This window comes from Panthera uncia (genome assembly GCF_023721935.1).
Source record: "Panthera uncia isolate 11264 chromosome C1 unlocalized genomic scaffold, Puncia_PCG_1.0 HiC_scaffold_4, whole genome shotgun sequence".
Lineage (NCBI taxonomy): Eukaryota > Metazoa > Chordata > Mammalia > Carnivora > Felidae > Panthera > Panthera uncia.
The window spans coordinates 24,712,967-24,785,055 of record NW_026057585.1 but is presented as its reverse complement, the minus strand read 5'-3'; the positions used below and the strand labels follow the sequence as shown (position 1 = coordinate 24,785,055).

The 72,089-nt window shown below is 40.6% G+C and overlaps 2 long non-coding RNA genes across 2 annotated transcripts in view; both read left to right on the top strand.

Annotated features, from left to right (window-relative positions):
- Nucleotides 1-4,888, top strand: part of LOC125912375 (uncharacterized) — a 9,149-nt gene extending 4,261 nt beyond the window's left edge. Inside the window, exons 2-3 of the long non-coding RNA XR_007454689.1 lie at nucleotides 2,394-2,500; nucleotides 4,648-4,888. This is a non-coding gene — a long non-coding RNA (uncharacterized LOC125912375). The remainder of the gene's footprint in view (nucleotides 1-2,393; nucleotides 2,501-4,647) is intronic.
- An 11,708-nt stretch (nucleotides 4,889-16,596) lies between these two features.
- On the top strand, nucleotides 16,597-44,382 carry LOC125912374 (uncharacterized). The gene is made up of 7 exons (XR_007454688.1): nucleotides 16,597-16,673; nucleotides 22,337-22,702; nucleotides 26,146-26,311; nucleotides 37,210-37,290; nucleotides 37,599-37,725; nucleotides 39,122-39,213; nucleotides 42,092-44,382. It is a non-coding gene; the product is annotated as an uncharacterized LOC125912374 (long non-coding RNA).
- Nucleotides 44,383-72,089: the final 27,707 nt, after the last annotated feature.

The window sequence follows — 72,089 nt, the reverse complement described above, 5'->3', positions numbered from 1 at the left end:
TACCAACTGTATTTCCTCCTACTCTTCCCATTCTCTGAGACTCAGTGAGGATCAGGAAGCCTGTCCCATCCTTCATCACTTAAAAATATTTATTTAAGATTCTCTGCAGTTGTGGTCAATGAGATTGGATCCTTTTTTCCCCATAGAATCTTCCTTGAGATAGTAAGACCATGATGAGGCAGGTCAGATTTAGGAAGATGGTAAGTCAAAAGCACCCACCATGGGGTGCTGGGTGGCTCAGTCGGTTAAGCGTCCGACTCTTGATTTTGGCTCAGGCCATGATCACACAGTTCATGAGTTCGAGTCCCACATTCGTGCTGCACTGACAGCAAGGAGCCTGCTTGGGATTCTCTCTCTCTGCCCCTCCCCCCACACTCTCTCTCTCAAAAATAAATGAACATTTTTAAAAAAACACCCACTGAGATATTCAACTCTAATGAAGTCTTGACATTTTAAAAATCTGTTATTACAGTTAACTAGCTGGCTCAATGTCTTCTGGAATACTATCTTTTCTCATCCTCGTTTCTCAAGAAATGGTAATCACTTTTGCTATTGTCATTTTTTTTCCTTTGTAGGAGAATCTTCATGTGGGGTAGAGAGGGAAATCATCTGAAGGTCTGTATATTCCAAACTGTCAGATATTATTGAAGATCAAAGGGCAAGATTATTGATGTCCAAATTGATTGGCTTTCTTGGCATCATGATTCCAGAGCCACTAAACTGATAAAATCAAAAGGGTATTTAATATTGCATATGAACATTTTATACAGAATCAGATGATGGCATGAAATGTAGGCTCATCGTCTCTTTAAAAGGTTGTAAGGTTATTTCATAAGATTTCAGATCATCTTTAGGGATTTTATCTGTAGCTAAGTCTGTTGTTTGGGTATTTATGCCACATACAAACCTAAAACCTGGAGTAATTTGGTTTCAAATGAGTGGTGGGGCAGTGGAGGGTGTGTGAAGGTGACTGGATCCAACAAGAAATTCTCCTGCTGGCATCTCGACTGTGACCTCCTGGGGGCAGGAGTGTCTCACTCCTTTGGTTCCTTTGGATTTGGTGATAATTTAGGGATGGCCCTACTGTTTTTTGTTTTCATTTTTGTCTTTTGTTGTTGTTGGTGGTGTTTTTTTCCTGGGTTATAGCAGAACCCAACAGGAAGGATACACTTAAGCAAAGGGGATCCAGATCTTAGGCTCTGAATCATATTCCTTCACCAGGGACTTGCTGGACCTCAGCTCCATGTGTCCCTGGGGAGTTCTTATGAGGACTGGGTGACCATTATTGTTATATTTGCTACTTCCTCTCTTCACTGCTCCCCTCTGGCACACCAGCCCCTCATTCTGTGGCTTGCCAGCTATCACAAGGCCCTTAGCCTCTGGCTGTGGCTGTGAATCCCCTGTGGCTTTGTGAAGTCCCTGACTACCAGGGGTTTACTACTTTTGATTCTGATGATTACCTCCTGAAGGGAGAAAAGGCTCATTTTCCCTTTAGTGTTTATCATTTCTTAGGCCACAGTACAGACAGTCATTGCTTACTGAGTTCTATTCACTGGCCTTAATGGAGTATTATTTCATTTTATCTGAACTTTGGCACAATTTCCCTTCACTGAATTTGGGATAAAAATAAAGGGGTTTTGTATAGTACCATACACAAATCATTCCCCCCAACCAGGGTCCGTACACTGGTCTTTGATGGAATGAAGAACCCCTCGATCTTTCCTCCCTCAAGTTGATTTATGGTGCCATCCAGCACCCCATCCCCCTTTCCCTCTTCCCTTTCCTTCCTTGCTTCCTTCCTCCCTTCTCTCCTTCCTTCTTGATTGCTAATGGATGTGTGGAGGCCAGACCTTGAGGAAAAGATTGAGAACTGGCTCCTGGTTCTGGGGAAAGATGAGGTGAGCAAAGACCAGGAAGCTGTGAGAAGCTTTTGCAGACATTTACTTCTCCAGGCTGCCTCTGGAGAGCGAGCGGCTCACTAATCTCCCCAAGGCGGGGCCACTAAGCATTTGGCTGCATCCCTTGCTGCCCCGGAGACAGGGGCTTGGACTTAGTGTTCAGACTGCCAGACACGGTACTTTAGGAGCATCAACTTGAGGGGAGAGGCATCAGTAAGAGAGGGGGCTGGGGTAAGAACTGTTTTGACGATGACTATTTTTTTCAACTGCAAATAACCCAGAATGGGGTCTGTAATATAAGATGAAGAACTAAGGACAAAATGTAAGCCCTGTTTAATTTACCTGTTTGTCTTTGTGGGTTTACGTTAACCCTTATTATTGAGTCCCCGTAGTACTATTTTCTAATTAAAACATATATGTCTAATGAGTTTTCAGAATAACAAAGCATTTATAATACTCTAATGAAGGGCATTCTTTTCATCTTTATTTACTTAGCAGCATAATCAAGACCAACTTAGAAAGGTTAGCTGTGGTCAGAAGAAATTTATGAAGAGTGGCTATTAAGAGATAGAGCACATGTATGCAGACTGTGTTTAATAATGGTAAGTAGGACGTGTTTATTAAAATGATGCAGGGATTTTATCCCTTCATTCTTGATGTCTCTTAGTACCTGACATTATACTGCTACGGTTTCCATGGAAACAGCACACACTCTTCCTTTCAGCTGTCCTGAAGTTCAAGCCCTGCTGTTGCAATAGAAATTCTCAGGAACACCTCCACTTTTATTAAAAACAAAAATACCAAGTCTATGCAAAAAGTAAAAGCAAAAAAAAAAAAGAGGGCAAAAAAAATCCATCGACTATATTGCAGAGAAGAAACGAGAATGTGCAATATTTTCATTAAGAGGGAATCAAGAAACAATTTACTATGCTGGAGGTTGAGAGCATCTGTCATTTCCTTCCCCTAAATTACCTTAGAATTGATCCTCTGGAGCCTGCCTTAACATCTGCACCTTTCATTTCTAATTCAATATATTCTATTTTTAGTTTTCTGGAAATATCTCTTTTACTGATTTAAGAAGTCGTTTCTCTGTGACTCCCCCCAAAAATGTTGATTTCTGTCTATAAGTTGTGACTTTAATAAAGAGAGTTTACATTTAGGATACGATTGTTGGAATAAGACATTTCACATATGTTCACCATGAGGTGGGTCTCCTGTCCATAGTAGCCTTTTGTTTGGTTTATTAGCTAAGATGCTTTGGGTTGCAAGTAACAAAAAACTTAACGTCAATTGTTCTGTATAGGAAAGTGGATTTGTTGGCTTGCATTACCAAAGCGTCCAGAGGCATGATTTGATCTGGGCTCTGGGTCTGGTCCTCCAAGTGCCAATACAGTCCTCGGGCTGGCTGCTTCACTGTGACAAAATGCCTGATGCAGTTACTCAGATTACACCAGCCTGCCATACAAGAGCCAGAAAATGAGGACATCCTTTTTAGGATCCCCTATGAAATAGCTTCTTTAGATCTATAATTCTGATGGTGTCAAAGGCACGCCCTTGAGTCAATAACTGGGCAGGACAGAGGGTTATGTTGACTGTCCTTGGGCAAGAGACACGTGTTCCATTCCTGGGTCATAAGGGCTGCATGGCAGAGGTATGGATATCAATGTAAAACTTGCGGAGATTACTGAGAGAAGAATGGATAGAGGCTGGAGAAACAGCCACTTTCCACAAATTTTGGAAGAGAGATGTTGCTTAGATGCAATCTCACCTTCTTTCCTATCCCTGATTTAACCTTCCCTGTTTATTCTGATTTAATATTGCAGCCTGCCCTCCCAATCACATTATCTTGTATCACTCTACGCTCTGTTTTCTTGCACAGTACTTAAGACTTTTACCATATTATAAAATTAATGTTTAGGGTGCTTACTGTTACCATGTTTGTTGGTTATTCTGTTCAATGGTGCATTCGAAGCACTTAGTGAATGTCTGGCTTTATAGATATTTGTTGAATAAATGAATGAACTGGATAAATGAATAATTGAATCTGGCAGATACTTTCTGGCCATTTATTAAGCCAATCTGATTGTTCAGATTTTTGACAATTAGAGATAGTGTCCAAAACCCTATTTCTAAGAGATCATTCCCCAGAGATTTTTGTTCCTGCATGTTGTTGGTTGTTGTGCTTCTGTAAGCAGGTGGCTGAAACACCAGCCTGTCTTGGACATTCTGAGAGAGATTTGTTTCAAAAAACCCTTGACTTGGTTGGGAATCAGAATGGTGGGATATATGAAAGGCTTGTTTCTATTGTAAGGACTGTATCTCTCTGCTTTATGCAGCCAAATTCATTCTGGGCTTGAAGGAATTAACTGCGCCTTAGAGGAGTTGTCACCTGGCCGCTTAAGGTGCCAGTGGAGAGGATCTGGTAGCACTTGCCTACAAGCCTCTCTGGACAATTTGAAGTTTTTCTGAGAGAGAGAGAGAGAGAGAGTGAGAGAGAGAGAGAGAGAGAGAAAGCATGAGACTGTGAGAGCAGGGGAGGGACAGAGAGAGAGGGAGAGGCAGAATCTCAAGCAGGCTCCACGCCCAGCACAGAGCCCAATGCGGGGCTTGATCCCATGACACTGGGATCGTGACATGGGCCAAAACCAAGACTGAGCCACCCAGGTGCCCCTGGACAATTTGAAGTTTAATGTCAGCCTGAAAGCAAGATGTCCTCATTTGAGGGTAAAACCCATCTCTTTCTCTACAGTGGCTATTCAGCTGCGTTCATGTGACTCACGAGTGACCTAAGCAGTTTCTTCACAAAGCACACATGGAGAGCACAGACACAGAGGCAAGTTGGGGGAGAGCCCTGGCAGGTAAATTTTCTGCGCTCAGTGACCTGGGAACAGGAATGAAAAATCCTATTGCTCTTTTGGGAGAAAGGCTAAAATTCACAGTGTTGCTTAGCTTGTCGGCAATCCTTGCTCAGGACATTTTGATTGCTGAGGGCACGTTCTAACTTTCGGTTCAGCTCTGTCTATTGGCCTGTCAAGCATACCTCAGGTGTCATACAATGGGTTCCACTTCAGTACAGTGACCCCATTCTCTACCACTGGGGTGTGAGAGTACAGGATTTAGGATACCACTCACTGGAGACCACGTCCCCAGCTCCAGACATAACTTCATCTAATTATTCCAAACAAATGCCTGTTCTGTGGGTTCTCTTGCCTTACACATCAAGTCCCAGTGACTTCCAGAGATGGTAACCACACGAATCAATATTGCCATTGTGTTAGATGTAGCACTCCCTGCCAGAAATCCGTCTCACTGTGATGATTACGTAAAAGGTTCTTAGATGGTTTTCTCACCACAATGCTTGACTCTAGGGTTGGATAAAGTTACCTGAAAAGGTCACCTTATTCAGGTGACTATATGCAAGAATCATCTGAGGCCAGTGTAGTATGAAACCTGTTTAATGCCCTATACAGCATGGGCACCAGGCAATCCAAATGGAGGCTGGCCAATGAGCCGAATGTATCAGCCTTGCCAAAGAACTACCTATGTGAGCGGTGATCTCAGCCTCCAGTTCCCCTCACGATCTGCAGATTAAATGATCACTTTTCAGAGTTTTTGTGTGTCATCTCATCTATTTCAACAGGTTACCTCCCTTTTTTCTAAGGGAGGTAAGTGACATGCTTAAGGTCAGAGGTAATCCAAATAAATTCTGGAACCCCATGTGCTCCAATCTGGATATGTTGTCTCAGGCATAGAAACACAACCTAGAAAACCAAAAGTAACCGTACATCTTTCAAACCTTTTATCAGTTCTTCCAGGAAATGACAAAGAGGAACGCGTGTTCTTAATAAACAGCTAAAGTTATCATCTTTTCTCACCACTGCTTCCTTCCTTAGCACATTTCACATAGACTGCAGCTGCTCCTTTACCAGCCTCTCTATTTTCCTCCTGTCACTCTCTCTGAAGGTCTTCTACATGTGTGGGCTCAACGATCCCCCTTCCACTGCTTAAGGGAGCCCAGTGAGGTCTTGCCCAGCAGCCATCTTGGCCATGCTGCGGGAGGAGCCGGGGAACCAGAAGCCATATTCCCCGTGTCCCCAGCAACCTAGACCTTCATATTTGTTAGGGAGAGAAGCACCCAGAGCCCACCGAGAAATGCAGTTCCTGCAGTCTGACAGATCTTGTGACAAATCATTTTTGGAAATTTCGGTCGAACAAAATTCTGAACCTCTTTGCATGTATACCTGCAAAAGCTAGAGTCCAGACCAAACCCTAGAGTTTCTGGGGTCTGTGCAAATGGAGAGAGAATATGTCTCATTTACTGCCGGCACATAGTTAGGACACAGTAAGTATGTATTAAATCCAGGATAAATTGAGAAATAATTTAGGAAGAAAATGACATTAGGAGGGACCAGGTATTGGATAGTTTTTGACTGTCTGCCTGCCAGCCTGCCTGCCTTTTTTTTTTTCCCCTACCAGAATGATTTGAATTGACCATCTACATTGAAAAACTTCATTGATTGATGGTTTCATTCTTCCATTCGCTTTGTGCAGACCCTTTGTAATTTACTTTTATGTTCGGTCTCTGTTTTCTCTTCCTGTCACTTTGCCCCTCTCTTTTTCACTGCTTGCCTGAGAGTAATTTTCCATCATATTGTTATAGCCAGAGGTCTCTGACAGGGTGGCAGTAAAATGACACAGCTAAGTGATACAGATTTTAATGACTTAATGCCATAATAATTTCTAACAGAAACATAAGTAGAGACAGGGGTGATGTTTTAAAAGACATAAAAATAGGAAGTGGACCATGGACAAGTTGTACCTGAGAAAGAACCGTGGCAGAAATGGGAGCGAGACAGCTACGGACAAAGTTGGCAGAGGCAGGCCCATAAAACAGATGCTGTTAGTAAAGGGGGAAAAGTCACAGAAGAGAAAAATATAGCATTTTGAAAGTATTCGAGAAAGAAAAAAAAGATGACAAAAAGAAAATGTGGACTGGCTTCTTAACAGAGAAAAAGAGAAAATAGGAAATTACAGAAAAAGGACAGAAGGCTTGGCCTGTCTTATGAGCCAGCCAGGCTTGGTGACAAAGGTAACATCCAGAAGAATACTTAAGGTAATAATAGTCAATGAGGAAAGAGCACGGAGAAGCAATGCGCCTCAGAATGCCCAGGGTAGGAAAATCGCTGCAGACCACAAAAGGAGAGAACAGAGGAGTGCAGGCCAGCTGGCAATTATTTCTGAAACCTCGTGGAGGATTATTAGGTTCCTAGGAATTTGAAAAGGGAAAGATACCAAATTGTTATTTTGACAGTGTGATGAAAATGTGTTAAAGTAGGTCACAGAGAATCTGTGGAATTGGTGGGCTTCCTTGGCACCAAGGTAAACTCTTGGTAAAATGAAAAAAGTGGCTAAAAGATAAATGCATAGCTAACTTGCCCACGGGCTCATGTGTGGGTCTCTAAGGGCCGTGGGTCAGATGTCTGCCTCTTTCCATCCCCGCCCCCATTGCGTGAAAGCTGTTTGTTCCTCTGAAGTTGGCTACAAATCCACCTGTGGTAGACCTAAGCGCCTCTCACCGGGGGTTCTGGTTCTCTTCCCTTCTGCGCATGCACGGAAGGACCATACCTCCTCACCCCAGGGCAGATGGGGATGAACTTGTCTGGATGGACGCATTCAAGGGTAAGGTGTGTTTCTCCATATTCTTTCTTCCCCTGTGTTTTAAAATCCAGTGTATTAACAGAACATTTGAGGTATACTAAGGCCAACAGATAGGGAAGTGATCACCACTGTAAAGACAATTTACTTACTCCTGGTTCTCCTGAGAAGGAGGCACATGGTGCCTCGCAGGGTCACACAGGGGGCCCCAGGGTGTGCCACAAAGCAGAGGGAGATGAAGGAACTATGGACCAGGGCTTTTATTGTGGTTCCTGCAAGAAGGAATGAGCGAGGTAGGGTAGGCAGGCCTAGAATTGGCCAGTTTGAATTATTTCAGCAGATCTCAGGGCATAGAAGCTGTCCCTAGTTTTCTGCTCCCTGGACCTGGAGTGATTAGGGCAAGTGGATAGTGGTCCTGGGTGTGAGCGCCTGATAGAAGAGGTGGTTGTGGTGTTGTTTGGTTGGTTTTTATTTATTTTTTTTATTTGAGAGAGAGAGAGATTGGGGGAGGGGCAGAGGATGAGAGAGAACCCTCTCCTGGTGGAGAGGCCAATGCAGGGCTTGATCTCACCACCCTGGGATCATGACCTGAGCCGAAATCAAGAGTCAGATGGCTTAACCGACTGAGCTACCCAGGTGCCCTGTTTGGTTGATTTTTAATTGAGAGTGCGCCCTAGGGAGGAGGACTCTTCCAGAGGGGTAGGAGGGTGATAAGAGAGGCAGGCGGCCAAAGCCAGGTGACTCAGGCATATTGCTGGGTTGCCCAGAACAAGGCATGTCCAGCATATGCATGTAGGGCAGGTGTTAAAACATCAAGCCGACAGAAGCTAGAAGCATGGTTACTATGTCCTGCCTCAGTGACCATGGTTGCATGTTCCTAAATAATCAAAGCAGCTTGGAGCACTGCCGCTAGGAGCTTATACCCGTTGCATGATTTTGCGTGAGAAATAAACTTTTGTAGTTATGAAGCCACTGAGATTTGAGAGTTATTTATGCCACAGCATAACCTAAATTATCCGGACTAATCACTGCCATGCCACTTGCAGTGGGAATGAAGTGAGGTAATCCAAGTAAAATACTTCCTGACACATGATGTAGTCTCAACAGTGTTAGCTATTATTATCATCCTTTGCTAATATTCTTCTGCTGCTTAGTCTGCTCTCTTACTTTTTCCCTGGCACCGGATAAATTAGTATTTACCTCAAATAAGATCAGTTGGCTTGTTGTAATATGTAGCTATAAGCTATATATTCCTGTTCATATTTATCTTCAGAACAAAGGGTAAGGTAGTTATTAATAGAATAATGAATAATAATAACTGCAATAATAATTATGTTATTGTTGTTATTTTTACATTTTAAAGATGAGGAAACTGAAGATCAGAGAAGGCATATAACTTGTCCAAGGTCACACAGCTAGTAAGTGGCTGAGATAGGATTTGCTCCTGTCTGTCAGATTCTAATACCTAGCCCTGACCACAGTATTATGCCACCTCACATGTCCAGGATACCTTACAGATTGGAGAGATTCAATGTAGTGAGATATTTAGCTGAAAACTCTGCAAAAGTAGAGAATCTTCTTGGCACAGAAGCAGCCTTCCAGCGGCACCAGAGTGGCTTAGTTAAACTTCCAACTCTTAGTTTCGGCTCAAGTCATGATCTCAGATTTTGTGAGTTCAAGCCCTGAGTCAGGCTCTGCACTGACAGTGGGGAGCCTGCTTGGGATTCTTTCTCTCCCTCACTCTCTGCCCCTCCCCAGCTCATGCTGTCTCTGTCTTTCACAGAATAAATAAATAAACTTAAAAAAAAATTAAGAAACAACTTTCCATCAGCTTCACTGCCCAATTTGCATTTAAAGGTCCTCCCTAAGCAGCCTACTCTCTAGTCCCTAACGTTGGGAGAAATCGAACGTTGATCCTGAGGCTGGGACCAGATTGTAAAGTTATCCTGCCCAACACACTGCCTTGTTTCAATATGGCTGCTTCAACCTCTTTTACATTCTGCATTCTCTCTCCCACCCGCCTTCGGTCCTTCCCCTGCATACTGCTGATTGACTACTTCCTTCTGCCATTCCCACCTCTGCGACAGAGGAGGGAAGGTCAGCAACCACTTGCTCAATCTCCCTGACAGCTAGGTGGCCACAGGAAATGGCACTGGCCCATGGGACACGCATGGGGTCTTCTAGGAAAGTTATTTCACTTCCTGATGAAAGAGACGAGCATAAGAGGAGACGTTTCTGATACCGCCATTTTTCCCTTGTCCCTGCACTGAAAACAGATGTGATACTTGAAGCCACAGAAGTCATCTTACTACTATGAGGCAAGAAGCATAAGGATAAAAAGCCAAGGCTTGTCAGTGACACACTGAACCAGGCGCAAGAGCCTGAGTTCTGATGTTATCAATGAGCAGCTACATTAAAAACAGCAACCACCAGAGCCCCCTGGCCTCTACTTATGTAAGAAGAACAAACCTCTTTTTGTTAAAGCTACTGTTGGTCAGGTTTTTCTGTTATTGGCAGCTAAATGTGTTCCTAAATTATATACCATGCCATCATAAATCTTCACATACATCATAAAATACCATACTTGGAATTTATCCTAATTTGTGTATCTAGTTCTCAATTTTGGAGAATTTAGATTACACCATTTTAACTACTTTAAATAATCCCATGTTGAACATCTTTGTATATAAAGCCTTTTCCATATTTATGATTACTTTCTTTACTCAGGATAGAACTTCCTGGAGTAACTTCAGACTCTTGACACATATTAACAAAAAGCTTTACAAAAAAGTGCACCAAATCTCAACATCTTGCCTCTTGTAAGATACCATATTATATGGATTCTATATTTGTTACACAAATTTAAAAAATGGACAATCTAAGCAAATCAGAATGAAACTCTACATTCTAAATTGTGTGCATTTTCCTCCCAGGGGAAAAAAAAAACTGCCTTCATGTGTGTTTCAACTTGTTTGAAAAGTATAAAACAATCTTTCTATAAAATAAAGCATTAATATTATGTAATGGTTGTCTATGAATGGGTTTTTCTTATATTTACCAAGGTGGATGCCCTGGTGAGGCGTTGCAGATGCATTAATTTGGGTAAAAGACTAGACTGAAATCTCACAGGTTTTGTATGGGCTCAAAGGTTGGCACGCTATTTGAAGCATGCAGGTAGGGAACAGGCGAAATGGGTAGGGTTGGGAGACATTGGCCTGGTGCATGTACCTTCCAGACTTCCTCTCATGTATTATCTCACTGTAGTGTTTAAATGATCTCATTACTGATTCCATTTTACACATAAAGAAATGGTAGCCTGGCAATTTAAATCCCTTGCCAAGCTCACAGAAATGGTAGCATTGCTGGGATTGAGCATAGGTCTGTCTGATTCTCATGTTTCTGTACTTCCTATGCCTCCTCATCTATAAAAATGGGGGAAAACAGTGGATGGAGAGGCTAACATGACTTTCCTCACACAGAGATGGTCTAGAACCCAGTATGCCATGCACTTTACATTCTAAGCTTTGACTTCTCAAGGGAAGTGGTGAAAACCTAGGGAATGAGATTTAGCAAAGGCACAGCCATACTGGTGTTGTGATTTTCCAAGTGACATTGATGCTGTTGGATTGTAGTGGTTAAGCCACATGTCTCTTACACAGTTTGGGGGATAAAGTTAACCTGATGAAATATCATTTATGATGATGAAGGATTTTCTCAAGGAAGAGATATCTGAGGGAGACAGTACTGTGAGGCTGAGTGGTTAAAACTGCTGTCTCAAGTTTAACAGATCTGGATTCAAGTCCTAGCTTCATCCTGTGTTAGCCATAGGACCCTGGACAAGTTATTTAAATCTCTCTGTGTCTCAATTTTTACAGCTTAAAAATTGGCATAAATAATGGCATAACATAGAAAGTTTTTGTGAGGATTAAATGAGACAAGAAAATGAAACACTGGTCTGTACATACTAAGTGCTCACTAAATCAGACAAGTCCTGGATTGTAATGATTCTATAACTGGATCCATGCCCCTCTTTATTTTCTTATCAAGCTTTATCTCTATGCTGAAAGTGTCTTTAACTTCCCTGGTCACCGTCTGGCTGAATGCCTTGAATCTAGTTTCTGTTCGGCAGACTGAAACTTAGATGCTCTGATTCCAAATGTTCTATTTGGAGAAGGGTGTTTCACACAGAAGTTTTAAAGTAGATCAGTATGGTTGACTTATAGCTTGCCAGCCTGCCTTGCAGTAGGTTGGGGTCATTTCTACCTTAAAGATACAATGCAAGGGGCACCCGGGTGGCTCAGTTGGTTAAGGAACTTCGGCTCGGTCATGATTTTGTGGTTCATGAGTTCAAGCCCCGCGTCAGGCTCAGTGCCTGGAGCCTCTTCAGATTTCTGCATGTGTCTCTCTCTCTGCCCCTGCCCTGCTTGCACTCTCTCTCTCTCTCTTTCTCTGTCTCTTAAAAATAAACATTTAAAACAAAAGGATACAATGCAAGATTTCAGCAGAGACTTGTGGCTCACTACTCGTTCTTCAGACTCAATTCAAATATCTTTGGCGGTTTCTAATTGCCTAAAACCACTTAAGGTTCATCTTTGTACATCCAGTCACCAAATATTTATGTGGTTACTTCTGGCAAATGAACTGTGTGTAGAAATGACATGTGTGCTTCTGGGTCAGAACAGCTAGAAGCTAGCTAGGTGCCTCTTCCCTTGTTGAGATGAAGCCACATGTTCCAGATGGTGTAGCTGCAAGATGCACAAGACCTGTCCGGGCCACAATGGGCTTTATGTGAGCAAAATATAAATATTCATTGAGTTAAGTCATCGAGACTTTGGGATTTATTTGTTACTAAATGAAGATTAGGCAAGTGGTTCTCAAAGCGTGGTTCAGGAACCCCTAGGTATCTCTAAGTCCCTTTCAGAGGGTTTGGCAAGTGAAAACAATTTTCATAATAATGTTGAGGTATCATTCGCCTTTTTCACACTCATACTTTCCTGACCGTCAAGCAGAGCTTTCCACATGCTATATAATGTGTGATGATGTCATTGCTCTGATGTCTAATGGAATGTGTCTTTGTGTATTTCTGTGTTAAAAAATGTTTCTCTTTTCATTTCTAATATGCCAAATATTGATAGTTGTAACCCTCATAAACAAAAGCTCTTTGGGAGTCCTTAACAATCTTTAAGAATGTAAAGGGGTCTTGAGACCAAAGAGTATGAGAACCACTGGATTAGTCTACCTTGCATAATGCAGAAATCATATGGGCAGTTTGAAGTGGGATGTGGTGATCCCAACCTATTTTGTTCTTAAATTTTTTTTAATGTTTACTATTTATTTTTGAAGGAGAGAAAAAGACAGAGCATGAGCAGGGAAGGAGCAGAGAGAGAGGGAGACATAGAATTCGAAGCAGGCTCCAGGTTCTAAGCTGTCAGCACAGAGCCCGATGCAGGGCTCAAACTCAAAAACTGTGAGATCATGACCTGAGCCGAAGTTGGATGCTTAACAGACTGAGCCACCCAGGTGCCTCATCTTTTGTTCTTATATTTAATTTTCAAAGCTTTCTTTATGAAGGAAATACACAATCAAAAAAAGCTAATGTACTTTTAATTCAATCAAATACTTGATAAAATAGTTGTTTTTTTTTCCAGTGGACTGAAAGAGATTGGGAGTTGATTGGATAGTCAGAGATGGGTGAAGAATTTAAACTCCTGGATCATAGAAAAATTAATGAAATAGCAGAAAGAATCGTATAGCGGGCACATTTTGTTGCTGAATATTTTAGTCAAATGTTGGTTGATAATTTCTACCTACAACGTTAGCAAGAATTTTGGTGAATGGACTATGAAAAGATGGGCAGGTAAGTTTAAAAGACTGGCTGTACTGTAATTAATTGTTAAATCAAAGGAACTAGGATTTTATACAAACCTACTATCTGCTAGATCTTTTATATACATTAATAATAATGATTAATCCTTATAACCTATGAAAAAGGATTTTGATTATAACCTCCACTTTATAGATGAAATCAACACTGTTAGAATCAGAAATTTAACTTTGGTATATTTTTTACTCCAATCCTTACTTTTTCCATAATTCCAAGCTGGCTTGATAAGATTATCAAGTCAGAGATAAACAGAGATGCATTTATGATGGGATAGGGGAAGAAGTCATGGCTTTTTTCTGATATTTTGTTTTTGGATAGTTGCCCCTGAAATGTAATGCAAGATGCAATGCAAGATTTTGGCAAAGACTTGTTTCTCATTTTCTCTCTCTTCGGACTCAGTTCAGACATCTACAGTGGTTTCTCATTGCCTGAAACCACTTAAGGTTCTTCTTTGTACATTCAGTCACCCAATGTTTATTGAGTTCCTATTATGTAGAGACACTATCCGGGATGCTGGAGATACAGCAGTGAACAAAACCCACACACCCCTCTGCCCCCTGGGAGCTTACATCAAAGAGGGAGGTGGAGAATAAACAAGGTAAATACATAAAATACCTAAGATTGACCGTGATAAGTGCAAAAAAGAAAAATAAATAAAAAAGGGTGCCATTCTTGACAAGGTGGCTGGAGTAGGTGACCTGTGGCAAGGTGGCCTGTAAGCAAAAGGCGTGAGGACGTGAGGGCTCTGTGGACGTCCAGAGGAAGAGTTTCCAAGGCAGACTGAATGATCAGACAAAGGCCGTGAGGTGGGAATTGTAAGAGCAGCAAAGAGGCTATGTTGGCTGAAGTTGAGGGAATGAAAACTTGCACAGCCTTTGGAAGAGTTTGGGGCTCTCCTGTGAGCAAGAGAAGGGCATTTTCAGTCTTGTGAGTTGAAGAAAGACATGGTCTGCCTTGCATTTAAACTGAATCACTGTGGTGCCTGCACTTAGAACCCTGTGGGTACAGGAGGGGAAGGTCTAGGTCTGTTAGGAGGATGTTGAAATCCAGGTGAGTGAGGATGTGGCTCAGTCTAGAGTGTGGCAGAGAAGGGGAGGAGGAGTGGTCAAACTCTGGTTGTATTTTGAAAGTAGAGTCAACAGGATTTTCTAATAATTGTTTGTGGTTGTGAGCAAAGGAGGAGTTGAGGTGATGACCCCAAGATTTTTGGCCTGAGAATCTGGAAGGCAATGAACCAGAAGGGGAGAGTTGGAGGAAGAGAAGACCTGGAAAAGAACACCAGGCAGTTTTAGGACTCATATTCTGATGTTTGTTAGACTTTTTGGTAGAGATGGTCTACGGGCAACTGAATGTCCCAGTCTGGACACTTCAGGACATGCACTGAAGACAGAAACTAGGGAATCATCAGAATAAGGGTGGTGCTTAAAGCCATGAGAGTGGGTAAGCTCATAAAAGATAGGAGTAGAAAATGGAAGGGGTCCAAGTACTGAGCCCTGGGCTCCATTATTTGAGGTGAGGGCAGGAGACGAAGAAAGAAAGCAAAGGAGTGTGAGGTGGAGCAGCCAGTAAGGAAAGAGCTCAGCCCACCTTTCTCAGAATCTCATCAGCCCACCTCTTCACAGACTCCCTGTGATCTGGCTACATGCTGTAAACTGCTCATAGTGGTTCCTGCCTCCATGCCTCATGAACATGGTTCCTGTGTGTAGCCCAATGCCAACCAGTTCTTTCCTGACATGACTTTGTCCTGGGACACCTGTAAGGACCATTTTAAATGCCTTTCCTATATCCCCAAATCTCTCCCTTTTATTTGTACGAATGACCACATTTTAAAACAACTTACGCAGCAATTTCATATTCCTCTTATTACAGTCCTTTGTGTACGTGTATGTTACTTCTCCAAACCATGAGGTTTTTGTAGGTAAGGGCCATGCCTTCCCCGAGACCGAGGAAGACTGAGCAGGACTGCATTTCACTGGACAATTACTGGGCGGGGCGGGGGGGGGGGGGGGGGCGCGGTGCGGTATATATAGACAGGAGGAAAATGCAAAGAAGCGTTGGGTGTTTTAGACTAAATAATACCCTCATTTGTTATTATGTGCTGCTGTGGGAACAGACAGGCTACACTTCTGTAATAATAAGAAACAGAAGTAGTGGCTCATCTGCTTTTGGTATAGGATGGACCTTACTGCTGTGGTGCCTTTTGATTTAAAAATCCTCCTTGATAGCCCGTAATCAAAAGAGAATTTTGAAAATCCTCCCAAAATAGACATAACACTGAAATATAATAATTTTAATAAAATGGGAGACACAATTCAGTTTTCCATAGATAAATACTTCTTTAAAATAGCTCTGGAATGATATCATAAACTGGTGACCTGTGATCCAAAATTCAGCTTGCAGACATGCATTTGCTTTGTGTGCAGTGTTCTGTGCCCTCCAGTTGATGACAGGCCCCTCTGCTTCATACTGTTGTGTCTAGGGCTGCTCCGCACATCGACCTTACCTGCTGTGTAGCACCACTGGGTGTCCCAGCTCCACACAGTTATTAATCCCAGCCCCCCCCCCCCCCAACATGGAACGCAGCATTGAGTGAATGGGGCCTTGTAGTTGTGCAATTGCAACAGGCTGTTTGGCTCCTGAAGGCATTTAAGTGGGTGACCTTTATTTAAGTTAGTAAGTAACATATAACTATTTAAAAAAATTTTTTTTAAATCAAGTCTTACCATTGCCTGGTAAATAATGTATCTTCATTGTTACCTGGGCTAGAGAAACCACTAGAAATGAACAAGAAGATTCCGACCAGATGTAAATAGGCTCAAAACAAATAAATAAAAAAAGGACAAATATAAAACTTGAGAAAACAAGGGGCACCTGGGTGGCTCAGTCGGTTAAGCACCCGACTTCGGCTCAGGTCATCATCTCACCGTTCATGAGTTTGAGCTCCGCGTCAGGCTCCGTGCTGACAGCTCAGAGGCCAGAGCCTGCTTTGGATTCTGTCTCCCTCTCTCTCTGTCCCTCCCCGACTAGTGCTCTGTCTCTCAGAAATAAACATTAAAAATAAAAAAATTTTAAAAATTTTTGACAAAAGACTTATTCAGGAATGAAGTTTTTAGTTTTGATCTTCATTACTGACTGGCTTGATTTTCTTATTTCTACTTTAGGCTCTTTCCTGCCCTGGAGACTCAATGATTTTATGTCTGGAGGTTCATAAGTCACAAGATATCTGGAATTAGGTGGTAAGTCTTTTTCTTCCTTTAGTGTGAGCTTATAAAACCTCAGCAGTTTGTATTTTAAAGCAATCAAAATTAAATGGAGTCTTGCATAATTGGCTCTCTCTTTCTAATGTTTCCATAAAAACTAAATACTATAGACAACCCCTGAAAATGTAGAGACCTTTTTCTTCCTGAATGTAAACAGAATGAAAATTATGTTAGGAATACTCTCCTTACTTTGATACGTGTACACACACACACACACACACACACACACACAAATAGATGGATACATTATATATATAACATACATATAATGTGTATATATATACACATTATGTATATAATGTGTATATATATATATATAATATATATATAATGTATGTATCTATCTACATGTGCACAAAGCCAAAAGTGATGAAATACACACACACACACACACACACACACACAAACATATGACAAATATCACTTTTGGCTTTGTGCACATACTATAGAGCGATCAGAAATTTGGAGAATAATTGGAGTAATTACTCTTCTTAAAGATGAAATGCCAATAGGGGCACCTGGGTGGTTCAGTTGGTTAAGTGTCCGACTTTGGCTCAGGTCATGATCTCACGATTTGTTGAGTTCAAGCCTCACGTCCAGCTCTGTGCTGACAGCTCAGAGCCTGGAACCTGCTTCAGATTCTGTGTCTCCCTTTCTCTCTGCCCCTCCCTGGCTCACGCTCTCTCTCTCTCTCTCTCAAAAATAAAATAAACATTAAATTTTTTTTAAAAAAAGATGAAATGCCAATAGAAAACTTTTGAATAGCTTGAGCTTAGAGCACGAAATGATGATGGATCATTATTATTGTGTGAACTCCCTTCGAAATATCTCTAAAAATAAAAGGGATCAGAGATAAGACCAGTGAAGCCTCAGAACTTTTATTAAATTGCCCATCTTTTCATTTTTATATCTTAAGAGTAGTCAGCTCTTTTGCTGTTAGCACAAAATGACCCATATGATATGTGCAATGGATTTTCTTAACCTTTTATTATAAGAAATATCTATCCTTGCTTTTCACCTTCTGGGGGCTTTTGGTCCTAGAACTTCTAGAAAACCAGAAAGAAATGCCTGAAGGAACAATGGAAGCTGACTTGGAAGATCTGGCCATGGTTTGGGTGATAGGCTCTGACACTGAGTTCAGAATTTTTATTGTGATGGGAGATACTATTTTTAGAATCAAACATGCTACTTTATGGAAACATACAGTGTCTTTCTTCTAAAGTGCTGGCACTTTGATTGGGCCAGAACAGCATTCACGGGAGGGGCCTGGGGAACACGGCTGACAGGAAAAATCGGTAGACACGGCTCCCAGCAGAAGTGGGCTTCTGGGAGCTAGTTGAAGATTAAGATAGAAGGTATCAGGGTAGGAGATTATTCTGAACGTAGGAAGGCAGCCCGAAGTAAGGCACAGAGTGCAGACCTGGGGAGCCCAAAAGAAGTTGCTGCTGGGAAATAAAAATGACAGAGGAAGGTCAGGTGTAACAATGTATAAAAGAAATAAAGAGCAAGGGGGAAAATGGAGAAGAATTTAAAGAGACTTACACTTGGAGGAGAGGGCCAAACAGAATTAAATGACCTGGGAAAATAACTGACATATCCTAATGGAACGGCTACTGCGTGATGTGTCATGTCTGTATTTTCTGGAATTTTCTTCTGTCAAAATAACTCAGAAGTCTTTACTGCAGGTGGAGTGACTGGGCCAGAGGGCATTAAGGTTGTCTTCTACGGTACAAATTCTACATTATAAAGACTAGGAGGAGGATTCTTGTGGAAATGACCAGAATGTGAAAATAAACCCAATTAATTTATGGCTTAAATATCTGGAATACATACAAGGGAGCAAAAAATTATTTATAAACTTACCAAAGTAATAATATTTTCAAAAGTAATTGTTACTAGTACCTGAGAAAGGCCAAGAAGAGGCTAACAATAAAACAAGGGAAGAGAAAGTGTGATTTTAAGTCTAATTGGTACATGTATGATTTGGCTGTTGGGAGAGAAATTGATAAAACTCAATCATCTGTCTATAACAGAAATAATAATGCAAATAGGACTTAATTGGCTTCATTTAAAGGGTTCAAATGGACACAGCATAATTGTGGAACACTTTCTGAAGTGAACAAATTTACCACAATTTCATACATAAAGCAGAAGAATTTAAAACTAATGAAGATGTGCCTTATAAAGCCCCCAGATCACAGTATTCCATTTGCTTATTGTAATTGCTAGAAATACTACCTGTCTAAAAACAGTGGATGGGGCTAGAAGATATAAGGAGCCAATAGGTGGCATTTTAACTGCATCACTGTGTAAAGGTGTGGCTCGTGTCCCTATACTCGCTCCCCTTCTCTTCCTTGCGCTTACCTCCACTGGTCACTATATATACATCTGTCTTTTCCTGCACAAGACTTGTCTTGTTCAATGCCCCATTGGACAGCCTAAAGCATTGCCTGGCAATTAGTAGGTATTCAATAAATTTTTTTTTGATAAACAAATGAGTGAATAAATTAGACAGCAGATATCAGATCTTGGCGTGGAATAATGGCATCCATGCTTTTAGGTTAGCGTCTTAAATATCTCCTCAGGGAGAAGATTAAAACCTTGTTTCAAATATACAGAGCCTCTGTATTTGATGACAACGAATTTTAACCAGACTTATTGTGGTGATTATTTCACAATATCTAAATACCTTGAATCATTATGTTGTATACCTGACACTAATATAATGTGATATGTCATTTATGTCATTTTTTAAATGTTAAGTTAAAAGAATAAAGTAAAATTTGACAAAAAAAAAAATACACAGCATCCCTTTTTTCTGCCTGGCAAAGTATCTCATAGTATTATATACTATTAAATAATACATGTTCAAACATATTAATGTGTTTGAGTGAATTTATTGAAGATGAAGAAATGAAAGGAGGAATAAAAGGTGCTCAGGAGGGATACCAGAAGAAAGGAAAATGATGATGTATATAAAGCTGAGGGAACCAGGGCTGGGGGAGAGCTGAGGAGAGGAGCAGGTAGCAGGGATTGTGATACATTGCTCCCTCCAAGTGGGCTAGGCTGAGACTGTCCCAGGTAGCAAATATTTATCACATCTTCAAATAAAAGTACTTATTTATTTATTTACTTAACATATTTTTAAGTTTATTTATTTATTTTGAGAGAGACAGAGATCATAAGGGAGGGGCAGAGAGAGGGAGAGAGAGAGAACCTCAAGCAGGCTCTGCACTGTCAGTGCAGGGGTTGACCCCATGAACTGTGAGATCATGAGCTGAGCCCAAACCAAGAGTCGGATGCTTAACCGACTGAGCCACCCAGGTGCCCCTCAAAGCAAAATTTTAAAATGTGTGTGTGGTGTCTATTTAGAAGCTAGGATGACTCATGGAGGAAGGACCGAGAAGCAGGTATGCCCTTGGTGGCAGCCTTCAGGTGTTCTCTACTGCCCAGCTTGGGCCCTAGACTTGTATCCCCACAAAACATGGGCTCTGGAGACCCACCCACATGTGGAGGCAGCTTAGCCAGGCCACTTGGTCTTCTTACCTCCTCCTCATGTCTCCGTATCTCTCATCCCAAGTAGCTTGTCAAAACATCCACCAACCAATACTCTGTCCATCTCATCATCCCTCCAGAGATGTTTAAGGTCCACTCTCAGTTGCATTACCAAGCTGCTGTCTGGCTTCCATCCATCCTCACTCTTGAACCTAGCATTGCCTTTGGTGAAGAGTTCGCTGGAAAATGAGTTAACTACAAATATTTAGGGGTAGATTCCAGGAACATTAGTAAAAAATGTTACTAAGTGTGGTTATATGCAAGGTAATAAATAGTTGACACAAAAGGAAATCGTATCATTAGACCCTAACCATGTATCACTCATTAGGCTTAGCACCTGACACATTATTATCTCAGTTCATCCTCATAGCCACCTGATGTAGGAACAGATATCCATGTTATACAGGAGGCAGCTGAGGTTTAGAGAGGATAAAGAACTTTCTCAAAATTATAGTGCTGCTTAGTGAAGGAGTCAAGCCTTAAACTGAGATCCATGCTGTGCCCACTGCCTCGCCTGCCACAGTGGGAATTTATTCTCAGCTAGAGGAAGCATTGATATAGATGGACATCAAAGAAGTAAGCGTATCATTGAGGAATCAGTACAGGCTGGTGCTATTCATTACAGAAATGGGGTAAAGAATTGCATGACAGGGACGTATCTCTGTCTTGTTTCTGCCAGTAGTTTCCATGCTACACCCTAGAATTATTTAAATGTTTTCAAATATTAGTGCCTATTATGAACCAGGTGTCATATCTGAACTTGGGACACAGTGGTGAAGAAAACAGAGCTGCTGGGATTATTCATACAACCTCAGCCTTGTTACCCTTTTGGGAAACAGAGCTCTTCATGTGGCCCTACAAACCCAACCTTACCATCCTCTTGGCCTTATGAACACACCCCAATCTATCCCTCTCCCCTATGCAACCTGCCTTTCTTTCTTCTTTCCTCTGACACCCAACTGGTTACTAAGGCAGCTTACTCGCTATGTGGTCCTTTGGGAAGGGTCTCAGCAGGGCCACATAATCAATTCATAAGTTCTAGATGCTTTTGCCTTTGTGGGCCCTTTGCTTCATTAAAAATAAAAGTAAAAACTGTATTTTATGGCTGCCATAGTATCTAGATGAATGTAATAATACTATATATTAAAACGTTTTCTTTGACTAGAAGTTCATTTTTTTTTTCTTATGCTTCTAAAGTAAATGAAAACATTCTCATACGCCCTTGAAACTATTGCAGGTCCTTGGTCCTGTGCCCAATGTGCCTAATGCATATCTTGAGTGTGGGTCTAAGCACCATTTGCTAAAAAGCTATTGCTTACCTATTGCTGACCAGGAAGTCAGACAAAATCAGGCAAGAAATATCCTCTTTGGTTTATTGTGGTCTGACTGGGAGTGACTTCTCTGGGAGTTTAAGACTTGCCCTTTTGCTTTGATGCTATAATCATCCCTCAGTTGTCACTTGGTAATTGCCTAATTATATTATTTGGTGATAAGTGAAGTTTTTCAGCCAAAAATCCTTCTGAACAGCTGTGATTGGATTCGCTTTTGATATTTTATTTAATGTACAATTGCATTTATAAAATCACAATTAATCTAATTTATTTAATGACCGCCCCCCCCCCCCCCCCAACACAGGCTGTAGAACATTTTCCAAGGGTGTTTTAATTACACATGAATCAACACCATGATTTTAGGAGAGCTTGAGTGAACTGAACACACATAATTCTCACCCCACAGTAATTTTCCCCCACAGTAAAAAGGTTCTTAATGAATATAAAATGTTTTTCCAAAAGGTTGAATTCTCTTAGTAATTTAGAGATGTATCTTTTTCTTTTAAAGTTTTGGAATCTTGTACCTGACCTTTTCTATTCTGCACCCAAGATAAATATATTTTCTTTGGATAAAGTTAATGATGTTATAAGTGATCCTGAACAAAAGGTTAAGTTCTTATAAGAACCGCAATTGAATTTTTGGTTTATCTGTTAAAAGTGGTTTCCTCTGCATTTTTGTTTTTCCTCTAAATGTAGGTGTATCTCTTAATTAGCTTTACTTTAGAGCGTATTTGTGTCATTTTTTGCTTTTAGGGAGACCATGATGGTGACATTTGGAAGAACCTGGCTGGGGAAGAATGAAGCTCAATTATTTTTGTCTACTTTGCTAACAATTCAGAGTTCTGAAAAGTCTGGATCGCACTATGAGAAGTTTGTGTGCTTGGTGAAATGTTGTCCAATTGGCCAATCCACTTGGTCTTGGGAAATGTCCTAGAAGCTTGGCAAGAAAATGTTCTCAAGAGAGCACAAATGCTGCCAATTTCCAATTGGCCAAGACACATTACAAGGACAACCTTCTCTCCAAGCAACCTGGCATTTCCACCCCAATTGGAATCTGCAACACAAAGATGCATGCGGGGGAAAGACTAAGTAAACAAACCTTTCAGATTTCCGCTCCAGGTGAGTCTTTCATTCTGGTCTATCTGGTGAATCTTTCATTTTACATCTGGTCAGCTCCAATCTTCTTTTGATCACTGACCATTGCAAATATGAGGGAACAGTGGGTGCCTATTACAGGTTAGTTTTAGACGTGAGAAACAGCCAAGGTGAATGCAGGAAGAGTGAACGGATCTATTTTTACACATACACACAAGACATTGAACCTGCCTGAACAGTCCAAATTGTTGCTAATAAAATTTTAGATTTGCTATGTGAGAAAACCTCCCTGTCATATTGGCCCTTGCTCAAGTAGCTCCCAAGCCCCCGGTGCCTGTGTGGAAAATGATGACAGCTGTGCTCTTTGCCTGGCTGCTTCCATTTGTGAAAACATGGGGGTAAATGGCAGCCACCCCCACAGGCCCATTTACTGTGAATCTTCTTTTGTAGCCACAGCCAAGAGTAAAGGGCCCCAACAGAATTGAATAGCATTCAGGCCCTACCTCAAATAGGTTTAATTTGCTTTTAACAAAAAAAGACCTTAGGAAACTGGAAAAAAAAAAAAGATATTTACCTATTTGGAATTTCTGAAAATTTTTTTTTTCTTATAAAACAGCACTCATTTTATGCTATTTTAACCAACCACTTGTGACAGTTTAGGTAAGCAAGACAAAAATATCCGATTATGCCAAATAAAATTTTCCTCCTACAGTTTATTTTTGGGTGTGGCTGAGGAGGGATTAGAAGGCTTGGAAGCCTACACATGTCCCTTGGCAAATCTGGCCTTATTCTGCCTGTAAGCACTGTCAATGATGTCACCTCTGCAAACAGAGCCTAGTAGCCGATTAGTTGAGATGGTTCCTTGAGTGGGTTTATTTTTTCTTGTCTCTAGAATTCCAGTTTCCTTTATTGCCACACCTCTCAGTCCTGTGCTTCTGGGATTGTGATCATGCCCTGTAGCTCTATCTGCCTGACCATCAGAGCAGCGCAGTGTGGTCCCTGCCCTGCCTTGTGCAGACAGCCCAGAAGGGGAGCTGAGGGCACCTAGAAGCAAGCCCAGCCCCATCCCGTGTACTCCTCTTGACCCATGCTCCTGTAACCTGAAAGCCATTCTCAGAAAACCTCCTCCACTCTAGCCTCTTTCATTTCTGTTATAGCCACATTACTGTAAATCCCTTGGCCACCATAGAAATCCCAGTCTAGAAGGGCTTTAGCTGGTGAAGGTCTCTATCAGATGACTGGCAATCAGTAGAGATTTTGTCTTTTGCTCCTGTTTGGTGTCATCGTTCTGTACCAGAGATGTGACTCCATCCTCTGTATGGAATGCCTGGGGCAAAGCTCTCCTCACACATTAGTTATAAATGATGAGTAAATGAGTGGAAGGATAATCCCAAGGGACACACACCTATCAGCTTTCATGCCTTCGATGAATGCTGGGAGACCTTCCCAGATTGTTCCACAGGTTTTCATTCCAGTGTTTTAGCACTCGATTTGCTATCAATACATATTTTTCACCCCTCTTTGGTGCCAGGCATTGTTAAAAGTCCGATAATTCAGTGTCTTGGGCACCAGCCATCAAGTTGAAGGGATGTCAACTCAGCAGACAATCTAAAGCAGGTGGAAGGTGCTTTGACAGGGACATGCACAGGTGTGGCGGGAGTCTGGAAGGAGCACCCAACCCTGACTAAAGGAGTTAGGGAAGTCTGCCCGGAAGAGATGCCACCTCAAATTAAAAAAATAGTTGGCATTAGTGTAGTAAAGAAGAGGTAGGAGAAGGAAGAGAAAGATTGACTTTTTGAAGGCATGCAGTCCTAAAGCTTACTGAATTAAAAGTAAATTCACAAGTTCTTTATTGTATCCAAATCACGTCTGCTGTCTTCTTATAGTCCATTTCCTTTTGTTGGACTATCTTTGCAGGTGGGAGACTCATCATCCAGCATTTCCCACATAGTCATCTTCACATTTTTTGTGATAAATTCTGTATCCTCTATCTTAAGAGGGAGGTGGGGACAGTGGCGTTTGCTCAGAAAACAACAACAACAACAACAATGTTGTGAGAGAACTTAAGTTGGGACATGAAATAAATTTCTGAAGGAGCTGGTGTTGTTCTGCCTGAAGGAGGGCTCCAAATTTTTGAAGGATTATAGTTTAGAAGATGGATTCATCCAGCCTTGACAATTCTTAATGGCGCCACTGGGTTTCCTGTCAGATATCAAGAATTAACCCAACCCCATGACTGTGGTGCCAATAGCAGTCATTACTATGCAGTACTCTGGATGAACTTTCCTCACTATTCTGAGGTTGGACATTGTCAGGGTGCTGCTGAGGGTTCAACTGAGACTAGTGGGTAAAAGACAGGGATTCAACTTTAGAAACGGTCAGAGGTGCTCAATGATGGAATAAGTTGCTCCTAGATGTGGAAGTCTCCTAACAGGAGAAGTTTTCAGAGGCATGTTTTGGGGAAAATGTCAAACTACCAAGTCTCCTGAAGGCTCTACCCTCCCACACCCAGCCGTATGGTGAAAGAGGCAAAAGAGAAGCTGTCTCTGAGAAGCAGCAAAGTCAGAGATCAGGTCAGGGATGAGGGGCGTGTTCTTTGCATCACAAGGGCTTTGAGCTCCACAGGGGAAGATGCTCCAAGGAAGGCTGGACCCCACACAAGGTGTTTCCAGTCCTACCACAGTATTCATGTAGGGCAGATAAGAGCATCAGTCCTGCAGGGACTACTAGTGGCTTGGAAATTTGGGATCTTAGGGGCAAACGTGACAAGCTAGAGAGTGGTGGCTTCCACCCCTGAAGCCTCCCGAATTCTAAAGTGTCTCTGAGAGAGGAGAGGGACTTCAGTAATGGTGACATAGACTTGCATCTGCTCACATCACTCTAGACAGATGCTCTCTGGGTGTCCATTTCTCACAATTTGTAAAGGTGTCTCTGGACACTTGCTTGCGGAACTATTTGCCACACAGAAACAACAGAACTCTATTTTAGCCAACTTTGGGTTTACTTAGATCCACTCCCACCACCCAGGTTTTGGGTATTCTGCCCCCAAACCTGACAAATTCGATGAATACTTACTTGACGGGTCACAGCCAACAACTCCGAGTTAATAGGGTACCACCAACCTGTGAGGAGGGGCTGGTCCTGTTCTGCAGTATCTGGGATACGAAGGGACTTTGTTGTGCTTAAAAAAAAAAAAAAAAAAAAAAAAAAGAATAGGTTTTCTTATCAGTTTCTAAAGGTTGCTTTGGCAAGCAACTAGGGAGTAGGCTTGTAATATTTCTTACATACTATGCTCGAAATCGCTAATGCAAAATCAATTATCCCACCATCATTTTAGACACTGTGTGAAAAGTACAAGAGTTATACTAATGATTCAGAGAATACAATTTGCCCGCATGGAGGTTGTGCTGCTTTATCACCAATAGTCCCCACCCTGTGCTTAACCTTGAACGATTTTCCTTTTCCAGCCAGTTGCCTGGTACCATGATGTCACCTACTACTGTTTAGTTTCCATCCACCAGGTCTACACTAGTGAATACTCCAGGACCAGTAAAGTCACTTGTTTGCCAGCAGCAGCAGTTATTTCTGCATTGACCAAGCTGGTACTTTGCTCATCATCAAACCCAGTCCAAGGTAAGCCTTAGAAAAGGTCCAGGTGTTGTCCATCATTGCAAGACACAAAGACTATTTCCCAAGGCCAGGTGTTTTTCCAGAGCTAATCAGACTGCTGTTACAGAAAAGTCCTAGGACAATGTCACAGTGAGGAAAATGTCCTCGATAAGCACTGAGAATTAAAACTTGGTTGCATTTTTTTTCCCCAAAAGGTAGTACAGCACAAAATGACTGGTAGCCTTCAGGGCTTTTGGTAATGTTATTTATTATGGTAGCTAACATATATTGAGGACTTTCTATGTGCCAGGCTCTGTGATATGGAATTTGTTGGGTCATGTTATTAAATCCTCATCACCTGATGAGGCATCAATATTTTCCCCATTATACGAATGTGACACAGAGTGCTTAAGAAGTTTGCCAGAGTCATAAAGTCAGTTCATTTTGGAAAGGGTGGAGGAAAGGTCAGAAAAGATTTGGTGGCTCTGGCTTCCAGCATCACTTAATTGCCTCCAGTTTTGGACCAAGTGCAAGACCACCTTACTTGAATCCTGGTTCCACAGCTCACTTAGACTGTCTCAACTCAGCTTCTTTGTTGACCAAATAAATCTAATGACAGTATCAACAGCAAAGGGTTGCAAAGATTAAAGGGGCAATAATATTAACTAACACTTATAGATGCTTATCATGTGCCAGGCACTGTTAATAAGTTCGTCGAACATGTCTGCTTATTTATTTCTGACCACAAATCTGTGAAGTTGATATAACACTATCTGCTTTCAGAGATGGGGACACTGACACACACAGAAGTTAAGTTACTTTCCCAAGGTTGTATAAAAAGTCAATGGTAGAGCTGGGATAGGAGCCCAGGCAGTCTGTGCTTGGAACCACCACACTCTGTTACCTTCCATAACGTAGCCAGAGCCCTTAGCACAGTGCCCATCCACCACATGGTAACTGATCAATAAACGTTCATCATTTAAGAACATAATTCTGTGCCAGATGCTATGATAGCACTTTATATAAGTTATTTCAAATAATTCTCATGACCATCTAATAAGGTAGAAATGAACCCACTTTTGCATATTTGGACACTAAGTTGCAGATGAAGTACTTTGCCCAAGATTACATCTCTTTCTAACATCACATGCGGGTGACTCCAGTGGAAAAAGACCTTTTGTGTCTTGAATCACAAAATATATGGTTTTGACCAAAGCCAAGTAGCCAGACCATTGCTACTGGCTTTAGGAATAACAACCAGATAGTAACATATTTTTATGCAAGCCTTTTACTTACATTTTTTTTGTATCTCTCAAATGGCTCCCACATAAACTTTTTGAAGCTTACTTAGGTTTGGCTTCTGGAGTCATGAAACTGATCATGGTTTTACTACAGTGTGTTTTTTTTTCTTTCTCCCCTCTGCTCTGACATACAAAGTCTCCACATTTAGTGAAGCTTTGGCACTACACGATCCATTTCACATTCTAGGGCTCTGCTGCTCCTCACTTTGGGGTGATATATCAGACAATCAGTCACAGCAAGACGCTAAATGCCAGATGTTGCTTTGTCAGCTAGGATCATCCTTTGAACATCTGTCTCCAGTCCTGAGAGGGGAAATGCCCTAATGTGCCAAAAACATGGCTATTTATAAGGAAGAGTCTAGCTGCTAAGTAGGCATCAGGAGTGATCTGAAGAAGTAAAGTTACTGGAAAGGAAACTGGTCACATTCTGTAAACTCTGATATTCTCAGTGGGTGAGGATTGTAGGGATATTGGCATACTCTAGGGAAGAACTTATTCAGGACCCTTTTCTTGCCTTCTTTCAATCCCAGTGGCTATGTGGTCTTCCTAGGAACTTTGTGTGTGTGTGTTTAATTTTTTAAATTTCTACAAATTTTTAAACGTTCACTTATTTATTCTGAGAGAGAGAGAGAAAGAGAGAGAAAGTGGGGGAGGGGCAGAGAGAAAGGGAGAGAGAGAGAATCCCGTAGGCTCCACATAAACCCAATGTGGGGCTCGGTCCCATGAACTGTGAGATCACGACCTGAGTGGAAATCAAGACTGGGACACTTAACCCACTGAGCTACCCATGCACCCAGGCAGGACCTTCTTTGTTTTTGATTAATCAAGTAAAGGAACGTTTAGAGAAGGCTCGTATTTAGGAAAGCCACTGTGCTATGTATTGGAGAAGCTGTTATTATAAGCTCTTTGCCCTTTCAGAATTACTGTTAAACACAATTTGGTCAGTGTGTCTTTGTAGAATTAAAACTATTTCGATTCACTTGTTTATCCATTCATTTAACAGTTTGGTTCTGAGTACCTAGTATATCTTTAAAATTAATTAGAACCATGACAATACTAAAATAAGTGTTTGGTTTTTAAACATTTTTTTAGCTTTGTCTTTAGTAAAACAAGTTTAGGGGTTAACCAGGAAAATTTTTATCTTGTATTAGTTTCCTACTGCTGCTATAACAAATTGCCATACACATAATGGCTTAAAACAGCAAGAATTTATAATCTTACTTTTCTGGAGGACAGTCCAAAATGATTTTCACCAAGGTGCTAGCCAGGCTATGAAATCTTTATAGACTCCTCCCCCAACCTTTTTATAAGTGTTTTTTTTTTTTTAAGTTTTTGTTTGTTTGTTTGAGAGAGAGAGTGCACGCATGAGCAGGAGAAGGGCAGAGGGACAGAGAGAAAGGATCTCAAGCAGGCTCCATGCTCAGCGTGGAGCCTAACACAGTGCTCGATCCCATGACTCTGGGATCATGACCTGAGCTGAAATCAAGAGTCAGACGTTCAACCAAATGAGCTACCCAGGTGCCCCCAAACCTTCATAGGCTCTAGATGGCAGTCTGTTTCTTTGTCTTTTTCAGCTTCGAGGGACCTGCTGCATCCCTTGGTTTATGGTCTTTTCCTCTATCTTTCAAGCTGGTACCATATCATCTTAAAATCTCTGACAAATCTCTTTTTGACTCTGGTCCTCTGCTTCCATTGTCATACATCTCCTTCCTTTTATGACTCAGATTCTCCTCTCATATCTCACATCTCAAAATATCCCCCTCATAAGGGCCCTTAGGACACTTGTAATGACATGGAGTTCACCCAGATAATCTAAGATAATCTTCCCACCTCAAGAATCTTAATCACATTTGCAAAGTAACTTTTACCATGTGTATTAGTTTCTTTAGGCTGCTCTAAAAAAGTACCACAAACTTGGTGGCTTAAAACAGCAGAAACTTATTGTTCTAGATGCTAGAAATTCCAAATCAAAGGGTCAACAAGGCCATGTTCCTCCTGAGACTCTCCATAGAAGTCGTCCTTGCCTCTTCCTAGCTCCTGGAGGTGGCTATAACTCTTGGCATTCCTTGACTTGTGGCTGTATCACTCCATTGTCTGCTATTCTGGTCACATGGTTCTCCCTTTGTTTGTCTTCTCATGGCATTTTCTTCTTCTTATGTAGACACTAGTCATATTAGATTAGGGCATACTCTAATGACCTAATCTTAATTTGGTTACATCTGCAAGATCCTATTTCCAAATTCGGTCATGTTCATAGGCACAGGGGTGTTAGGACATCAACATGTCTTTTTTGGAGGATGCAATTTAACCCATAATACCATGTAAGATAATCATATGCCCTATATCCCTAGGTTACAGATAATAAAATTAAGAACCTCCGAGCATAAAGGGCTTGCTTGGGTTCCCAGTGAGGGTCTGAGCTGAGTCTAAAATCCAGATCTGTGGACCTTCTGGACTATGCAACTTCTTCCTGGGTAGGTAAATGCTTACTCTAGTGTCACATTAGAGTCCTTGGAACAGAAATTGTGTTCAAATCATTGACAAGGACAAAGATTTAGAAGTTTTGATGGCTATTTTTAGGGAATGCAATGGTCTGGCTTTATGGCCTTGAGGAAATCACCTTTTAAATCTGACCTTAGTTACTTAAGCTTTGAAACCAGATTATCATACAAATTTAAAATAAAATTGACTGGTGACTAATTAAAGGATCCTAACGAACCCAATGAGCAGGGAGAGCCACAGAATGAAGGAGCAGTACTTTATGTTAAAAGCCTGCAGGCAGAGCATAGGCATGGGTGTGGGATCAAACACACGAGCAGGACAAAGTTATTGCCGGCTGGTCCCTGATCCCTTCCTCTGCATGTCAAAACACTTAGAAGCTACCTTCTTGCTTTCAATGATAGCGTTTAAAATCTAAAGCCCATATTCCTTCTTTAGCACCAATTATTAAAAAGAAAAAATAGAACATTTCAGCTATTTTAGCCCTTCCTGAATTTCCTCCACTTTTCATTTGTTCTTAAAACTCTCAAGACTCTAAGATGAAAATTTTTCCTTTAATTAATAAAGACGGTAGGAAACACTTCACACGCCCCATTGTCAAACCCATGGTTTAACTTGGAAAAATGAAAAAAAGTGAGAGTTGGAAACTCCCCAAACCCCAATTAGGTCAAGTGGAGCTACATTTTAGAGAAAGAATGAGGAAAGCCTCCCTCGCGGATCTGTATCTCTAAATAGGTTGGGGATTTGCCAACGCTCTGGGTTAATCATGATGAGAAGGGAAACGGCTGGCTTTGCTGTCACTTAATACACAGGGAGCAGGAAGAGTCTGGAAATGTGAACTTGATCTTTTCCTCTTGGTATGTCATGTATATGTGATATAAGGGGCACACTTTTACAGAGGAGCCCACGGTTTCTTTTGAAAATGTTCTCTGTGCAAAGTGGGAGATAATATTGGACGGATCCATGCACGGAGACCTTGATGAGCAGGTGCACTCCCACCCAGCCCTGCCCTCCCCACTCCACTTCCTGTGTGACTTGGGGAATCAGTTGGCCTCTCTTGCCATTAGATCCCATACCTATAAATAAAGGATCAGATAAATCTTAAAGGACTCTATAATTCTATATGACGTTCAAAGAATAATCTCTTCATTATTATCTCTTATTACCAAGGACATGTGTGGAAAGTATCACCTCCTCACACAGTGGTTCACTGTAGATTTGCACGGCCTCATGGTCCATACTGAGAAATATATTGTATGAGAAATGATGCAGGAAGGAAGTCCAAATCCTTTGAATGGTATGGTAGGTGGACTCTCCCTTCTAAATGCCTCATGAAAATAGGGAGCTTATGATGAGCCTCCTTCAGAATTTCCCAAAGTATTCTCCCTGCAAGATGAATTCCAGAGGACCTATCAGTTATGATGGTATTCTGCTGCAAAGAATAGAAAATCCTATCACCTTGCTACTCAACGTGTGATTCGCAGACAAGCCTCTGCATCACCTGGGAGGTGGGGAAGGTCCCCACACCACATCTACTGAATCAGAATTTGCATTGAAACAAATCCCCAGGTGATTTGCACACATATTAAAGCCTGAGAAGTACTTCCCTACACTGCCATAAACAGAAAGTGTTTATTTATTCGATGTGGTACGAAGTCCAGGAGTAGGCAGCTCTGGCTTAGAGCAGTATTTCAGTGATGCAGTCGAGGACCTAGGCTTTTGCCATCTTTGTGCTCCACCGTTCTCTAAAATGTAAGGCTTTGCCTTCATTCACTGGTCCTAGAAGCACATGGTGGCTGCTTCCGCTGCTAACTTCTGGCCAAGAGGAGAGGGGGAGGGCAAAGGCAGCCAGGAAAGAATAAAGGTGAGGCCTCCCTTGTTGATTTTGGAAGGGTGCCTGTCTCCAGTGGTTCCCCATCTTACCATAGCTGTGGAACACTGCCAAGGATAGGCACAAGGCAGGCTGAACTGTAAGTATTTAATGTTGCGGCCTCTGTGCTGCAGAAGGCACAGAAGTGGGCTCTGAGTTGCTCTTCGGTGGCCAATCCACCTCATTTACTAGATTTGTTAATATATGTTCATAGAGAAAAACATAACCCATTCAGTTTGGGAAATGAATCTAAATAGGTTTCTTTTATACGGGACTTCTTAAAGTTTTTCATATGCCAAAGTACATTTTTAATCTCCCCGAGGGGAATACAATATGTAGTGTCTTCCATTTATCTGATCACAGAACTTTTCCTAAGAATCGGTTTTCTGCCAAAAAAACACAAATGTCAAAAAAAAAAAAAAAAAAAAAGGAAAGGTAGATTGATATCACGTGATTTTTTTAAAGGGCTCATCAAACTTTTCCGTAAAGGGCCAGATAGTAAATATTTTTGGCTCTGCAAGCCATATTTTCCCTGTCCAGCTACAGAACCTACCATTACAGCATAAAAGCCTTGGACAATACATAAATGGCTGTGGCCCTCTGTGGTCCAGATTTTGCCAATGGGCCATAATTTGTTGACCTCTGTTTTAGAGTTAACTACCACGAAAACAGGATTAAAAGCAATAGAGCCACAATAGCATCTACTAATACTGTAATGGTGCCCTAGATTCTACAAAATATTTTAATATAAATTTATATTTATATTTTTATATTTAATATAAATATATATGTATATATATAAATTTATATATATATAAATATAAATATGTTATATATATGTATACACACACACACTCACACACAGACACACACAATCTCTTCTGAATGTAACAAACCTGTGAAAGAGATTATCACCATCGTGTGGTTTCCTGAAAAAAATTAGACGGTCAATTTCCCTAAAACATGGAAGCATTCACCAGGGCTCTTGATGTCGTATTTAGTTAATTGTATAACCCCTATAACGTTTTGAATTTATATATTTTTCCCTCAGTATGTTCAGGGAATTTCTTCAATCTAATCTTCATATTTTTTCTTTGAGGGAGGTTCAGAATCCATCCCTTTACTCACATGGGCCTTTGAAAGCATTACATGTGCTTTGGATTTACTATCGGGCTCTTAAATTTCCAGACCATAAATGCTTCCCCGACCTCCTGCTGCAACCATACTGGATGTTTAAAGGCAGTTCGGCTCCACTGTTATTATGTGCTACTATTATACTATGTATGTGGGTCTATGACAGTGGTGTCTCTGGTGTTTTAGTGCATTTGCTCATGTGAATGCCTATGTGTTTTCCCTTGAGAAACAGTAAGCCACTTGAGGGCCAGGCCTGTGTGTGTTCGTTCTGTTTGCCCCTGTGCCCTCAGCGCTGAGCAGAGAACATGGTAAATGAATGTTGCCGAGTGAAGTGTTCCATGTTAACAGCAGGGGTGGGGTAGTGCGGGTGCAGCTGCTGGGCTGCCCCTGGGGTTTCAGAGCCAATGTCTTCTGCACTCACTGATGCTCTGTCTTCACCAGTGCAGTCGGCCATCCATTCTGACTCTGCTGGTATTTTCTGTCACGTTGCAGCAATGAGAACAGATCCCAAGGCGACCACAGCAATGTACCTGTGGATTGAGTTCAGGCCATTAAATTGCCATCATGCGACCTATCTAATGTCATTATGGTCCAGTTCCAGCAAAGCAGAGAAATAGAGGGGAAAAAAAATGACACAATTACCAATGGACGTGTTCTCAGACTTTTAAACGAGCCTAAAGGAAGAAGTGTCTGTAATAGATAGAATGGTACCTACCCACACCCACCCACACACGCGCACACACGCACACACACCCACACACAGCCACCCCTTTGGAGGGGAAGTCTGTAAACCATAGGAGGAAGAGAATTACTAAACTAAGGCTTTCGTTTGCTTGTGAGCCCAGTGCACTCCCTCTGGAAACCTCCACAGCCAAGTCTGTTTTCCAGGGGCTTATGGAGGAAATGTTGCAAGTTCAAACGGGGGAGTTTTGAAAAGCTGAGGCTCTTAAATCATGCTAGGTATTTACCTGGTGATATAGGTTGCCTTGCATTTTACTTTGAGGTTAAAAGGAGACCAAACAGCATTGCTGAACCATGAAATGGGTTCAATAGCGTATAATAGGGCCCTATGTAATTTTATATTGAACACCCTGCAGCTTGGATTTGCTAACTACAGAGTGACTCTTAGAGATGCTGTTATGGTAGTTTGGGTTTGGAATTTGTCCCCTGAAAAAGTGCATTAGGGACTTTCAGGTAGTTTCTTGCTTTAGCAGGTTTCCCAAGTAACATCTTGCACAGTGCATTGTGAGGCTCTCCTGTCTCTGTGTTCATGCGCTTTCTTTCCTTTGTTTTGCTGTTGTTGTATTTGGCTCATTTCTTAGGGAAAGTGTTGTGCAAAATGTCCGCTTCTCTTGGCTTCTTCCACTTTTCCTATCAGTCTCTCTCTTGTCACCTGGTCTTGCAAACAGGCCTGGGAACTTTGGGCGTCCTTGTGCTTTAATATCATTTTAAAAAATGCTTCCCACCTCCTCTCTAATTAACTGTAATCAGAAAGGCTAGTTGGTGGACACATGGTGTCGTAGCTCTGTGAAATGCTGCCTGATGGCTATAAACACGGCCATATGTTCTCGGTGAAAGATGGCTGTAATCACCAGCAACAGGGACAGCCGATGGAAGACGAAGGCTCAGCTCTTCACTTCCTCCTGCTTTATTCTCAAAACCTGCGAGGCACTTTGCAGATCAGCTTAATATTTTCTCTTAGCCATCACTGCCTCTGCTAAATTTCCTTTGTATTTCAGCTTCAGTTCTTTCCTACATATACTGGAGCTTGAAATTGCAGTTATCAAAGGAATATGTTTAGCACCTTCCGGTTTAACATCACAACACTTTAATTAGGATGGCCTCTCTTTAAATCCTGCACTACACACATTACACAGGTTTCTAAAACTAAGTGGTTATCAAGAAAGAGGATAAAACCATCAAAATTTTCACAGTGAATGAACAAGAATTTCTCAGCAAAGTTCAATAGATTTGCCCTGAACTGGTGCAGCTTATAAAACCCTTGAGCCTAATTGCTTTCCTGCATTTTGGCAAGAAAAATAGCTGACTTGCAATGGAGTAGAAAGAGAGGTTTGGAAGAAAGTGTCTTTTAAGAAAAGCTTCCAATGAAAATTTCAATCAATATTTTTAATCCCAGAAGACTAGATAAAATATGATATTATGTTGCTTGCACTAAGAGATTGTGGATAGGGTTGTTCTTCAGTGTCGGAAGGAGAGCGGTTTCAGGAGCAAAGCCGCCCAGTATCCCTTCACTCTGCAATGTGGACAGTGAACTACACACTGGCATTTCAGCAATGCCTTGTGTCTCAGGTCTAAGACGGTGGCCTTTGGATGCCACGTCCTCATTGAACCCGGGTGGACTCCTGGTTTCGTGGCTGGCTGCGAGGCACAAATGTCTGGCTCTCCCGTGGAAGCAAGGGAGAGGAGCCGTGTATGAGACACATAATGTACTCACGTCTCTCCACTTAGCATCGTTTGGCTGCATATTAAAGTAACCAGACAAAATTGAGTGCAGAATAGACACATTGATTGCTTTTAAGCCTTCACTTTCCCATTTAGAAATGTTTTAGATTACTAAATTTGATAATCAAGTTTTTTACCTTTAAGATTTCATATATATGTGTAGATATAGAGATAGAGATATATCTCGAAAGTTTATTTTATTGCCTCTCGAATGCTTTTAGGGCTTTGTGAAAACAGGGCTCTCACCCCTTACCCTTTTTTGCTTTTTTTCCTTTTACCTTGTATGTACTGCACAGGCTATTAAACTGTGTGCAGGTGATTGATCTCTTTAATAAAAGCAAGTTCTTTAGTAAGCAAAGAGTGATAAAGATAAACAAATGTACTGGTTTGTCCAGTGCTTTGGAGATTATGGTAACACGAGGGCATCAAGAAAGCCTATTAACAGATAAGTTAGATGAAACACATCAATTCTGATCTCAGTAAGTCGGGAAACCATTCCCTTTAAGTTAATTTTACCCATGTTTTCTCTTCATTTGTAATACTTTGTTGGTTTTAACAGGAAATATTTAATAGTGTGAAGCGCAGTCCGTAGATAAACGATGTTGGCAATTTCTCCACCCAACTGCTTGTCAGGCCCTTTAGCAAGGTACACAACGCCCTGCAGTTTATCATCTCGCTTTCTAGATTGTTTTGGAAGATCATTGTGAGGGCTGAGACTCCCCAGAGGACTGTGCTCTAATCCTGTCATATTTTTTAAAATGCTGGAAGGTATAAGGTTACATGGTAAGTTGGTTTTACGTAGGCATTTCTTCAGCCCGTCGCCATGGCACATTCTTTCCATGGTAACCACTGTTTCCATGGCACGTACTGTGAGCTCCTCCCGAGGAGCTGAGGGGTTTATGAAGATGCCCAGCCACCCACAAGTGTGCACACACACTTGCCTTCTTTCTCTCCTATCGGCACAGATTCAGCCCACCATTTATGTGAATTTAGGCACCTTTTCTAGCGAATTCGTGAAATGGAGCAAGGCTAATTTTAAAATAAAACCTGCTTTTCTCTCTAACATGTGAGGAGACGAATAACTGACGTGGCCTTTTCAAATGATGTGAAGATATAACAAAAGACTCGCGTTGTCCTCAATGATATGGAGTAACGGGATACAATCTTGGGAGGCAAAATTTGACAGAAAAGACAGTCATCCCTGGACCAGATTTTCTAAATTTATCTCCATTTTTTAGACCCTGAGCTAAGTCTATACCCAGCATCGTGTTAGACGCTGTAGAGGATAAGAGAAATTTATGTCCACGGGGACCTTGCATTTTCTGCAGGCTTGGGGGAATGAGATTTAGACACATGTAATAATTAGAAAACAATATAGCACTGTAAATAACAACAATACATTTTTCACGTAGGATAACTTCAACATTTTTAGGTTTGGGGACAAACAACATGGCTGTTATTTATTTATTTATTTTTAAATTCCCATCGCTTTTATTCTTAGGACTGGGGTAACCAAAACATTTTAGGAAAATACACTGGCTTACGTGGATATAATGGTAAATGACTTTTTTGAGGTGCTGATTAGTTTTCAAGGATACATAACAGTTCTGTTCTCTTGTCACTGACTTCATAATTGGCATCTTATCCTGTCTCAGTATAGGTGGCTGCTTCTGGAATTAACTTCCAAATGCCGGATGGAAGTCAGGTGTGTTTTCATCGGGTCCGTGCAAATCCAGGTAAGCTGAATTCTCATCCTATTGACTATTCTTATATTATCCTTTTGTTTTGAAAAGCAGAACATAGCTTTGGGGTTAAACAATTGCATTTGAATTCTGGATCTTTTGCTTAATTACTCGTGGCCTTGGCCACATTAACTGACCTCTCTGAACCAGGACAGCAAGATGTTACTGATACAAGGGTGGGTATATATGTTCCTCTTAAGGCAAGTGTGAGGATTAAATGAGATATTGGTATGTTCAATAAATGAAAGCTCATGTGTTCACACTGTTCAACGAATATGCATTAATGTTCCACTGTGTTGCAGGCATTGAGTTGATGTTGTGGATATAACAGGATTGATTTCTGGCATTTGGAGAGCCAGCACACAGACAATGAAGCAGGAAAACATGATGACCTATGATCCACCAGAATGGAAGCTCCATGAATGCAGGGTGGTGCTTTTTTCTGCTTTTGCTCACTACTGTATCACAAGCCCTTAGGGCATTGCCTGCAAGCAGTAGGTACTCAACAAGTATTTGCTGAAAGGTTAAATATGATAAGAGAAAAGTAGAAAGGTGACCAAACGTGGGATAGAAAGGAATGTTAACCAGAGGAAGTGACCTATAACAACCCCCTAAAGCATAAGTGAGTTAGCCTGGAAAAGTAGGGAGATCATGATTTTTTGCTTTTCACTTGCTTTTTATTTGGGGTCTGTACTGCTTCCTATGATGTCTCCATAGCTAAATTCTTTTATTTTTATTTATGTTTCTGACAAACTGACATGCAGTAAGTATGGATCTTTATTTAGCATTTGCAATGTCCAAAGTGGAATTCTTAACCGAAGCTACTACTAGCTTCTGACTATTTAGGTCTCCTGAGATTGCTGAGGCCAGGTCCTGCGTGCTTAATTGAATACGTCACTTATGTATGCATTCACGTATTCATTCATTATACACATGTTTGTTCAGCACCCACCATATGCAAGATAGTAGCTATGTACTAAGGTGCCAGCAGAGACTGATCAGCAAGCATTGGATCAAGGAATTGACAGTTCCCCAGATTTGAGAGTTTATGGGGGAAATTGATGATAGAAGAATAAGGTTTCGAACAGCCGTGGTCTGTGTCCAGTCCATTAGCAAGCGATTTTGGCATAAGCAGCATAGACATTAGCAGGTCATGCAACTAGATCTTTCCCTTCTGTAGTTGAATCAAATTATCTCTTAGGGCGCCTGGTTGGCTCAGTTGGTTGAGTGTCTTACTTCGGCTCAGGTCATGATCTGAGCACCCTGGGTTCAGAGCCCTGTGTCGGGCTCTGTGCTGACAGCTGAGAGCCTGGAGCCTGCTTCGGATTCTGTGTCTCCCTCTCTCTCTGCCCCTCCCCCGCTCATGCTCTGTCTCTCTCTCTCCAAAATAGACATTAAAATTTTTTTTTTAATTATCTCTCTATAAATTTTTTTAATGTTTATTTATTTTTGAGAGAGACACAGAATGTGAGTGGGGGAAGGGGAGAGAGAGAGAGAGAGAGAGAGAGAGAGAGAGAGAATCTACAGCAAGCTCCAGGCTCTGAGCTGTCAGCACAGAGCCTGACGCGGGGCTCGAACCCACGATCCCATGACCTGAGCCTGAGCCGAGGTCTGATGCTTAACCGGCTGAGACACCCAGGTGCCCCCCCCCCCCAAAATTATCTCTTAAAGTGAGCCTTACCTGAGTATGGTGCTTGGAAAGTGTTCTTGGTAAAGAAAAGTCTAAGTAGTCATACCCAATTCATTACTTTTTTCAAGGAACATTTATTTATTTCCCAAGTGTGTCTAACACTTTCCATAAAGAGTTTTCTTTTTTCTCGGCAAGAAAAATAAGATAACTGTGTGAAGCAACTAAGGAACAACTGAAGCCTAGAGGCCCCTTGGAGATTCAGAATACAATAGAAATTGTGAATTGAGGTGAGTCTAAGATAATGTTGTAAAAGTGCTGTTTCTCTAATTGTACCTCAAAGCAGCAGCAGCAGCAGCAGCAGCAACAATGAAGGATGTGGGTGGGTAGAGAGGAAGGGGAAAGGTGTGATACAGAACCTACAAAAGATGAAGGCAGGAATGAGCCTGGTATACTATGTTAAGTGAAAGAAGCCAAACACAAAATTCCAAGTAGTTTATAACTTCACTTATATCAAATGTCTGGAGAAGGCAAATCTATAGAGACAGAAGATGGGGCTGCAGATGAGAATGGGATTAACTATAAATGAGCACAATGTATCTTCTTGGGGTGACAGAAGTAGCCTAATACTAGGTTATGGTGATGGCTGTATGACTTGGTAAACTTACTAGAAATCAGTGAATCACAAACCTAAAGTAGGTGAATTTTATAATATGTAAATTAGGCCTTAAAAATGCTTTTTAAAAAATATAGCAGGAAGGGGCACCTGGGTGGCTCAGTCAGTTAAGTATCTGACTTTGGCTCAGGTCATGATTTCATGGGCCGGGAGTTTGAGCCCTATATCGGCTTCTGTGCTGACAGCTCAGAGCCTGGAGTCTGCCTGGATTCTGTGTCTCGCTCTCTCTGTCCCTCCCCCAGCTTGTGCTCAGTGTCTCTTTTTCAAATAAATAAATAAATAAATAAATAACTGAAATAAAAAATATAGCAGGAGGAAATGAGTGTAGGACGAGTAAGGGATGGTAAAGAAATTGACATGGTTGCAGTAGGGGCATCAGAGTCTCAGAGCAGGGACATAAGTTGACCAAAGTCACATAGCTGATAAGAGATAGATCTTGGTAAGTGGTAGAACCATCTGGTTCTATGATAAGTTTGGATAAGTGAAGTGGTGCCAATTGAGGTACAATATTGGATTAATTGGGAAAAAAGATGGGGTTTTTTTTGAAAAGCTATCTGGGATATTTTTGACTCTTCACTAGAAAAGAGGCATGCCAAGAGTGGCATTTTAGGAAGCTTAATTTAGTGACAGGATTCATAGATGGAATATATTTTAATGAGTGCAATTATCCAGGTGAGATGAACCTAGGTAAGAGCTATAGGAAAGAAGAGGGGGAGGGATATTTGAAAAAAGAAGAGTCTAGTTATGGTGACTGATCCCATAGGATTAATTGCATATGAAAGGGCTTTGTAAACCAACAAGTTTTTAAAAATGTAAATAATGGATCTTTGCTATCGGGCACACTGAAAGCAGTAACAAAATATGTAGAGAAACTCAAGATGTTGGAGAGGAAAGTGATAAGTGTGGGAATAATATCCTTGAGGGCATTATGGGTAAAGAGGGAGATGTTCTTCAAAGAAAGCAGCAGAGGAATTAAAGCAGCATATCATGCACATATAATACTGTGTGTGTAAAGCACCGTGCTGGATACTGCAGATGTTTCTTAATCAGAGGCTTTGGTTGCATTTGACAGAAACCCAATTCAAACTAACAGAAGAAAAGCAGACCATGTATTCTCATAATACTAGGAAGTCCAGGAATTGGATGCTTAAGCAGTGCAAGAATTCTCCCTATTTAAATCTCAGCTCTGCTTTCCTCTGTTTTAAATCCGTTCTTAGGCTGGCTCTCCTTTTTTTTTTTTTTTTCAAAAATAGCCACTAACAGCTCTAGATTTGCATGTTCCTTGTAGTTAGCAATCCCAGAAATTATAAGAAGTTTCTGTCGCAGTCATCATCAGATGAGTCACTAGGTAGACTCTGATTGCCCCACTTGGGTTATGTCCATGAGCCAACTCCTGTGCTTAAAGGTGTTGCTTCTCTAATTGGCCAGGACAGGGCCTTTTATCGCATCCCATGGAGACAATCAGCTTCATTCAAGCCAAAAGGAGAGTGTGGTTTTATTACTGAAGATGGAAAAAGGACCAGGCAAAACTCCCAAAATGTGCCCACCTTGTGTTGGAATCTCGTAAACTCTCCACAATAGGCTTTGTTCTTTCCATTTTAAAGTTGTGGAGACCAGACCTGGGAAAATCTAAGAGATTTGCCTGAGGGTGTATAGTTACAAATAAAATTGTAAAGCTGAGATTTGAACTCAGTTCCATTTGTTCCAAAGCCCAGCCCTTTTGAAGAGAATAGTTGATGTAGAACAGGTATATGTGGAGATGAAAAGGGGAGGGGAGGAGTCTCTCCTCTGAGGTATTAAACACAAGTACAAATCAACTTGAATCAGTAGGCAATGTTGAGGAAGGGAGAAGTGGGAAAATCCGGGGGCTGGGAAGAGAGAGTTGTTAGTTTAGCTGTTCGTTGTTAGAGAAGAAGGTTCGGAATACCCGCTTCAGAATACGAACCAGAATTTCAGTGACAGGTGGTAGTAGACTTGCCAAGTGGTGGAAAAGCCAAATTGTAGTTGGAGCTGGTTATTTAAGTTATGGGGTTATTTCAGGAAGCACCCTCTCGCCTAGAGACAACACAAAAGTAGAAACAGTGGACATTTTAAATGCCCAAGTCATGGTACTTTTTCACAGGGAAAGCGCCATGGGCTTGGCTCTGTGTTTGACTCTAATCCTGGCCGATGAAATGGCAGGTCAACACTGTGGGAGGCAGCAGTGAGTGTTTTGATGCCAGGCCTAATGCAGGCTGGCTGTAGATACATGCTGGAGGGGGTGGAACTGAAGAGGCTGAGCAGAAGGTGGCTGCTAATAGCAAGAACGTTTGAATATTTAAGAGAGGTATAAATACTTTGAGTAAGTGACTGGAGTTCAAAGAGCTGCTGAGGAAGGAGAGAGGAAGGAAATGGAAGCAAAGTGAAAGACAACTCATACCCATCTGAGTGAGTTAGGGTAAAACACAGTGAGAGATGTCAGATAATCTAACACAAGCCAGGTTTTTTTCCAGGTAAGGATATAGAAAAGCTTCTGATGGATCGAGGTGTGTTTTGACCTGCTGATCATGTGGGCAACTACAGAGAACATGGACTTTGGAGTCAGCTAGACCTTGGACTGAACTCTGCTCTGTTACTTGCTACTTGTGTAACCATTGGCAAGGTATTGATCTGTGAGTTTCCTCATCTACACAATGGAGATAAATATGTAAGTATGTATATGAGAGAGAGAGCCTAACATTCACAGATAGGAAATAAATGGCAGCTTGTCATAATAATAGCACATTTTAGGATGCTTTGCTCTTAAAAACTTTGTTTTGCTCTGAGGTAAGTAAAGAATAAATGCTGAGTTCTGGTTTGGCTTGAGAAGTCAAAAGCGGACCGATCTCAGGGCACCTGTGTGATTCAGTCCGTTGAGCGGCCAACTCTTGATTTCGGCTCAGGTCATGGGCTGACAGCATGGAGCCTGCTCGGGCTTCTCTCTCTCTCTCCCTCTCTCCCTCTCTGTGCCCCTCCCCTGCTCACATCCTCAAACAATGTTAACTAGCCGAAGTTATTTTATCCCTTCTTCAAATAACCTAAGTTTTATGTCACATATTTTTAACATAAAAATCATCCACGTTCCCTTTAAATTGTGGAATGCAGTATTAGATGTGCTGGTGGATCTGCTGGATAGTTTATCTTGGGTCGTCTTGAATTGCCTGGGTCTCCATCTTTCGGTCTACCTTGGCTTTGCTTGTGGGAATGGCTACTGTTGCATATGCAGTTGACTGATTGTGTTCCATGGGTATCCAACCTTTATTTTTTTCCTCCTTGACCTTATGCATATCTGATTCCTATGCTTAAGAAGCATGAGCCGTATCTTCTTGCTCCAAATCTCCTGGTAGGCTACATCCAGTCTGTGTTTTCACAGGGGGACTGATGTAGATACAAAGAGAAAAACAAGTATTGAGATTCATTTATTAATTGTTCATTCACTCACTCAACAAAACTTTATTTGAAACTTTCTAAATGCAAAGCATGACGAGGTGCTATAAGAAATATACATGACAAGAATACATGTTCCAAGGCCTCAAGGACCCCACAGTCTAGCATACTGCCTGTGAGATATTAGGCCTTATATAGCAATGGGAGGAATATTTCTCCCTTCAACTGGATCCTGCAGAGTATGTGGAACAATCTAAATAGTTCTTTTCTTAATCAGCTTGAGAGGAGAAAAGTCAACTGGGCCTTTCCCTTCTTTGATATTTGAGATATTCTTGGAATGGTATTTCATTGCCCTTTGGTAGAATAGCTCACAAAAGCCAAATAATACTTTGTGTAAACTATAGACTTCCCTGAAAGAGTGTGTTGGAAATTTTTGACTCAGCTAACTTTCTGTCAAGTTAAACACCCAACATCAAGAAGAAATTTGAGCATTTGTACAAAAGTCTAACAAATTCTTACAAATTAGGATAGAATTAAAGAAAATTCATTATGGTCAACAAGCTTGTGGAAGCTTTATTTTATTCAGTGTATCGCCCAAAACTGATTTTTTTTCTGGTTTTATTGAGATATAATTGACAAGCAACACTGTATAAGTTTAAGGTGTGCAGCATAATGAAAAAAAGACATCTATATTATGCAATAATGGCCACAGTAAGTTTAGTTAACATCCATCACCTCATACAGTTGTGAATTTTTTCCCCTTGTGATCAGAACATTTGCATTTTACTTTCTTGGCCACTTTCAAATATACCATACAACATTGTTAACTATAGTCATCATGTTGTATATCACATCCCCAATCCTTACTTATCTTATAACTAGAAGTTTGTACTTTTTAACCACCTTCAGTCAATTCCCCCACCTCTCACCTCCTGCTTCTTGAAATCACAAATCTGATCTTTTTTTTTCTATGAGTTTGTTTGTTTGTTTTTGATTCCACATATAAGTGAGATCATACAGTATTTGTCTTTTTCCGTCTGACTTATTTTACTTAGCATAATGCCCTCAAGATACATCCATGTTGTTGCAAATGTCAGGATATCCTTTTTTTCATGGCTAAACAGTATTCCATGTAAATGGGATTATTGAACACTTAGGTTGTTTCTATGTCTTGGCTATTGTAAATAGTGCTTCAGTGAACATGAGGGTACAGATATCTCTTTGACAGAGTAACTTTGTTTCTTTCAAATATATACTCAGCAATGGAATTGTTGGATCATACAGTAGTTCTATTTTTAATTTTTTGAGGAACTTCCATACTGTTTTCTAGGATGGTTGTACCAATTTATACTTCTACCAACAGTGTACAAGGGTTCCATTTTCCACACATTTTTACCAGTATTTATCTCTTGTCATTTTTTAAATGTTTATTTTTGAAAGAGAGAGAGAGAGAGAGAGAGAGAGAGAGAGAGAGAACAAGTTGGGGAGGGGCAGAGAGAGAGGGAGACAGAGGGTCCGAAACAGGCTCTGTGCTGACAGCAGAGAGCCTGACATGGGCTCGAATCCACAAACTGTGAGAGCATGACCTGAGCTGAAGTGGGCTCATGGTGAGAGCATGACCTGAGCTCAACCGACTGGGTCACCCAGGGACCCTTATCTCTTGTCTTTTTGATGCTAGAGATTCTAACAGCCCTGAGGTGATAATCTCATTGTAGTTTTGATTTGCATTTTTCTATTGATTAGTGATGTGCAGCTTTTCATATACCTGTTGGCCATTTGAATATCTTCTTTGGAAAAATGTCTATTCAGGCCTTTTCTAATTTTTAAATTGGATTAATTTTTTTGGTTTTGTTTTTCATGTTTTGGTTTTTTGCTATTGAGTTGTATGAAATCTTTATATGTATCATGGGTATCCAAACTGAGTTTTAAATTATTATTGATTTGGATTACATCATGCTCACCCCAATTTCGCATTTCTGGCTACCTACATACTATGGAGCCAGATTCGGAGTAGGCCTCTTTCATAAGTTTTTCTCAAATCAGCTTGAAGGGTTTATTTTAAGCATAATGTTCAAATGCACTAAGTACTGTCCCTCATTATTCAGTGGAGGAAGTTGAGGCTTGGAATAGTCCAGAAACCAGACTGCAACAGATTAAATGGTAGTGATATCAAGATTTGAAACTCGCTCTAGACTCATTTTTATTGGACATTTTTGATCATTTGTCTTTAATTTCCTAGCAATTTATAGTTTCTTTGGCAAACCATTCCGTCCCCAATACTAAGACTAGAATTCTATTCTTCCCATTCTCCTATTTGCCCACCAGTCACTCTTCAAATATACATGAATTTTGAAAATATATTTCTAAAAGGTTAGCTTTTCAGTTTCACCAAATTTCCACTAACTCCCTTTGGTTCTTCCTGAAGAGTCAGAATATTGTAAAGATTCAGAGCAGGAGTCAAAAAAACACTGGGTTTTGGTTCTAGTTCTACAATTTATTAGTGACCAGAGCAAGCTATTTGGTAATGTGGTAGACTGCATTGATGCTCTGTAGGACTTCACTTTCTTCCACTTCTTCTATGGGGTCTATGTTTTTCCACACAAATGATGACAGTTTTGGCTGTATCATTTACTTTGTTCAGCTATGTTATCAAGAAGAAGCTTTGATCAAACGTTACCGATATAGAGTATCATAAATGTACTTGCTGATTTGGTTTGGTCTCTTGTTCTCCTGCCATCAGACACGGGAAGAGCATGCTCTGAGTAGCTGTTGGTCCCAGAAGAGAGAAGTCTCCAGCAGATTTAAAACCAAACTGCAGCTTGTAGTCTGGGGCCTCTCCCGCTATTCTCAGTTTAGGCCACAAAGCCATCCTCGTTAACCCATAAACTTATTAGTAAGAAAACTAAATATTTGTTTTTGCAAGTCAGTGACATTCTTGGGTTGTCATGCAGCATTATCATAGTAATAGCTGACTAATACAATTTCTCTGTGTCTCAAATTTCTGATCTATAATGTGGGGTAATATTTATACCATACTTAATTCTTTCATGTTTGAAGATTCATTGAGATGATACATAATGTTTAGAACATTGTCACACTGTATAAATACCATCCATTATTATACATTATTTATGTATGTATGTATTTATGTATGAACTATGCTCTCCCCCAAGTAATTACATCAACAAATATATGTTAGTATGCTTATATCACCTTGATATAACTGAGTAATACCTTCCAATAGAGGAAGAGTACAAGGAAACACTATGAGAGACCTGAACTCATCAGCATTAGTTATACCTCTCTCCCAACTGCCTAAGTCCTTGCTTGGATAAGGGGCAACAGGAGCCCATTGATGGGTAGTAGGGCTCTTCTTTCTACAGAATACCTTAGTACTTCTGCCTGTGTCTGCTACCTCCAGAGCATATTAAGAACGTAACGGTGGCTGAAGCAGGTACTCTTGACGCCCAGCTGACATTCCTAAGGCCCATGTCTGAGTTGCATACACACTGAAAGCTTTTCTATCTCAGACACTTGTATATCTTTACTTCTCAGCCTAAGAGCTTTCTCTAGTGCCATGGAAGCTTGTTTAGCAGGGTAGCCAAGAAGTGCCTATGGGGCAGTCTTTAAGCCATGAAAAATGGTTGATTAGTTCTCTAGTTTTCCTGTCCCTCTATAAGACATTTTGAGTAATATTTTATTAGATTCCAGCAGAATTGAGCCCCAGTTTCCACAAATGGTAACCCTGACATACCATTTACTGGGTTTTCTCCCTTTTCTGTCTCACTGCCCTCCTCCCTCACTTGTACTTTCTTGGATCACATCCCCCCAGAACTGCCTGAACTCAAGTCTCTTCTCAGAACATGCTTTTATGGGTAACATATTCATATAGTGAATTAACCCATCTTTCCTCTTTTTGTTTATCCTGTTTGTGAGCCAGAAGGACCATGGCAGACATCCACACTTATGTTGATACATTAGTAATCAATCTTAAATATGTTTTCTGTAACTCAGTAGCTAATGGAAACCAGTGCTTTTATTTGAATAGGCTTGTTACCTCAGTGGAAGGAGGATGCTTTACTCAAGGTTATGTGCCCTTCCTAGGGGCAGTCCATATCAAATAACTGCTGATATAGGGGTTCAAAGCTTAGCCCTCCCTTGTCTCAATTTGATACACTTCTGAAGGGGATTCTTTTCTTCCTAGCCAACTGTAGAGCTGAGGTGGTTAGGACCTGTAACAATTGTATTTCTTCCTCTTTTTTAAAAAATGTTTATTTTTGAGAGAGAGAGAGAGAGAGAGAGCGCGGGGGAGGGAAAGAGAGAGAGAGGGACAGAGGATTGGAAGTGGGTTCTGTGCTGACAGCAGACAGCCTGTTGCGGGGCTCCAACTCATGAACACTGAGATCATGACCTGAGCCAAAGTCAGATGCTTAACTGACTGAGCTACCCAGGCACCCCACGGTAGCAGTTCTTTTTTTTTTTTTTTTTTTTCCTTTTTATTATTAAACTTTATTTTTTAGAACAGTTTTAGATTCACAGCAAAACTGAATGGCAAGTACAAAGAGTTCCCTTATAAACCCTGACCTAACATATGCACAACCTTCCCCGCTATCAACAACCTGCACTAGAGTGGTACATTTGTTGAACCTACACTAACACATCCTTGTTGCCCGAAGTCCACAGTTTACATTAGGGATCATGCTTGGTGTTATATATTCTATGGGTTTAGACAAATGTATAATGACATGCATCTACCATTGCAGTATCATACAAAGTAGTTTAGAATATCCTCTGTGTTCTGCCTATTTATCCTCCCTCGCCTCAAGCCCTGGCAGCCACTGATCTTTTTACTGTTTCCATAGTTTTGTCTTTCCATGAATACCATATAGCTGGAACAATATAATATGTAGCCTTTTTCATATTGGCTTCTTTCACTTAGTAATATGCATTTAAGTTTCCTTCATGTCTTTCCATGGCTCCATAGCTCATTTCTTTTTAATGCTGAACAGTATTCCATTGTTTGGATGCCCCACAGTTGGTTTATCCATTCACCTACTGAGGACTATCGTGGTTGCTTCCAATTTGGAACTATTATGAATAAAGCTGCTATAAACATCTGCATGCAAATTTTTGTGTGGACGTAAGTTTTTAATTAATTTGGGTAAATACCAAAGGGTGTAATTGCTGGATTGTATGCAGGATAGTTTCAGAAGAAGCTGTCAATCTGTCTTCCAAAGTGGCTGCACCATTTTTCACTCCCAAGAGCAACGAATTAGAGTTCCCGTTGCCCCACACTGTTGCCAGCATTTGGTGGTGTCAGTGTTTTGGATTTTGGCCATTCCAATAGGTGTGTTGTGGTATCTTGCTTTAATTTGCATTTATGTGATGACTGTGCAGGATGGTTTCATAAGCCTTTTTTTTTTTTTTTTTTTTTGGCCATCTACATATCTTCTTTGCGAAGGTCTGTTAAGATCTTCTGCCAGTTTTTTAAAAAACCAAGTAGTTTGTTTTCTTACTGTTGAGTGTTAGAGTTCTTTGAGTAGTAGTCCCTTATCAAATGGGTCTTTTGTTTTTATTCTTTAATGTATTTATTTAAATTCAAGTTAGTTAACATACAGTGTAGTATTGGTTTCAGGAGTAGAACCCAGTGATTCATCACTTACATACAACACCCAGTGCTCATCCCAACAAGTGCCCTCCTCAATGTCCATCACCCGTTGTAGCCCATCCCCCCACCTGCCTCCCCTCCAGCAACAAGAGAGGAAAACCAGAGACTCCTAAATACGGAGAATAGCGTTTTCAACTTCTCATTCTGTTCATTCCTGATTCTCTTTCTTTCCCACAGCTATTATCCCCAAGAGCACTTTCCAATAAACCTCCTGCTTGCAAATCTCTGTTTCAATATCCACTTGGTGCCAGGAATGGTCCTCGGAAGTAGACTTTAAAATGGGATTTTGTAGCTGGAGCATCCACTGGCTAGCTGACAGTGAGGACTCCACCACAGATAGGAAGTGGGGTACTGATTGCCCTTGGCTTGCTGTTGTGGTGCAGTTGTTGTAAGAGGAATGAACTGCGATGTGACACCAGTGGAAGAGAATGCCTTGGCTTGGCTCATGCAGTATCTTGGGGATTTGAGGGGTCTCGGGGAAGTGGTCATTGCAGACTATGGAGTCAACTGTTGCTTTGAACTGTTCCTGATTTAATGAATGGAACAGAACACAGATGCCAGAAATAGACCTACATTTATAAGTCAATAGATTTTCAATAAAGGTGCCAAAGCAACCCATAAAAAAATTTGTTAAAATAGCAACTTCTGGAACAACTGGATCCCAGGTGGATAACTTAACACTTCTGCCCTATTTCATAACACTCACAAAATTAATCCAACATGAATCTTAGACTTCAGTGTAAAATCTAAAACTACAAAGCTTCTAGAAGATAATACTGAAGAATAACGGTAGGCAAAGATTTTGTAAACAGGATAAACAGCAATTGTAAGTTTTGTTTTGTTTTTCTTTTGAGAGAGAGAGAGTGCACGAGTGGGGAGAGGGGCAGAGGGAGAGAGAAAGAGAATCCTAAGCAGACTCCATGCTCAGTGTGGAGTGGAGCCTGATGCAGGGCTTGATCTCATGACCCTGGGATTATAGCCTGAGCCGCAGTTGAGAGTCTGATGCTCAACCGACGGAGCCACCCAGGCACCCCAGAAATAATAATTTTTAAAAATGGCAAATTGTATTTCATTAAAATGAAAAACTTCTGCTGATAAAAAGACACCAGTAAGAAAATTATTAGACAAGCCATAGACTATAGTCAAATTTTGTATAGTACACATCAAAATGTGTACTATATATTAAATACTTAGTCTAATGAAAAAGTATCATAAAATAAAGTCCTCAAATACAGATACACAAAAAAATTCCTCCCACTCAATAATAAAACAATTGGGAAAAGATTTGACGGCTCAGATACTTTACAAGGAAACATGGTCAATAAGTATCTAAAAAACTGCTTGACCTTCTTAGTCACAAGGCAAACATAGTTGGGATTGGTTACCACTTCATATCCACTCAAGCGGCTAAAGTGAAAAAGACTCTGAACACTAGATGCTGGCGAGGAGCTAGAGCATCTGAAACTCGTATACGTTGCGAGAGGGAATGTTAAGTGGTGCAGCCACTGGGAATATAGCTTGGCAGTTTCTTATGAAGTTAACCATAACTTGCCCTATGACTCAGAAATTATATTCCTAAGAATTTACCCAAGAAAAATGAAATAGCATGTCTGAAAAGACTCAACTGGAATTTCACAGCAGCTTTATTTACAAAAGTCAAAAACTAGAAACAACCGAAGTTTCTACCAATAAATAGAATGGGTAGACCAATTTTAGTATATTCATGCAGTGCTACTCAACAGTCAAAAGGAGTTAAATACTGATATGCTGCCACATGAACGAAGTCTCGAAAACATGAAGCTGAAGGAAAGAAGCAAGACACAAGAGGATACATTGTGTATGAACATCTAGTATACGCAAAACTGACCTATAGTTGGAGAGACGGCATTAGTAACTTCTGAGCATGGAGGCTGTCTGAGAAAGGGGCCATTAGGAACTTTCTAGGGTGATATTAATATTCTATATATTCATAGGAACATGGTTTACAGGTATATTCACTTGTCAAGACTCATCAAACTATAACACTTAAAACCAGAGCATTTCCCTATATGTAGAATATACTTGAATTAAGGAAGGGGATAAAAAGATAAAAGCAAGTACACTGAGGATTTTACCAACACTTTGGATACAGGCTTTTTTGAGCTTGATTAGGTTTCATATTCTCTTCCTGTACATTGTTTGTTGAAGGAATGATCTTTTGGAGAGTGTTTTTACATAAATAAATTGCTGTCACAAATTCCTAATCTAGAAATCCTTTCTGGGAATACAATTAGAGGAGTATGGACCAGAATGTAAACATAAAGTTGTTTATCGAGGTGTTGATGTCATATTTAAAGATAAAATATTTAATGAAACCAAAATGGTCAAAAAATTATGGCATATTTGTATGATGAATTATTTCATAGCTGGAAATATTAAATACAGGTATTCCCTGCTTTTCGAAAGTTCACGTTACAATGCTTCACTTTTACCAAAGATCCACATTAGTACTTTTCTCTAACCAAAAGGTAGCCAAAAGAGGATTTTTACTTTTACAAAAAAAAGGAAGAAGAAGCAGCAGCAGCAGCAGCCAAAAGGCAAAGGAACATTCCCGAGTCATTCTGCAGTGAACTCTTACAGAGGCAGTGAGCACCCCAGCAGTGCAGTGTCCCGGCCCAGCTCCCTCCCAGGGAACTACACCCAGCATCTCCCCATCAAGCTGCCAGAGCTTGGGACTGTGTCTGTGAGCATCTGTGCTTTCTCTCGATTTATTTTCTGCCTCTGTTAGCAAGATGTGTCCTAAGGCATCAGAAAAGCCTAAGAGAGGTTATTTTTGGGGTCTGGGAACTCTCAAAAATGTTTCCGTATAAATGAATGGTAATTGCTTTTTTTTTTTTGTTTGTTTTTTGTTTTTTGCTTTACACCATTTCAGCTTACAAAAGTTTTCACAGGAATGCTCTACTTTCAGATAGCGGGTGGGGGTGGGGGGACCTGTAACTGTTATATAATGAGGAGGTGGTAGTGAATTATCGGTGAACAATATAGAACGTGGAACTGAATAGATAGCATGATTTCATCCAGACAAATAACATGTGAACAGAAAATCCTGAACAAACATGCACCAGATTATTAATAATGGTTATTCTGGGATTGTGGATGACTTTTATTTTATTCTTTTTAAACTTTATTGTCTGCATTTCTACTTACTCTTCTCCAATCTGCCATGAATCACAAGAGTTATAAAGTTTTAACAGTGAAACAAAAGTAAAACCTAATAAAGCCCAGAGTGTTTTTGCTTTGGTCTTCCACAGCCACTCGGTAACGGGTAAATCATCTATGGAAGCACATGGGAAACCCACCATGCTTTCTCAGAAACCAGCTGCTCGGTTCTTGCATAAAGAGGATACTGAATTAGATTTTTTTTAACCTTCCTGATGAAACCAGCTTTCCTCTCTCCTCTGGCTCTCTCCCTCATCTCTCCTCTCCATTCGACTCCAATTCTGCTAGTCTCTGGACCATGAAGAGCAGTGATGCTCTTTAGGAGATCCCAGCAAACACTGATATCACCAACTACCATGCCATTCTAGAAATACATTTAATTTGGCTCCATTTCCTAGTCTGCAAACTTGTTTTAATCAAAATTGGAATCAGTGAGATAAGAAGTCATGTACATCTCAGCCCCACTGTTTGGTATTTTGCTGAAATTAAGTAAGCTCAGGATTCTGTAAGGGATCGTCCTGCACGAGAAGGGTTTGTACAAGCTTGCAGACATTGGGCACAGTGATTACTGTAAAAGACAATTTTCAACAACGAATCAGTTCATTAAAACCAAGGCAATGAATAATCGCATATAAGAGGAGGTGAAAAGGGACTGAGGAAAGAAGAAGGAATATCAAAAATCTCTCCACGAGGTTTTATTTTGTTTATCCAAAAGCAAATCCAAAGGTTGCTACAGGACAGTGCTCATAAAACAGGTCTGCAGAGAGAATCTCCTACAAAAAATGCTGCCTCACCCGCTTCACTGGCAGTTGAGTTCACAGTAGAAATACATTCAATTCCACATAGTAATAGTGCTTTAATAACAGATGAAAATATGTTTTATGGTGTGTGTTGATAACTAAATGCTTATCCTATATATAGAAATTCAAATAATTGGAATTTCTCATAGCCAGCATCCAGTTGAGACCACTGGAGAATACCTTGATATAGAAGGTTAAAATCAATAGACTGTGTTTTGGTTATTTTTCAGAAGATGTCTGCTGTATGTTTAATATACTATATTTGTATTATGGGCTCTGGTTCCTGTAAATCTGAGGTCTCTCTTTCTTGAATGAATGAGGAGATAAGCAATTGAATTTGAAAGATACTTTATGCAACAGAAAAGCAATTTTGTTCCTGGTTATCAGAGGGCAAGAAGTGAACCAGCAATTGAATGCTAAATATTTTTAACCCTTGGGATTCCGATTTACTCTGGGTTCATTCAATCTATCTCCGCTCTAATGTTCCTTATAATGGAGGAGAATTTTGTTGAAAGTTTAATCAATTTCAATTAATTATCTTTTTCTGTTAACGGATATGGATTTATCTTAAAGAATCTCAAATTTCCATTTTTGGAAAGGAGGGAGATTTGCATTTCTTCCAACGAGGGTGCACAAAGCACAGAATACTGTTTGCTCTGCTTTGTGATGGACTGGTGTTGGTTTTAACCATCGTTTGTAATGGTCTCTAAAGTTCTTGGTGCTCTCATGGTGAAATAAATGAGGCTGGCAGTTTCCCGCCACACTTTATGGTGAAAACCTCCTTGTCCAGCTCCTCAAATAATTTTTTAAGAAGTTTTAAATTCTTTACTCCTGAATCTTAGATAATAATGGCACTATATTGGTTATTTAGAGATATATCTGATGCTATTTTTTTTTCTCAGTGTTTCCAAAAATTATATCAGGTCACAAGGTGATGTTGTTTGGGTTGTCCATGTAGATCACACGTGTAGTAACCAGCCTCCAAGATGGACCCCAGTGGTCTTCCCTTCCTGGTATTGATGTCTGTGTAGCCCTCACCATTGCATTAGGTCTGGCCTTTGTGATGGATAGTATGCAGCAGAAGTGTCAGTGTGTGTCTTCTGAAGCCAGAACATATAGGACATTGCCACTTTTGCCTTCTTCTCTTGGATCGCCTACCATGTCATGAGGATACTTCGTATCTCAGTGGGAAGTTTGGTGTGACAATGAACTGAGTAAGGCCTCTTACAACAACCAGCACCAATGCACCTGCCATGGGAGTGAGACATCTTAGAAGTGGATCCTCCAGCTCCAGTCAAACCCTCTGATAACTGCTGCCTTGGTCAACATCATGACTAACCTCCTGAAAGACCTGGACCCAGGAACACTCAGCCAAGGCACACTCAGATTCCTGTACCGTAGAAACTTTGAGAGATAAAAATATATATTCTTTTGTTCTACCCTGCTAATTGTTGTGGGGTAATTTGCAAATGTACTCGTTGCTTTTAGTACATTGGTTGCTAGGGTCAAAATCCTCCATGGGTCTGCTGACATGAAACTGCCACTTAGTTTATGCAAGTATATTTGCCTCAACATTTTCACAAGTATCAGAGTGTGATGGGGGCTCCAGCAGTCATTAAAGAGACAACAGAAGTGTTGAATTCTTTGGTGAATTCCTTCTCACATGTGAGTTAGAGAAAGAAGAACCGCAAATGACACTTTCAAGAATTGTGATACAGGGAGGGTAGGATGTGGTGAGTAGTGTCTGCTTCCCAAATTCAATTCTCCTCACACGGACAAAAGCTTTTCCTGCCTGGATCAGGTTGACCTGTCAATCTTAGAATAAATAGAAAATCAAGAAGCAACACACACACACACACACACACACACACCCAGAAATAACATGTGTGTCTCAATAGCTCAGTTGAGTAAATATTTATTGAGCCCTTGCTGTATGCAATTCACTCTGCTGTGAATTCCAATTAATAGAAGATGCAGAATCTGCTTCCTGGCCCATTCTGTTCCATGACCTAAATGATTATCATAAGCAATCCTGGATGGAAGTCCTACAATCCCTCCTACCCTAACCGTCTGTCATTCAATGTAATCTTAGATTTCTGAGTTCTTCCCACTTAGGTCAGAAGCCATCTGTTTGGAGATTTGATGTAAGCATTTATTAGTTGTCCTGCCACAGGATTACATTTTTTGTTTCCAAAATTTCTCACCCTTGGTCACTTAGGGCTATCTTCCCAGTATTTACTATTGGCATACTCACTATTTACTCTGGTTTCTTAATTACTGGTTGACCTCCTTCCTTCTAAATTCTCTTATTTCTGCTTTAATTTATTGAAATACATTCTATTAATATGACAAGGTCTCTACCTTTAAGAAATTTATAATTAAGTAGATAGAGTACCAGATGTGACAGAGGAATGCACAAACTCTCTATTTTGATCCCTATTCCTTGTAGATACCAATTGTCCGTGAATCCACTCCATTTTCTACTCCTCTGCACTAGGAGAGAAATTCTGACTAATACAGTCAACCAAACATAACCTATCAGGCCCACTTTGTTCAAAATTAACTGCTCAGGTTCTCATACCTGATTTCATGAGAATTACAGTTTAGTTAAGGAGGAAAGACCTAGTGGGGAAAAATTAAATAGTAGGAGATTTCATTAGAATGGATCTAATGAGACACAGAACATGGTTATTATTGACTGACAAGCATGGACATTGTCATAACGTACAGAGGAAGGGAAGGGAAGATTCCTCCAAATGGGTCACCAGGGAAGGCTTTTCAGGGGAGGTGATATTTTGAGTCTGGTCTTAGATGCCAAATAAGATTTGGGTATGCCAACTTAAGGAGGAAATTTGAACTGTATAAAGATGTGGACCACAGCAAACATTTCAAAGACAGGAGTACGCAGGGTCTGGCAAGGACCCTGAGCTGGGTAGAGGAAGAGTTGGAGAGAAGGCTGCAAAGGCAGTTTGGAGCATATTGGGTTCAGCAAATGAGGTAACATATGGGAAAGAACTTTGTAAACTTCAAGGCACCATGGAAATGTGAGAAAGTATTATTACAATAGCAGAAAATGTAGTGGTTGCCAGTAAAATAATATTTGACTTAGGGCTTTGTTATTTCTTTCAAAGAAAATATTTTTGAAGATCATTGCTTTGAATAGCTCTTCTCCATGTTCCATTGCCTGTAGCTATCTTTCTCTCTTATTGACTTCTTTTCAGCCACCTTTAGTACAAATGGTAAAACTGTAGAAAAACTACAAGGCTTTGCTCTCTACTTCCTTTAAAGGTTCTTCATCTCTTTAAGAGTTTAGGCTCCTTTTTATAACTGTGGCAGCTGCAATTCCCAGAGGTCCTGCCTGGCCCTGAGGTTTGTTTACCACTCAGCAGGGATTTGTTTACCACCTGGTAGGAGAAGAGTCAAGAAGATAAAAGCCAATCAGGGAAGTAGGAAGATAGAACCAGGCAGAAAATACCAAGAAAATAAGATTAGAAACACCAGACTCAAGTAGAGTTGACTTTAGCAAGATGGTGACCCTGGGAAGGCTATTGACTACACATGTTAAATCACTTTACTGTGTAGGTTGTTAGAGATATAGTGCATCTTCTAAAATCACTTTGTGCCTGTGAACATGCACCACCATTTTAATTTTTTATGTTAAAAAAAAAATCCCCAATCACTTCATTTTCTTTTAAGTTCCCAAATATGCATATTTCTGGCTCTCAAATTTTAGCCTGGCTGCTCAGATTGTATTTGGGGAGAAGTCTTCCTTGGTCTAATAAATAGTTGATAAAATATTCATCCTGAAATACTAAGACAACAAGGTTTTTCTCTTATACAATTCTTCAGTAACTAAAGTTCACCTTGACAGATTTGAGGTACCATGATATCTTAAAGCAAAATCTGAATTCACAAATCAAATTATTTTAAGCCAAGAGTAAGTGTATTTTATTCTCTTTCTTTGAAAATCTAGTGTGGTTATGGTTCTGGCCACTGGTTATAGGGTGGGTATAGATTTTTTTTCCCATTAATTAGAATAGCCAATGAACTAGAAATTCTGGCTCTTAAAGTGTTTAGAAATGTAAGGTTTTAGTGTAGGAATATTTTATAAGTTAATGCATATTTGGTGATGATAAAGATTATTGAATTATTTTGTTCATAAAATCATTTAATATATACATTTTAATAATCTATTTTTAGCCAACTAGAGACTCTATATTTGATACTTCTGTTCTTGCTAATTCACTTGACTATGGAGTAAGATAAATGATTTTTGAGTATTTAAAAAATAGAATTTAAAATCGTTGATTGAACTGGTTTATTACAGCTGGAAGCAATTGTTTCTTAGAGGTTCAGTATTTATTGTATATGAATTATTTTAAGAATAATTAGGGTGTGTAATTCAGAATACTTTAAACTGAAATTTGAGACCATCCAACACCATTAAAACATATTAATGAATCATTTATTCAACAGACATTTATTGAGCACCTACAAGTTTTTAAAAACTATGTTAGCCAGAGGTGTTTTGCAAATGTCAATGTCTAGAAATTAGGTAAAGAACAATGAACTCATTGCTACAAGTTGAGCAGCAGGTAGGTAATTATCTTTCGAGAAAAGTAATGCAATATTATTTGTGTTAATGGGGGAAGCATCTCTATTTACTGGGAGTTCCCGATAAATATCATTCTGATGGTGAGTCAAGAGTAGTCTGGGACAAATCATGGAGAAAGGAGACCCACCTTGAAAGCAAAGAGGAGGCTCACACTTAGTAACTTGTTCTTAGACTATTTTATAAGCCATTACTACACTTCAAAACCTGATGGCCCCTGGGAAAACTGTGGATATTTCAGAGATTCCAGGTAGAACCAGCAGAAAGGTAATTGTATCCTGTGAAGCTTGTGGGAGGAGGTAGGAAGGGTTATCAGAGGTTATCAATCATCCTAAGGGATTTCCTACACACCTTTCTTAAGGACTCCGAATTTTGTTTTTTACTCCTCACTGACCCCTTTAACCTTTAGCCTTTTCTTTCTTCCAATTAATTTTAAATGTTTCTACAAGAAATCATATTACCAAGCTTCTACATTGACTAAAATACTGAAATGACTTCCCAATATACTGTGGATTTGACCCTAGGCATCTGAGTTTTCTCCAACCAATTTTCATTATTTGCTAGTAATTTCTACTGTCAAGTAGGCAGGGCATATCCGTCTCCTACCCGGAGAGTCATTCATTCATTCTACATAAGTTGGTGGCTACCTACTTTTTGTACTATGCTAGGTGCTAGTGGTACCAAAAAATTGATTTTGATTCCCTCAGTCTCAAAAAGGAGCCCCGGGCTTAAAGAGAACACAGGCACATGAATAATTACAAAAGCAAAAGTATGTACTGCCATACTGTGGTGATGAACAAAGACATGGGAGCACAGGAAAGGGAGTTACTAATTCCTTCTGAGGGATCCCAGAAAGGCTTCACAGGAAGGATGATGCTCCAACAGTATTGTGAAAAGTGAACATATATTTTCCATGTGAAAATAATAGGGAAATAAAAAGTAAATAAATAAAAGCATAAATTGGGAAATAGCAAATAACTCAATATAGTTAGAGAGCTTGTGGTGAGAAATAAGGCAGAGAGAAGTAAATAATCAAAGCACATTTAGGCACATTTTGGAGTAGAAATAAATTTAGAGAGTCTCTTCAAAAGGGCAGAACAAGCTGATGCATGGGAAGTTCCCAGTCCAAGCTAAATAAATGAAGTGTTTGTAAGAGTGCCGGGGTAAAAACGGACCCCGCAGTGGTGAAGGCGACGTGAAGTGCCATGATGTGTAGAGGTGCCTCATCTTAAGGGCTAAAGTTGGAACCCAAGTTATTTTTATGTCAAAGAAACACACACACCGAGCTCCAGCATTAAGTCGGGAGAAATTGCACGTACTGATGTTAGGATAAGGCACAGCAACACCCCATAGATGTTGCCATGTAGTGCTATCATTGTCATTGCCTTCTAAATATATTTTGGTTTTTATTTCCTCTTGAACCAACAATTTATTTAGGAAAAGAGTTGCCATGCTGCCTGGTAGGATTTCCTGTGGGGTGCGATGGGAATTTGTTTTTTGGGTGCAGGGGCACCCTGATTCTTCCTCATGGTTGCCATAATGGGGACACTGATTTCCAGTCACAGAACGTTCTCTGACAGTCTTTGGTGGCAGAGGTCTTACTTTGGAAAACTGAACAGGATCTGATATTCTGAGAATGGGTGAGGGCAAGGGCAGGATTGTTCTACCCTTTCGATAGAGCCACCAGATATAATTACTCCTCTGCCCATTCTAGAGGGATTCTTTGAAATATTCACATGGTTCTCTGGCTGCCTTTTATCATCCTCTCTTTCTATGTTGTTTCTATTGTCAGTTTGTTCCCATTTATTTTATTTCTTATATCTTCTACGAATCCCTCACTATTTGTATTTCTGGCAGCTTTACTCCCTCCACTCCACTTATTCCTTAGCTGTCCAGTGCTGTTTTGGATTTTATTTTCATATCTATTCTGTGATTTCACTGGAATTTTGCAAGGGGGAAGGGGTAAACTGTGTGTTTAGCTGGCTTTCATGAGGAAGATAACTGTCTATTCTACCTGCTGTCTAGTTTGTATCCCTGATTCTTTAAAACCCAAGGAAACTATATTATTTATTAAGATTGTTCCACAGCCACCCAAGAAAAGTAAAATTGCTTTAATACTGTAGAATAAGAAACTGTTGTTTTCCACACTTACTTGATATTTCAGGATAGCACTAGTCCCTCAGGAGAAAACTCTAGAATATCATTGTGTCCCTTTGTCTTAGAGATTCCATCTGCTACACTGCTATGTCCTCTCACACCTGTCGTCTTAGTGAGGTACTTCAAGGATGGCTTCACTGACCGTGACTTAAAGGTAATTTTGTCAGTTTAGCAAAGGGAGGGCTTTTGTAGTAGCCTAGAAGCCAACTTCGATTTGTATGGCTGTGTAACACTGTGGTTAAATATCCCTTTTTCTGTCTAAGTCCGGAGTGAAAAAAAAAAAAAAAAAAAGAATTCAAAGACATTACTTAGAGAGCTTTATAAATGGTTCTTAGAATCAGGGAGCCTGGTATATTTGATTCAAACCTGAAAAAAAATCTATAGATTGGAGACCAGCTAAAGTGACCTCTGGCAGCAGAGCAGGGGGCTACGTTTGAGAAGGGACCGCTTTCCCCTGACAGGTCATGAGTTTCTGTTTCCCAGGGACCAGATAAGTAATCTGTAGCAAAAATGTCTGTTTAGGGGCATTTAAAAATGAAGCCCAAGAGTGCTTCTGCAAGGATTGAAGGAACCTCAGCCAACCAACACAGGCTGCTATGTTCTGTTCAGGTGCAGAGGCTGAGGGGTGGTCATGGGCAGAGGGCCAAAGCAGGGGGATGCTTCCCACATCACGTGTTCCACCTGAGCATGCCGGAGAGAGGACTTCAAATCCGCAAGGGTCCAAGGAAACCAACACAGATTACACTCATGTCAGTGAAGTGAGATTTCCTCCACAGCATCTTTTCTCCTTCCTCCATGACCCCTTCCACCCTGGGGATGCCACTGGCCACCCACCAAGTGGGAGAAGAGGAATAGAATGTTAGATGGAGAAATAGAGTGCCCCCCTCCTCCACTATAGGTTTCCAATGTGAAACAGACGTGAGCCGGGGAAATGGGAGAAGCTTGAAATCGAAATGCAGTACAGAGCATGGAATATTACATGGAACTTGGTAATTTAATTATCAGTAGACATCCTGGAGATTCATGTGTCCAGAGGACATCTTCATGGTCAAGAATGTCCAGAGAATCTTTGGGACCTGACTGAAATCTCCTCGAGGCAAAGAGAATAAAATGACCACAGGTTGCTTTCTGAGTGCACCTTTCTTGTTATCTCACTGTTTTACATGTGCGAAGCATCATTTTTATAGATGCAAGCCCCACCCTGCCCCAGAGTTAGGGTTGCACTGCTTTGAGCCCCTATGATCTCTCTTTGGCAGAATTTTCTTGGACAGAGTTGAGGGCGTGATAATCTGGGGTCCTAGTCCCACTGTGTACTGTTGTCACAGCTCTGGGTTTTTGTTCCATTAACTGGTGCCTTATCATTCTCATTGGTTCAGGAATCTGAGCTAGTTTGTCATTTTCCTAACATTAAACCCTAGGTATGAGGGAAGAAAAAGGGGGACCTTCAGTGGTTTTTAAACTAAGTTCCCTGGGCCAGCAGCCTTAGCATTACCTGGGAACTTGTTATAAATGGAAATTCTGTGATTTACTGAATCAGAAAAGCCATGCCTGAGATCCAGCAATCTGTATTTTAACAAGCCCATTAGGTGGTTCCTCTAACACACTGAAGTTTGAGTGGCATGCATAACAGAACTGCATTTTATTAAACTGTATTGAAATGTCAGTGTTTCTAAAAATTTCTTGCACTTTTAAAACACAGAGGGCCATTGTTTGGCATGGTATAAACCATTTGGGAAAACTCTGTCGTATATGATTCCTTTCTCATTTGGGACGAGGTTATTAAAAGACTGCTTGGGTTCCTTGAGTACAGAATTTCCGAAATGTGTTGCTTGAGCAGAGGTGAGTCTCTGGGAGTCTGAATTCTAGCTGAAGTATCTCCCAGTGATTAAGCTGGAGCCCAGCAACAGTGAGACCTGGTTTTGAGTCCTGCTATTTGCCTCTTACTGGTTGTATGACCTTGAGTAAATTATTCAAAATTTTTAAGCCTTGGCTTCATAAATGTTGACACTGGGATGCCAATAAAAGTACTAACCTTATAGCAACTGCTGAAAGGATTAAATGCTATGCTGCATATTTAATGTGGGCAAAGCACTGAATTCAGTGCCTGATGCAGGACAGGCTTTGAATGGATGGTAGTAGTTATTACTGTAGCTGGGATGTCCTCTACCCAGCTCGGGCTGCACGTCGGGTGTCCTAGTCTATTTCCAGGAAACTGTGAATGTGTGTGTGTGTGTGTGTGTGTGTGTGTGTGTGTCAGAGAGAGAGAGAGAGAGAGAGCGAGAAGGAAAAGAGAGAGGAAGCCAGCCTCAGTGAGATGTCTGAAAATGGAAATTGAACAACTTTCTTGCCCTTCCCAGCAGCCATGAATGTTAGACTTTCAGGACAGGCCATCCTTACATGACTAGTTTTCTAATAATAAGTATTACTAAACAAAACACTTAGTTTCTTGGTCTAAGAGTACCCATGTTCTAGTTAATTGTTACAGAGTTTTCTCCTAGAATAAGTATGAATTGCATTATATTCATATACATATAGGTTACTAAATCAGACTTTTAAGTGGTTTTCTCAGGACAAAGAAAGTATTCTTCGTAAGAAAAAAAATTGCCTCCAACTTTAAAATGAGTTTTTCTGGTTTCTACCAGTCCCATCAAAGTTAAGAAATTTAACAAGCTCGTAGAGTAATTCAGAACAGTGGGTTGAAAACCTCTGTCCACAAATCCCAGTTTTGTTTCCTGCAACTTGTGTGACGTGGGAAACTCTCTGAATGTCCACTGCATCATCTATAGACTAAAGAGAGCGCCAAGGGCATCTCCTTCATTGTCGTCAAGAGGGTTATATGAGAAATCAAAATAAAGCACGTAGCTTGATGTCTGGTGCATGGAAAGACTCCGAAGTTTTCGTTGTTGTGTTAGGTCTTCTGAGAAGCTGACACCAAGAGGGGATTAAATGAACAAGAGAGTAATTGGGGCCTATCCCTGTGAGGGTTGGAGGGGAGGAAGCGGGGGAAGGCAGGGAGAGCTCCTCTGAGGCCTGAAGAAGGAGGGGAAGGAAGGACTGGGCAGGGGAATCTCAGACTACCGCACAGGTGTTAGGGAGTTTGGCCAGGCTCAAGGCAAGTCTTCAAACCAAACCTATCCTTTGGAGGGGTACCACCTCCTACGGGAATCTTTGGGGACCTTTTGGGGACCTTTGGGGATCTTTTGGGGACCTTTGTCTCACTCACACCCAGGTGCATCTGGCCAAGACACTTCATGCCACATTGCAACATAGGACCCTCGAGGATAGTAGTTCTATGTGTGTGTGCATCCGTGCGCATCAAGTATCGAATAGAAGTGGGGCACGCTGACGAGAATCCATCGGGAGCTGGCACTGTAAAGTAGGAAGCCATTAGCATAGTGTTAGCTTACTCTCTGGAGGAAGGGGCAGGGTCTGGAGGATCCCTTCCAACCCAAAATGTGAGTTTTGGTAATTAATCATTTGAATATAAGAGTGTCTCTTCTATTGAAAGCAATCAGACTCATCACCTAGTGAAAGGGGTCAAGTTCTAAAGACTTGATTTATCTCAGTTCCTTTGTACTCAGCAGTGTCTGCACAAATTGCTTATAAAGTGAAAAGCATGGGGGAAAAGGCACGTGGAAGGTTTCTGAGGAAAGCTTTGTTTTAACTCTAGGCATTTTCTCCATTTATTATCAGAGGAAACTACATCAAATATTTCTGAGCTGGAAACAATGATTAAAAGCACCCTTTTCATTTGATTCTAAAAACAAAAGAATGTAAGCTGTTCCAAAAAGAAAAAAAAAAAAAATCAACCAGTGCCAGGCCTCCCAGCCCCGAAAAAATGAATGGCATAGTATATGACAGCGTGACTCAGGGTGTGCTTTTGTGTGCCCTAGACACCTGGAGCAGGTTTATCTGTGATGTGTCCACACCACGGTGATGAATTAGTTAACTGTCTACATAATCTTCATGTGCTGCAGCTAAGATTTCAGGTATTTTAAATCTAAATGAAGGCACTTTGCTTATCCTGTGTAAATGGAACTTACAAACAGAACTGCAATTTCATTTAATAGCTATAAACCATTACTCTAATGGTTTGACAAATACCTATGAGGATAGACTGCAATATTTCATCCAAGAAAGAACTGAATATTAAATAAATGTAACCTCCCAATGGGTTCTACTTTAACCCCCTACTAATTTTGGAGGGTGGATTTAAAAGCTGAAAGCATTTCAGAGTAAATGTTAGGGATGGCTGCAGCAGGTTCTGTGGTACAGATTAGCACTTTATCCCGGTAATCACAAAGCCTCTTTTCATCTCCCGTTATCACTTCAAACTCATCACTGGAAAGTGCAGAACTTAACTCCGAAGTTGGAAACACCATTGCTTCATGTCTAACATCCTGCTGGGGGATTTAAGCAATTAACTGATTTCTCTGCTCATGCTTATTATTTTTCTGGGGACAAAAAAAAAAAAAAATCTAACAGTACATTTACAGACCTCACCCAGGTTGATATCAATGGAGTCAAAAGTGCATGCATCCATAAAATGGAAAGATGAGTCTCCCCTTCATAGTCAGGGAATATATCAAAGGCACCATCTCTGGACTCAAATAATAAAGTATCATTGGGGGACTTTCAAATTAGAGCCCTCCTAAGTTGGAAAATGTGAATGGTGTCTAGAACCAGAAAAAAAAATAGTTTCTATAATTATCTGCTGTAATTAAAGATATGTTTGATGTTGGCTGATCGGAGAGTGAGAGAAAATAGGACAATGCCCCAAGGACAGATGTGTTCAAGGAGAGATTTGATAAGGAAAGGGAGAGTTGTCATGCTGAGCACAATACAGATTGAGTTTCATTTGATTCATAGACTTTTTTTCTTCTGAAGACCTATCACTTAGAGGTACCACAAATGAACTTTTATCCTGACAATCAGGAAAAAAATCTGGGGGACCCATAAAATTGACCATGTTGGTAATGACCCGAGCAAAATAACAGCAGCTACAAACCCTTTAATTATAACTGGCTTTAGGAAAACCTGAAGCTGCTTGTAATGGCTGCTTTCATTCTGTAGTTTTGTTTTGTGTTTGACAAGAGGAAAAAATGTGCTGAAAGCCTCTGATTACCTAATGACAATTACCAGAAAACCAATCAAAAGGCAATTGGATTTTTAGAGAAGTGTGACTTACCAATTTATCCAATAGAGTTTTTCTTTTCTTTTTTTTCTTTTTAAACTAATTGGATGGTGGTTCAAAATTTTTTCGTTTCACAGGAACACATATTTCTACTAATAGAATAGACCAATAAGTCAGACCTGAGACACATCTCACTGTGGGAGAGATCATCCCTATCACTACGCCTATCCATTTCCTGACTCTTCTTGCTTTCCAGATTTTCTAATATTTGGCCACTGCACCTGCCGCAGATCCAGAAGCTGCTGTGAGGAGACCCTGTTTTCAACAACAAAGCAGGCGTGGGGTGCAGCATTGAGCTCCGATGAAAACAGAACATCACCATGAATTTTCTAAATTGCATAATGTCTCTTCAAATGACAGGAAAAGGATACAAATACTTATAATGAACTGATTTGAAGCATGGCCCCCTTCGTAGCATGATGGTGCTTCAAAAAAAAAAAAAAAATATACGAAGCAGGAACCTCTGTCTTCTCTCAGCCCTCTTTCCCCCACTGCCATCCACCTAAGCTCAACACTACATCCCATTTGTCTGTGGATGGAACAGCAGCGGCCCCCCAGAACCCCCTAGTACGTGGTGTATGTATGCATAGGTTGAGATTAAGTGTTTCTTTCCGATTTGGGCTGTAGACAAATCCCCCCTTTATAAAATCACTGTATTCACAGGGTATAATTCCTAACGGCGAGCTTTTCAAGAGAGGTTCGTGTGATACCTGAAAGTTGAACTAGCTCCACGTTAAGAGGAAAACAGAAAGGAAAAGCAGCCTCTGCTCTACTGAAACTTGCTTTTCAATGGAAAGATGCTGAAGGCAGAAGTGTACGATTGCTTGCCTTTCAATATTCCATTTGCAAGAACATCTTTTCATTGATCTCTGTCTATATGTCCTGAAAGCGTGCGGTGTTAATTTGTTTTTTGAGATATAGATCACATAGTGTTACCAACACTTATGCCTCCCATTAAGGTTCTTGTAACATGGTCTATTTTGACTTCTGCAGCAAACTCACATCTACTATTGTAGACAGAACTCTATACAAACCCAAACAAAACAACAAAACAAAACAACCGAGTTCCTATGAAGGCTGAGGTCCAACTACCTCTGATGGCAGTTTATTTCACAGTGGAAATGTTTTGTCGTGACGTGTATGGATGCTTTAGTAATCACTGAAAGTTTTATAGACAACTTCCTGGTGAGAAATTTGTTTCTCATTCATTGAACTCAAAAGAAAAACGGAATTTTCACACTGATGTGTTTTGCTAAATTTTAAAATGTGAGGGGATTGTTAAAATTAAAATTCCACTGCCCCATCTATTCAAGTATAACAAGTTTTAATGGATGAAAAGGTCTTTTCAAATTAATTTGTTAATGCTACTGTTTTTGAGTACTTCCAACATGCTGCCAGCCCTTGTGTCAAGAAATGTATTAACATTGTTGCATCTCACCCTCTCAACAAGCCACCCAAATGTGCATTTCTCCCATTTCATATTGATGTTGAAACTACAGCTCAGAGGCGGGCCTGGGTAGCTCAGTCAGTTAAATGTCTGACTATAGTTCAGGTCATGATCTCATGGTTCCTGAGTTCCAGCCCCACATCAGGCTCCCGGCCGTGGAGACTGCTTTTGATTCTGTGTCTCTCTCTCTCTCTCTCTCTCTCTCTCTCTGCCCTTCCCCTGCCCTTTCTCTCTCTCTCTCTCTCTCTCAGAAAATGAATAAAACATTTAAAAAATATTTTAAAAAAATCTAAGGCTCACAGAATTAAGGTGGTTCACCCATTGTCAGGACAGATTACAGAGCCAGCCCACTGGCTCAGTATGCCAAAGAATTCTGAATGCTTCAGGTAAAAGAAGGTCATGATTTTAAATCTCACTGGGCTGATAAAACAGGCATTACACTGAGGGTTTATATTACTATTTCCATGGCACTAGAACTTCATATGCATAAAGTGTTATTTTCTGACATTATGTAGCTTGATTTATTTTTATGGTAAGTCCATTGTAGGGTTTGATACATATTTAAACAAGAAAAAGGAAATTAAATCTTAAAAGATCATTTATATAAGATTAGAGAGGCTATCCTAAATCCACACATGTGGATAAGGGAAATGTTAACTAAACTGCATTTCATATCTGAGTCGTATTCTCTTCCTGATCTCCTCTGTCTGAATGAAAAGTTTTTCAATCACTATGTTTTTACTGAGGGAAAAAGGCATTGGGATCATCCTTTTCAGTAGGCCCTGAAATACTGGTGACGTTAAACAATGTGAAAAACAGTTAATTTATTAAAAGATATCCAAGGAAGGTCTTGATGTATAAGAGCTTTAGAGGTACCTGACGGATACGGGCACTTTTCAAAACGTTTTTTTTCTTTTTGTCAAATCAAGCATGTCTCAGACTTTCAGAGCAAGATCCACAGAGCAAGTGATTCTCTTTTTGGTTTTCTATACCTCCTGCACCCCCACTTTTGGCTACTCTCAGTCCTGCCCCAATGTCCTGAGGACTCCTGTGATCTCAGCACACATATGATGCATTAGCTCTGGTCATTCCAGACTGGCTGGGAACTCTGGCTCTGTTAGATAAGCAGGACTGATTTTCCAGAGTTCTGGCCAGGGAGTCTACATGACAGCTTGCCCCTTGAGAACAACTACTGCCTGACTCTCATTGGACCCTTGGTCTACAGTTTACTGAACAATGAAATTTATTTTACCATCTCAACATTTTAGCCATGCTATGGGCCTACATGGAACAATTCTAGAGAAGGAACCAGCAATAGTGGGAGAAACTTCATTCCTGATTTTTTTAAGTACTTGGGATTAAAATTTTTTTTTTTATGTTTTATTTTATATTTGAGAGAGAGAGATAGAGAGACAGAGCGCAAGCAGGGGAGGGGCAGAGAGATGGAGACAGAATCTGAAGCAGGCTCCAGGCTCTGAGCTGTCAGCACAGAGCCCGACGTGGGGCTCGAACCCACGAACCATGCAGGAGATCATGACCTGATCCGAAGTCAGATGCTTAACTGACTGAGCTACCCAGTGCCCCAGTATTTGGGATTTTTACTTATATTTGCAGTAAGGGGTCATGGATTGGTGTAGTAGAATTGTGGCAGAAAAGTTAGAATAATGAAGTTGGAAATAGTATTTTTATTTTTTCTTTCTTTGCCTTTGCTCTTTAGGGACTATTTCAGTGATCAAAAATAAAATAATTTTTTTCTGTGATGTTAGTGGTGTATCCCCATGACAGCCCCAAACATAGTGGCCCTTGAAAAATAGTGGTTAAGATGACAAATGTCCTAGATGCCCCCTCATCAGCTCAGACGTGACATGCAAAAAAGGCCACATTGTGCCTCCTCATAAATCATCACAGGCTCTCACATCCTGCATTCCCAGGGCATCACCATTCTCTCAGGGTCAAAGGGTCACACATTAAAGTCTTGCTGGACTTTCCTCCTATCCTTCCTATCCCATCATCCACTGAATCTATTCATCATTCCTTTCTATTCTGCCACGACTCAGCCCATTCCTCATCACCTCCTGACCTAATGTCCTAGTTTATCTTTTCCAGTTATGCATTTAATACCCTTACATACATATGCCTCATACTCAGTTTGATACTCAAGGATCCCCAACATCTACTTCCTTTTTACCTTGCTGGCCTCATCTCCCCATGGCCTGTCTGTCGGTCACCTGACTGCCTCCCCATCTCACTTTTTCTTAATACATACTGTGGTCAATCCTTATTATTATTGATAATATTTCCTATACATAGAAGCCATTCACTCATACAACCAACATTTATGAGATGCCTACGACCTTTAGAAAGTATGCTAAAAGCTGGGGACATACAGTGAGCCAGACAGACACAATTTTTCACGCCAAGAAGCTTGTTACCTGTTCTCTTCCCTCTCCTGGACTCAATCCCATTCACACCATTTACCTATACAAGGCCTTCACTACCTTCCTTCCCTCCAGCCATGGCAAACAACCTTTCTTTGAATTTCCTCAGCATTTACTGTTCTTATCTCATATTTTGACAATTGGTCCGTTCAGTCAACAAACTTTGTTTAAAGCACTCACTTCATGCCAGAGACTTTGCCATTTTCCATGGAGAACATAACATTGTAAAATACACAATCTCTTACTTTGAGCCACTTAACAATATTTACATAACTGACAATAGTAACAAATGGTGGCCATACAACAGGGCCAAAGAGTGCATGTCACTACGTTGCTTGTGCACTGAGAGTTCTCCCTACGTGGATATCATTTCTGTACACCTAAGGACTCACAGTAGGCAGCAGAGCTAAGATTTGAACTCTGTCCACCTCACTACAAAGTCTGACCTCCTCTTCAACATATTCAGAGACAGCCAGGGTCTGTATCATCTCTCTGTATTCCTCTGAGTGCCTAAAACTTATTGGCATTTGAGAAATATTTGTGGAATAAAAGAATTTAGTCTTGTCTTCATAATATCTTGGTCCAAACATCAAATAAGCCCTCTCTATGGGAGCAGTGGAGGCAACCAGTCTCCAGGAGGTACAGTGGCCTCTGGGTTACCAAGCAGAGATTTGTTGGGGCAGGAATGTCTTATCTGTTCAATAAAGGGACATGGCAAAGAGACAGTTAGAAAATACCATATTCAGTTCCAATTGTAGACCATCTGAGCTGGTGAGAGCTTGCTATAAAATGATAATAAATTTAGAGATCCTTCTGGGCTGAGGCTTGCTTAAAAGGGTAGAGTCAAGAGGTGATACTCAAACAATCTGAGTGTTGAAAAAGCTTTTTTTGGTTGCTGAGGATGTAAAATTTCACAAAGATCATTTTATTCAATAAAACAGACATATAAAGAGCACCTACTTAAAATACACACACACACACACACACACACACACACACACACACACACCTTTGGGCATAGTCAGAGGGTCAAAAAAAATAATGAAATATTCACTAGTATTACAGAGTAGCATCTATAAACAAAAATAATAGTATAAAGTACTCTAATGAAAGTATAAAGGTGTATTGTAGAGTGAGAAATTAATTCCAGCTGAGGAAGTTTAGATGACTTAATAGCCAGGGTGGGTTTTAGGTGAGCATAAAATACAGCTAACCACTGATGGCTAACATTTCTTGAAAAGGTGTGTCAGGTAGAGAAAACAGCCAGGACAAAAGCCAGAGCAGCAGGGTTCAGGAAAGAAGCAAAGTACATAGGAAAACACACCTACAAGGGTCAATAAAAGGTCCACCAGGGAAGACATTGCATCCCAGGGCCAAGAAAGGGATAATGTCTTCTATGCTAGCGGGGAATGAAGGAGTCATCTGAGATTTGAGGGTCCATGGGGCGCCTGGGTGGCTCAGCTGGTTGAGCATCCAACTCCAGCTCAGGTCATGATCTCCTAGTTCGGGAGTTCGAGCCCCGTGTTGGGCTCGCTGCTGTCAGCACAGACCCTCTTCAGAACCTCTGCCCCCCTCTCTCTCTGTCCCTCCCCCACTCATGCCCTCTCTCTCAAAAAAGAATAAAAACATTTTAAAAAATTTAAAAAAATGTGAGGGCCCCAGACCAAAATAATGTCAGATGGGATAACACTAATGAGCGATCAAGACAGTGTCCTTTGCAGTTAGGGGATGGAAAAATGTCGAAACCTCCATATTGGCAAGGTCACAGCACAGATGGCCCGTTCCTAGGATGACGTCATGCTCCCAGCTCACTATATCATTATCGTTGTTAGAATTAAAATAAGTCAAGCATTTTCCAAGATAATTTCATCAGATCCTCTCAACTTAAACTTTTCCATTATTTTTTTACATTTCCTCCTAGCACTCCTAACATGTGAAAGATGGGCTTTATTGTGATTAGTTCGTCTTTTAATTGCATTTTACACTTCCTAAATGATTTGCAACCACTAAAAGTTTGTGATGACTACGCAGTCATTTGTAACCACTATTTATTTTTAGCATTACAAAATCAGAGCACAGAGATATTTTTGCACTGAACTGAAAGGTTTCTATACATGGAAACAATAAGATTCCAGAGTCAAAACCAAGTTATCTTTTAGATAAAAAGTTAGGGAGATGACATTATGCCTGGCTGTCTCTTCCACTAACTTACTATTTGACTAGGGAATGTTTGGTTTGTGTTTTTATAATTTGCAAAGATGACAAGAATTGGTCTTACTGCTCTCTATGGCCCCATCTACCCCTAAAACGTGTGTTGGGAATTCAACTTTTCTTCACAGAGGTAATGCCTCATATGTTCTCCCTTCATCTAATATTTTTGAATAAAGTCTTATATTAACTATATTGAAAGATGCTTACAAAACACGATAGCAAATCACCTTGGACTTTAAGACAGAGGAATATTCAGGGTATAACTTTACAGCATAAACTTGAATTAAAACACCTTATAGGGGGACCTGGGTTTGCTCAGTCAGTTGAATGTACGAATCTTGATTTCGGCTCTAGTCATGGTCTCATGGCTGTGGGATCGAGACCCACGTCGGGCCAGGGGCAGAGTGTGGAGCCTCCCTCTGCCCCTCTCCCTGACTCCCCACTCACTCTCTTCCTTTCTCTCTCTCAAAACAAAAACAGAAAAATTCCTTACAATAATGTGAGGGTGTTGAATCAGTCAGACCTGAATTTGTGTCTCTAATCTGTCACTTAACTAGCTTTGCAACATGGAGTGAGATATTCAACCTCCCCAAATCACAGTTTTTTTTCATATATAAAATGGACATAATAATCAGGTTGTGTAAAGATTTACTAAGTTAATTGAAATAAAACATGCAGAGTCATAGCACAGTGTTTTCATATGTAACAAGCACTCTAACATTACCTGCTATTCTAATAATTACCTGACAATGCTGTAAAAATGTATTAGGCAGGCATGGTCCCAGCCCTTAAGAAAACAAGCTTGGACAGGAAGATGAGGCACATTAACAACACTGTTATGCAGGAAAGGAAAGTGCTATTGTCGTGATAACAGCACAGACAGAAGACTAGGAAGTCAGAAGTGGTATCTGCATGCTTCCTATTTAGTATTTATACCAATGACCTTTAGCCAGTGGTTGAGTAGCTTACTTTCCAGCAGCTTTGTACTGTTTCTTACTCCTTGCTTGCAAGACGCACAGGAGAGGATTCTCCCCAGAGCATGCTTGAGGGCTGGGAGCAAAAGCAACTCTTGCTGGAAGTTCTCCGACAGCGTCAGCATGCTGTAGGCAGGCGGTAGGGCAATGGGATTTGGAAGATCTCAGGCTAGATCCTCCCAGCTGTTACAATGTCCAAGGACTCCACTGTTAAAACAGATAGTTCTTTGGAATAAAACTTGGCACCTCTGAGAAGCTTTCCTCCACTCATAAAAATATACCCTCTATTTCCTTGATTCTAACACAGAAGGCATACCACCATTTTAATAACAGTCTGTGCATGGAAGGGAGGGAACTAGAGAACCTGTTACATTAAGGTATATATC